This window comes from Limanda limanda, chromosome 23, assembly GCF_963576545.1.
Source record: "Limanda limanda chromosome 23, fLimLim1.1, whole genome shotgun sequence".
NCBI lineage: Eukaryota > Metazoa > Chordata > Actinopteri > Pleuronectiformes > Pleuronectidae > Limanda > Limanda limanda.
Genome location: NC_083658.1, coordinates 9,870,863 through 9,942,951, shown reverse-complemented (window position 1 = coordinate 9,942,951; position 72,089 = coordinate 9,870,863). Strand labels below are relative to the sequence as shown.

Below are 72,089 nucleotides of genomic sequence, written 5' to 3'. Positions count from 1 at the left end.
AGTATTAACTTAAATCTGAAAATAATGAATCGTGTTGTTTTACAGAAGTTATAATTTAATATAATACAATATTACATTACATTACATTTCATTTAGCTGACGCTTTTATCCAAAGCGACTTACAATAAGTGCATTCAACCCCGGGGTACATACCCAGGACAACAATAATCAAGAAAGTACAATTTCTTCAAAATAAAACAAAACTGCAAAGTGCTATAAGTAATTGCCATTTGAGTGATACTAAATTGTTAGTTTCAAAAATTGTTAGGAATTTATTTTTTTAAATAAAAATTTTCAAACATTTCATTAAAATGAGATAAGTGTCTTTTAAATAATATTCTTGAGATGTAACACAACATATTAATTTATTTTGAGTGGTGGTTAAGTGGAGTTAAAAAAAAATGTATTATAAACTTTAAATTATGGCATTTTATTTGTATGCCTGACGTCTTAAACCGGAAGTTCCGTTTTCCTACGAGCCAATCCGCATTACGCGCCGCTCCTTACGTCAGCACGCTACGCGCCAAATTTGTTTAAGTGCGGAAGGCGCAATAACAAACCACAGCGGCTCCTGTCTTCCTCCAGATCAGCCTCTCAGTTTTGAAGTACCTTGCTAAACAGTTCCTCGGCAGTATGTCTCAGCAGGCAGGATATTCCCCCAACTTCAAGCGACCCGCGGACATTATGCGGAAGAGGTGGAGGAGATCCCGGAGTGACGCCGGTGTCCTGTCCGGCCCCAGCGGGCAGGAGTCCACCGGCAGCCCGGGACAAAGCGGCTCGTCCCCGGCGTGTGTCCGGCCCTTCTCCCCCGGACCGCTGCTCAGCAACCAGAGATCCGGAGCTGGAACCAAACGCAGGAACCCGTTCTCCAGTATCGAGAACACGTACAGCCCCAAAAAGAAAATACACATCTTTAACGACGACGTGAAAAGCGACGCTGCAGACGATCAGCAGGACGAGGACATGTCAACAAAGAGAGAGTGTCGAGGAGTTTCGTCCTTCAGTGCAATCCTGACCGAGGCAGAGAGACACGAGCACCGGGATGTCCCCTCTAAGGTTTGTGGTTATACTACACTTATAATGCATGTTGATAACACACACACGTACATACACACGCACACGCACGCACACACACACACACCTGTCTATACATGTCACATCTATACATATACATACATCCACTTTACTCAAGTGCATCTCTCTACACAGTTGCACATCATATACATATTGTCTTTAATTTTATTCAATTTAAATTGTCTTTATTATTTATTAACCCTGGCTTGGGATCAATAGAGTAGTAGTTACTATCCACCCAAACTCTATGTTCAAATCAGTGGCTGATCTAGAATTTATCCCAAAAATGTACATAGATAATTTTAATAAAAAAAGTCATTTTAGTGTAAGTATTGTTTACAGTTTACTAGTTTATTTGAAACAAACAAAGGAAGAGCCACTGACAGGACATTGACACTGCAGTGGCCAATCCGATTGTTGCACCCCTGGCTCCGCCTCTGATTCAAATATCATATAAAGCTGACTCATTGGTTTGACTGTTTACTGATCTGCACAGACACACAGCATAAGTCTAAGCTAAAACAATATTGGGGAAACAGTTGTCAAAGTTCATATTTTAATTTTGAATGTCCTTAATGTCCTCAACGAGACAGATGTGTCACTCTGATTATACAAACAGGTCATTTGTTTTCTTTATTTTCTGCCATACTTTGTCACATTTCCCCTTTTCACTCGTCTGTCCCCTACTCTAGAAGGGTCTCACTGTCTCTGAGGATGACTCTCTGTTCGAAGAAGAGGAAGAAGATGTTAAAAGTCCACTACTCAAGGTTGTATATTTTATCCTGCACTTTTCACATTGTTATTTGTAATATATTTATACTAAACGTGTGTCTCTTCATCTGTTTGTTTAACTATCCAACCTGTTCTCTCCACTCTTCCCAGAGTCCTCAGGCCATTGCCCCCGCCTCTATAGCTCCCCCCGTCTGCACAGAGTACCCAGCAGACTGGAGCCTGAAGACTCGGCTCCTCTTCACCTCCCCACTCACCCTGTTGTGGGCCGAGCAGCCCAAAGCCCAGGAGGAGGCTCTCGGGCTCAGCCAGCATTGTAGAGCTCAGTTCACCACCCTGCCTCACACTCTCCAGGTAGCCTTTTTGTGTCTTATTATTACATGTGACCTTGTGTCTTCCAGATGATGATTCTCACTCTCTGGTGTCGAAGTTTAGTGAGAACCCGTCGCTCAGTGAGTCCACTCTGTTCCCTTGCAGGATCCCAGGTCCTGCCCGGAGCTGCGGTGTGCCTTCCAGCAGAGTCTGGTCTACTGGCAGCATCCCTCCCTGCCCTGGCTCTCTCTGTTCCCCAGGATCAACGCTGAGAGGCGCTTCACAGGGAAGAGCACCCCCTGGGCACAAAATCCATCCCTGCAGCAGAGTCTCATGAGTGAATGGTGAGGCTGGGGATAGTAGTTTTAAGCTATATCCATATCACTACTCTAGCGCTTTTTTAGACCTTTTATACAATGGAAAGCAGCTTGGATTACATTTTTCTTTCTGAACCCGTCCAAGCCAGAGAGCAAACTAACCAAGGCCAACCAGAACATGACTATTTTTTCCATCTGCACCTGTCTCGAGCCCGATGCAGCCAATATACAGTAAGCTACACTGAGTTTGTGTTACCCCGTCCCTCACACATGGCTATTGCTTGTTTTCCTTAATAACAGACATGTGCTGTGTAAATAGAAATTCAAACTGTAGAGATAACAACAAACAATTTGTTGGATCAATCCCAAGCCTTGGTGGGCTCTGATCAGGTACAAAGTAATTATATTATGTAAGATTTGTCGCCATGTCATGATAATGCCTAAGGTGGAAACACATACAAAACATCAGGTGGCCAAACCAGTCTGTGGAGGACGTCCTAAAACCACACTGGCATATTGTACTGCCGAGAGAATGTAATTCATAAACTTAACCTTTGATTGCCGCCGAAAGTACGAAATTACAAAACTCACGAACATACCCAGACAACCTGGAGGTGTTGTTTTCATAACCTTTCTTAAACTATGTGAAAAGTGTTTCAAACAAAAGCTGTTTTTCTCTGCCAGCGGCTTCTCTATGATTGATCGTCAACAAGTTCCCAGTGCATGAATAAGAATGAGTGCAAAATGTGAACTTGCATATTCTAAATTATACACGCATGCACAATTGTCAATCTTTATTTTTGGGTCACATCAGTGTTTTCTCTCTGTTCCTCTCTCCTCCACAGGTCAGTCAGTCTGTCATCCCTCTACAGTCTACTGAAGGCCAGACAGTGTCCTTACTTCTACCTCTGCTCCTATCAGGTAGCTCCTTCAGTTTTCGTATAAATCAAATGGTGTTATTACAAAAGGTTACAGCAGAACATGTGATTTATCGGGTGTGGTTTTCTATGGTGTCAGTTTACAGTGTTGTTCAGGGCAGCGGGTCTCGGTGGTTCGAGTCCCATCACAGCCTTGATCTCTCCCACAACTCGAGGTCTCAGAGAGGCAATGAAGGCTGAAGGTGAGTCGCTTCTCAACCCACATTAATGCTTTGATACATTAACCATGAAAAGTAAAACGTACAAGCACAATGTACTGTTTTGCATAGTCATATTTTGTTCTTATTTGTTCACTTTTTACTTCAATTTGTCCCTTTTTTAATCTGTTTAGGTATAGAGTTCAGTCTCCCTCTAGTGGAGGACAGGAGGAAGAGCAAGGACCTACAGAACCTGGATGGGCAGGATGGGAAATCAGAGGGGTGAGTCTCAGAGCTCTACTCTGTTTTCAGTAGGGTTGGGTACCGAGAACCGGTTCCAATATGGAACCGGTTCCAATACAACCGGTACCTACCGGGACCGAAATGCAACGGAGATTTCGGTGCCTCATTTCGGTGCCTGAGCCAATTGAAGACTGAGGTCTCCGCTCGTCCCGCCTCCTCGCACTGCCGCTCTTTCCTTCACGGGAAGCGGCGGCTCCCGCGGGGGGGGCGAGACCTCTCCCCGGCGCTGGCTCCCCTCCGCCGGGCGCATCTCCTCCGTGGCGGTGCGCCGCGACCGGCTCCGGGTCGGCTTGGAAAGGCTCGGGGCGGGAGGAGCGAAGACCACGCCGAGAAATGTTTCATAAAAGCGACCGCATTTTGGGGGGACGAAGGTGGGCCGAGGCCTGCCTGCGACAGCCCCAGCCGCGGAGACACGGGGGTCTCAGAGTGATGGGAAAGCGACCCTCAGTCTTCATTTGGCTCAGGCACCGAAGTCACGAGTCAGAGTGTGTGTGTTTTGTATTTATTTTTATTTATTTAAGTATAGTTTAAACTTTTGTTAACAGTTTGTATGTTATTCATAGTTTTAATTTAAAAAGGGTTTTGTATTTATTTATATTTATAATCTACTTTAAACAGTTCATATATATTGCGCAATAAAAAAAGCCTTTCTTAGTCAAGCATCGTTTTGTGCACTTTTTTGAAAAAAGTATCGGTTCAGGCACCGTTTAGGCACCGGTATCGTTTTAAAAGTATCGGTTAGGAACCGGTATCGGATAAAAACCAAACGATACCCATCCCTAGTTTTCAGCTGTACTTACTTTTAGGAGCTCACAGAAAAGTTTTCTTCCTGAAATAACAAACTAACAATTTTAATCTTTCAGGAATTTTTACAAGGCTCCATTATTAAGGGAACAGGAAAAACACTGTTTTTGTCTGGACCAAGAATGACATGATAGTGCCATAAGTAAACCCAAAACACATCTCTATTGCCCCCTGGTGCTGACTGTAGTGAAGGTCATACACCCATTCACCTCAATGTTGGCAGATGGGATATAAAAATAGGGTGTATGCCAACACACCATGACAGCGATACTCACTATAGTTGTTAAAACATCTGTTTAATACAATTAAACAAGATATTGCAAGTGTGGTTTACACTACAGTAGGAAAATTAGAAATGCATGAGCTGAGGAAGAAGAAATATCTGAGTGATGTCAGTACAATTGTGATCATTTTGGAATGTATGATTGCAGGTGCTCTGAGCTGAAAGAAGGCGTTGAGTGTCAGGAGGATGATGAGGGAGAAGACGGATACAACGACGACGAAGACAGCAGCTTCTCCTGGCTGAAGGAGATGGGAATCCAGGACAAAATCAAGAAGCCCGACAGCATCAGCATACAACTGTATCCTCCTAGTTGCCCGACAGTGACTATCTTGCGTAACTAACAACCCTTAGCGGTGCATGTCATGTTTAATGTATAGCACTACGAGTCTAAGCTCCTTGACCACTGACTCTAGTCGTAAGGAGAGTCACACTGTGGCTCTGGACCACAAACCCGAGTCTGTGGTGTGTGTGGAGGGATCTCACACGTTCACCCTCATCAACTTCCTCATCAACTGCAAGGGTTTGGTGGCTTCAGCGGGTTCCCAGGCTGGGTTACCCCCGACCCTGCTGGCCCCCAGCGCTTTCAGAGGAGCTACAATGCACACGCTGAAGGTATGGGCACTACACACACACACACACACACACACACACACACACACACACACACACACACACACACACACACACACACACACACACACACACACACACACACACACACACACACACACTCAAACAGATGATGACATATTGACAAGTGTGTGTTTGTGTGTTGTTTTTACAGGCTCGCAGTGTGAACGTGAAGTGCCAGGTTGGTTCCACCTTCCAGAATATCAGCAGTCTGGAGATCACAGGTACACATCAGCAGTATCTGATCCATTTATCTAAAATTCATTCTGTTGCATTCAGTTATTCCTTATTTTTATACACACAAGTTACGCGATCTACTCAGCAGAGTTAATACGTCACTTCCTGTCTCGGTCTGCTGCACGCGGCTGCTCCACCTCTCACCCAATTCTTTGGATTTCACCCAAAGGTCATGTCTGAAAATGACCGTAGTCGGCAGTACAAAACGCCATACAAACGTACATGTAGTTATAATTGTTAGTTAAACAAGAGGAAGTGGTGCATTAGCCTGGGACTAATCCACATTTGCTGTTAAAGACGGAGTCATTATAAGCATATCATCCGGAGTATCATTGATGTGAATCAAATAGTTTTTTAACCCCTCTGTGGCCAAGGATTTACAATGTGTGTTAGTTGGATACAATCTAAATTCAAGTCATACTTTGTGATTTAAATGTAGTTGTGTAGTGTGAATTTGCAACGACTGCAAGACTCCAGATAACAAAGAAAATGGTCTTATTCTTATTTCAAGTGATCAAATGTTTATTCTTTCATTGATTGTATTGATTTTTTTTTGTGATTCCTGTAGGACCCATCCTCCCCTCGTCTCTCCACACCATCACAAACCTTCTCCGGCCCTCGCAGAAAGGAAACTTCTCCGCGACTCTTTACACGCACGCACCTACTGCTGTCATGAACGTACACACCAAGCAAGAGGTAAGACTCCTTTTAGAAGAATTAGAAGAAAAACTTCTTTCCCCCTTGCCGGGCTCCATGATATGCAATGCTAGGGATGCATTGTGTCCTTATGAAGCTGAGTGGCGCTATGTGTCTGCATTCCACCTCCCAGGGGTCACTCACTAAACATCCACTCACTCCAGCTGTCTGTGTGTTCGCAGTGTACCCCCTGCTCCGTGGACCTGTCCGGGTGTGGCCTCCACCCTGCTTCCCTCCAGCAGCTGCAGCGGCCCTCGAACCTGGGCAAGACCGCTCTGACACACATCAACTTGAACAACTACAGCTACACCTGGAAAAACTGAAGGCAGCTGGAATCAAGCAGTGACACCCATCACTAGTGTTGTTTAGCGCTCGTGCTCAGGGAGAAAACCTGATTTCTGATCTGCTGCACGTGCAAGTTAAACCACTTCTCCCCCTCTTAAGTGTACCTTCAATCTCTAAATGTCTTTTTAAAACAGATTTTATTTCATTACGTTCTTTTAAAGTTGTGTCCTTGTAATGAATGTAATGTATAGTTCTGAATTTATTTTAACATGCATAAATGTATTGTGGCAGCTTGTTTTAAATAAATTTTTAGTTGAGAGGAAATTGATTGTTCAGTTTGGCTTTTAGGAATGACATACTATTGGTGCACTGTGACTTGTTCTTAGGTGTTTGGGACTGGATTGCTGAGGGAATAAATTCATACTCTGGAATATATGGAATGCTCGAGAATCATTTTTTAGCTTTTTATTCTGAAAACAACCCTAAGAGATGTGTATGCTGCTTATGCCTCAGTTGTGTAAGATTCAAATGTCTGCTGTTTTCTTCTTCATGAAATGACAGCACATGTGACAGAATGTTGTAGAACTGTTTTTCATCAAGAGAAAATAAATAATATAACACATCAGCGAACTTTGTCAACAATTTCCTGAGAGCTTCTAAAGAGGAACTACAGATTGAGAAACATTTGCGCCATTCAATTGCATTTGGAGGAATAAATAGATTGTGACATAATTTCATATGGAAGGGGTGAAGGATGGAATGGAAATGACAAAGTCTGGCAAGGTTTAATGTCAGTGTATATGTATACTCTAGTTATACGATTCTAAGGTCAGACAGGGATTGCATTTGTGTATACAACATTCTGTGCCTATACCCTTTTATGTATTCTAAGTTGTGCCTGGTTTTTGTTGTCTTAGTCTTGCTGCAGAGCAGGTTGCCCTTCGAGACAAATTAAGTTGAGTAATCCTGAGGTTTAGGGTTGAATGTGGATGAAGCATACACAAGGGCTGCGGGCGGATAGTCAAAATAATCTCCTTTCCTAAAGGATAGCCTGTTTTTTCCTGTTCTAAAGGAGATAAGTAGGAAGAAAACTGAGCTGCTGCAGATGAAACATAAACCCCCTAGTGGTCATGTGGGGTCAAAGCATATCAGAAGAATAATGACAGTTTTTACCTTTTCATTATGAATGTTATTTCCACCTTTTGCATTTAACTGCAGCAGTACAATAGGTGAATCTTGTATCTTGAATCCATCCTCTCTAGCCACCTTCCCAAAACCTGTTTGGCATTGCAACAGTGCAACATGACCAATGCAATCTTACTTTCTTCTTTATTTTCTTCTGACAGACAACAGTCATCGTTGTTGGAGGCAGACGGCCCACACACCCATTCTGGTTCTACTAAAGGTTTCTTCCAGTTATTGAGGGAGTTCACAAAGTGCTGCTCATTGTGAGAAATGCTTGGTTTTGACCTTAATATTTAAAGTGTATTGACATAATGTATATTATAATTTGGCGCTTTACAAATCAAATTGAATCGTTCTCACTATACCTCAAGGGACTGCTTGTCTCCACGATGTGAACATAGGTTAGGTGTGGTCAGTGCTTAAAATGAACATTATTTAGGAACTAAGCTTGCAAACAGTGTGAAAAATACTGTAAAAACTGGAAAATTTCCTGAATCTAAGGAAGTGAGACCAAATGAATTTCAAATAGAAATCATGAACACAAAGGACTCACAGAGCTCGTTGCCTTGATGTCATAAGAGGCTCCTCACCCTCAACCAGAGGGGGAGGAAGGAGCCAAATGTGTCAAGACAAAGAACAGCTTCCCATCGGTGTGCATATTACAGACCAACCATTGTCCTGTTCACCATGCTCTCACCTTGAAATAGAATTCTGACATAAATATCTGAACATAGGGTTACACATAGGTAAACAAGTGAATTCCTCTTTGGAATCACCGACAGAAAGTCTGTGATGCTGCAACCGGTCATGACAAGTAACCGCCTGTCAACTGAAGCAGGGCTGGATAAATGTGCTCAGGGAAAGCTGAGCCTCCCTCACACCTCACTTCACCCGGGGTTTCCCACCTGCAAATAGAAATGTGTTTTTGTGTATGCATTTTGTAAGTGCACCATCAGTAGAAAGACTCAAGGATTACAAATTACATGGATTGTTTGCAGTTATGGTACAAGTACAAATAAATCAGATACAGACTGTACTAGTGGTTGTAAATCTGCATCAATAGTTTCTATATTTTATGTTATGCCATCATTATGTGTTTTATAATGATGACATTTCATAATTCTCGATGACGTGATTGGTTACCCTGAATAAAATGTAGATTATGTCCCTAATGTTAGTGGTTGCAAAAGTTAAAACATATTTTTTTTCAATCTATATAAGCTTTACGTCAAATACGCATGATTTTATTGTCCTGACTTCAGTGTAACTTCTTCATAACCTCATTTGTGATATGGCAGATTTGCTTTTATATGTATAGCAACAAATCCTAACATGCACTAGCTCAAGGCACTTTACATAATTATAGATATAGAGCAACACACACAGCTCGTACAATGAGCAATCACACAGCAATACGTAAACAGGGACATTCCTTTCTTGCTTCACTGCAGGAAAGCCACCGCTGTTGCAACCAGTTCTGACCGATAACTGTCAAAAATCACTCTGTAAACACATTTATTATGTATCTGGGTCTAACACAGTGGCACAATTTCAATATGTGTACAGAGCTCAGGTGGCACCGTTGCAGGAAAAAGACATTTAATCCTAAATAACAGGTTATAAATTATGATAATAGGTTCGACAGGTATGATGTCGGCAACTCGTGTCCCAACATTTACAGATTTTCCGAGTTGTTCCCCGAAAAAAGGCAAAATCAACAGCTGGCTTTGAGAGTGATGACAATATAATACCAATGCAGATTTCTCTCTGCAGTTCTGAGTGCAGCATATTGACATTAGAGCAAAGCAAACTCATTCTAAAGTGCATTGACCTGTTTAACCAAGTTCGGCTCACAGTGCTGACTCGGGCTGCAGAGAGGAGCGTGTGCAAATACCAAAACTATTATATACATATAGAACAAGAAATATAACCTCCCTGTAGTATATTTATTACATTTTAAGTAAGTTGATTTATATAAGTGGTCACGTCTGAAGCCATATTACAACACCTCTGCCGCAACAACGTGAAAACCGCACCTTAAAGGAACTGTGGCTGCAAGTGTCGGTGCAGAAAAAAGGAACCAGCAGCAGTAAAACAGGAACAGACAGCGTCCAAACAACTTCTTCTTTCAGAGGACAGGAGATCATTGACCTAAATCAAGTTTGTTGAGATCTGAGAGCAGATTCTAATATTTTTGAGAGGAGATAAAAAAAAAAAACATTGCAGACATAAAAACAGAACATGGATGCAGTGCAATTACATGTTCAAACAAGTTAAAGCACAAGACGATGGATAAAATAACTCTCTTGACTCCAAAAGTTGGCGAATGGTGAATTGCAGTATTTAAAATGGCTGGAGACAAAGGCATTAATGAGCATTTGTATATTATTGAATGAAAGGAGTGATCTGATCTGGGACATGCTCCTGATTTGACCGATTGGTGATATTGCTATAATGTCTATCGAGCGTTAGGCCACTATCGAAGATGACATTCAAATTTCTGGCCTCATGGGATTTATGGAATATGTAGATTTGTGTATCGTCTACATTAAAATGTTAAATTTGGGAATAACAATCCAAAGGTGTTCTAGCAATGTGCAGCAGGTTCAAAGGTCACCAGTGCTCCAATTGTAAATGGGAGTTAGAGACAACTTGTTCTTGCGAAGGTCTTCTAATTCATATTTCACAACTGGGTTAAATTTAGTCAAGTTGGTGAGGATATATTTTCTGCCTGATGTGCTGATGTGGATCGGGCGTAAAGGTGGCTTTTGCAAAGCAGGAAGTCCAAGGGCTTCAGGGGGACGGGGGGAGGGAACTACAAGTCACATACAAAACACATTTAGTGGAGTGGAGTTAAAAAAAGAAAACATACAGTCAGTGGCTGCCGGGCAGAACAGAGTGACTAAGGCGGAGAGGAATGTGTCTGCACAAAATTTATTTCACAACATTATTGAACGCTATAATTCAAACATTTTGAGTTTTGAACATTTATTTTTCCTCTCATGCATCAGATGTTACGGCAGTTGGGCTGTTGATTTGACTGACAGGCAGATATGACTGTGATTAGCATTGTGTCAGCTTGTAGTTCCACAAATTGACCCTCTGTGTGAAAACTGTCCTTTTTATCACTACATACAAGACACAAATTGACACAGTAATAAATCAGGCTTGTTTACTCCTCAAATTGTCAAAGGTTCAGTCATGTGATATCAGGTACCCTCGCTGCCAGTCCTAACCAATCACAGGAGGTTCTTGTGGTTCCACTTGTGTTAAAAGAAGGAAGAGGACGTTGTAAAATCAGAACACCTGGAGAACACAGAGACAAACCACTAAAGACTGAGCATCTGAATACCGAGGTAACAACCCATCTCTGTATGAGTTCTGCTTCTGTGATGTTAATGCTTTTTTATTCCTTGCGAATGTTGTTTTTGTAGTTTTTACAATTATGTTCAGCTTCAAGTGTCTTTTAGTTTATGTAGAGATGTTTTCACAGGTTGAATGCTGGCACCAAAAGGGTTAAGCCAAGATAATATGAGATCAAATAAACTAAGATAGACTTTATTAATCCTAAAGGAAGTTCTTGTGCCAGCTTGCTCCAAGAATACACTGACATTATATATAATAGAGTACAGAGAATAGCACAATAGTATTCAGTCAAATAAATATCAGCAAAAATAAAAGATAAAGTGTATATGACCCTGATACTGCAAGTCTGTCAAAAGTGTTGATCTCAAACTCTCACCGTCACAAAGACATTTTCCATAATCTGTGTGTTCTTTGACTTCCAGATTTCAAAATGAAAGCTGCTGTGTGTGCTGTCCTCCTCTTGCTGACTCTATATCAAGGTATTTCTTATTCTTTCATATATAGAAGAGAAAATACTCATTCGTCAAGGCAGAAACATGTTACATAAAGAAATATTTGCATAAAAGACACATAAAACACAAAAAACATATAAATAGAACCTATAAAATACACAAGTATGTCGCTGTAGATTGTTGTTACATATTGTTTTAAATGAGCTTAAAAACCAAGTTCATTATTTCTTAAACAGGTGTAACTAATAGTATAGTATAGCTGATCCCAGTTACTGGGATTCAATTTTTCTTATGAGTACAGTAACGAAAATTCCAGTATCTGCAGGATTTGAGTATTTGAATGGAGCCGTTTTAACAACCTTCAATTGAAGATATGTCAAAAATACATTGGAAAAAGAAACCTACTCCAAATCCTCAAATCTACTGGTTCTTATAAATTAACTTTTTCTGATTTGCTTATTTTTGGGTTTGCAAATTCTCATAAACGTGTGTGTGTGTTGTTGTTGTTGTTGTTTCCAGCTGAGGCTCTGAAGTGTAACTACTGTTACTCCAAGGGAACTGATCTCTGCACCACTACCAGCACTCAGACCTGTACAAGTAGAATGAACGCGTGTGCTGCCGTCATATTGTCGGCCCCACTAAGTGAGTATGCCAATAGTAGGATTAATTTTTTTCAAAACTGGTTTCCCCAGGTCAGTCTCTTTTGCCCGGGGTTCCCAAAGTCCCGTAAAATGCTGCTGCTCAGAACTTTGTCTTTGGATCTCGTCCCTTGTATAAGTGTATATGAACCATAATGGTATCTCGTTTTAAATACCTGATGAAACATTAAATAACATCGATACAATATGGACCCATCATAACTTTGTGATATCATTCCAGGCAATTCATTCCGCTCGTGCATGGACATGGCAGTGTGTCAGGGTTTCATCTCAACACCGGGCGCGTTCGCCAGATGCTGCACCACCGACCTCTGCAACTGAGCCCCTTCACCTCAGCGTGGGACCGTTGTGATGATCCATTTCTTCTGTTTAAAAAAACAAAAAGCCTGCGTTTGTCCACAATGTCAGGTCAAATTTATACTGTAAAGGATCTGTACTGCTTTACAACATTAGGTGTCAGTAGAGCGCTGGGAAGATGGGTGAGCATCCACTTCGGCCACCACTGCCAGTGTGTATGTGTCAGAGTGTTTTTTATGTGAATTATTAAAAAAGACAAAGAAATAAAACAAAGTGAAATTTTTTGGTGCATTTTTATCTTATCAATGAATTTGAGTGACAAGTGATGTGGCTTATCATTTATTCAAGACAAGTCATTTTCACCTGTGGATGATCTGTGGAGCAGAAACACAAATATTTCAGTCACAAGCAGTCTCAGCGGGAACAGAGAGATGTGTTCTCCTTTGTGCGTGCTGCAGCTCCGTTTTGTCGCTTGTAAGAGCAATTTAGCATCGTACGAATATCGTGTGTTAAACCGAATCCGGGGCCAGCCACAGTTAATTAAGTGGAAATGCTCTTGTGGAAGTAGATCTTGCCACGGGGCAAGTTCTACTGCCACAAGAGCACGTTTCTTTTAAACATCTTTATTTCAGCCAAACATAAAGTTCACAACGCCTATCTCCGAGTCCTCTTGTCTCAGCAGTGTCAGAGTTCCAGAGTCCTCTCGAGGTCGAGTCCTTTTAAGCGTGAGGACCAGGATCAGCTAACAGCTCTCAACTGCCACCTCCACAGCCCTATGCTGTCTAGATGTTTTACAAAGCCAGATCCTACTGTGTATTCAAGCATATTAAAGTTGTCAGTTGTCGGGAAGTTCGGTCTGACATTGCTCCGTTGGGGAGAAACTATGCCCGAACAGAAGCTGTTCGGACCAATCAAATTGTCAGGGCGGTCTTTGTACGATTATGGACAGATTATCAAAAGTAACGTAATCAGCCACGTCACCAAAGACGATTGGGTTGAATTTGTTTTCAACAAACATGCCTGCCGCTGGAGAGCTGAGATGTGTAGATGCTGCCATTGAGTCTGTTTTAGAAGACATCGACGGCGCATTCATTTTGAAAGAGGAACACAGAAACGCGATCAAGGCATGGCGATGCAACTTGGCGTGCACGACGAGGTGGACATTATTTTTTCATCGATAAAACTATTGCATGTTCGCAGGAGGTTGCCCTGAACGAGGTTGCCCTGAACGCAGCACAGCGAGGATGTTAGCAGCTGGAGGCAGCAGCCCGGAGCTAGCCTCCGCTGCTCGGCTTCATGACCGCACACGGACCCTCAGTCCACGGGGAAGGGAACCCGGACAAACCCGGGTCTGGGTGAGGGGTTCCGGGAGTGAGGGCGTGACAACAACCGGATTGAGAAGTCGAGAGCCGTCAAATCGAGCTAGCTCTTAGCGGCTAGCTGCTGCTCTCTCAGCGGGGCTTAGGAGTACAGCAGCGCATATTTTCAAGTGTAACTATTGGACGGGTTTAACTGCCACAAGAGTTGTTCATCTTGTAATGAAGATCTCAATGAGGAAACACGCTGTGTTTTTTTTTTTTTACTGTGGTATCGAAATTGGCATCGAGAATCGTGTTATTTTACTGGTATTGGAACCGACTAATGAATTTTTGGTATCGTGACACCCCTACTTACAAATGGTAAGAGAAAGTCTTGACCGTCTGACTTAAGGCCGATTTATAGTCGGATTTTACGCAGGCACGCAGGCACGCAAGACACGCAACACGCCCCTCGCGTGCCCCCTCTTGCGGCTTGCGTGCGTCCGCCAATTTTTCTAACTATACGAAAGAGCGACGCGAGCCTCACGCACCCCGCAAGGCTGTGATTGGTCTGCCTACTACATCCTGTCCGGAGTCTAGTTTCCGGTTTCATGCCCCATAATGCCGGCAGAAATCACGGAAGATTTAGAAGAACGAATATGGACCATATAGAAGAGCACTTGGCAGAAGAGATCAGAAACTGTGACCACTTGGATAACCCGTCACTGACTGGCGGATTTGTCCGCCAGGAAAAGGCTACGAGAAGCCGCCGTGGCGATGTAAATAAACAGTGACGAAGGAGAAGACGTCTCTTCTTTGTGTGTTTTGTGTTCGACAAAACACGTTACTCCGCCTAGTGTTCTGGCGGGGAATTAACACGCGCAACCCTGGGGGAACTATAAACCAAAACGAGTCCGTCGAAGCAACTTGCGTGCGTGCGTAAAATCCGACTATAGAATGGCCTTTAGTAAATAACTCACAATGTCGCTTAACATACGTCACATACTACGTTGCTCTGATTGGTTGTAGGTCTATCCAATTGAGCAAAGAGGTATTTTTGTTCCTGGTTCGGTTGACACACGACCATAATCACAGCCCAAAGGAGCAGCATCAGACTCATATTCTGACTGGAATTATGAGTATGACAACGTCAGGCTAGCGTGCATGGAAACACAAATGTTTAACTGAACACATGCAGGTTTTTTAGACCACCAGAAACAGCCTAATTAGATCAAATATTAACCAACTGTGTATTCTTAGGAAAAATTATTGATAACAATATATCATTTTAAACGCTTTATTTGCTTTTACATTTAGATATAAAGGGGTAGATACTTAAAGGGCACATATTATGAAAATTCCACTTTTGTAGTGCTTCTACACGTTAATTTGGGTATCTAGCATGTCTACCGTCCCAAAAACTCTGGAAAAAAACAACGATTTGTTGTGTTTCCTCCATGTGAGAAACGATACCCTAGAGTGCGTCGAATGGGATTACGACCAGAATTTACATGATAGGCTTCGCTACACGGCCCGGCTTCACTGGCCCGGTTAGCTCGTCTCTCCCCGGAGCCAGGCTTCGGCCCACCTGTCTCTGGTTCAAAACGATTATGGTTGCAAGATTGTATCTTCGTCTCCAGTAGCCATATTTCTACAGAGGTAATGGATAGCTAAAAATCTGGGCGCTTGTATCTCGTGAAGAAGGGAGGAGGGGTGAGGGGGCACTCAAAACAGGTCAATCTGAGGAGGGCTGTTTGAGACAGGGTAAAAGGGGTGCTGTTTTAAATGATCCTTGTGGTATTTTGACCAAAATATGTTACAGACATTTCATTAAGACCCCAAGGAACCATATCAACTGTGGTAAAATGGGCATACGATGGGATCTTTAATATTACTTTGTCCTGCCGTGACACGACCGTCCTCTCGACTTCTTGTGAGAACCCCAGATGTCTACAACTACAAGTCATACAAAGACCCATTTGAAGGGGGAGTTAAAAATGAAAAAAAAACATTCAGTGGCTGCCGGGTTAAACAGAGTGACTAAGGCAGAGAGGAATGTGTGTGCACAAAGTTTATTTCACAACACTCTATCGAACAAAGGTCATATATGAACATTATAATTTACACATTTGAGTTTTCCTCTCATGCATCAGACGTTACAGCAGTTGGACCATTGATTTGACTGACAGGCAGATATGACTGTGTTTAGCGGTGTGTCAGCTTTTAGTTCCACAAATTGACCCTCTGTGTGAAAACTGTCCTTTTTATCACTACATACAAGACACAACTTGACACAGAAATAAATCGGGCTTGTTTACTCCTCAGATTGGCAAAGGCTCAGTCATGTGATATCAGGTACCCTCGCTGCCAGTCCCGACCAATCACAGGAGGTTCTTGTGGTTCCACTTGAGTTAAAAGAAGGAAGAAGACGGTGTAAAACCAGAAGACCTCTGGAGAACACAGAGACAAACCACTAAAGGCTGAGCATCTGAGGAACAAGGTAACAACCCATCTCTGTATAAGTACTTCTACTGTGATGTTAATGCAGTTTTATTCCTTGCGAATGTTGTTTTTGTAGTTTTTACTGTTATGTTCGGCTTCACGCGTCTTTTAGTTTATGTAGAGATGTTTTCACAGGTTGAATGCTGGCAAAAAAAGGGTTAAGATAAGATAAGATGAGATCAAATAAACTGAGATAGACTTTATTAATCCTAAAGGAAGTTATTGTGCCAGCTTGCTCCAAGAATACAGTTACAAAATATATAATAGTACAGAGAATAGCACAACAGTATTCAGTCAAAAATATATAAGCAAAAATAAAAGATGAAGTGTTTATGGAGTAAACTCAGAACCAGTGCCTTTAAAAACTTCAATAGAAACAGGTAAAGTAACTGACCCTGATACTGCAAGTCAGATCTCAAACTCTCACCATCACAAAGACAGTTTCCTTCATTGAACATCTCTGCATTGTTTGACTTCCAGATTTCAAAATGAAAGCTGCCGTGTGTGCTGTCCTCCTCTTGCTGACTCTATATCAAGGTATTTCTTATTCTTTCATATATAGAAGAGAACATTTTTCTTATGAGTACAGTAACGAAAATTCCAGTATCTGCAGGATTTGAGTGTTTGAATGGAGACGTTTTAACAACCTTGAATTGAAGATATGTTAAAAATACATTGGAAAAAGAAACCTACTCCAAATCCTCAAATCTGCTGGTTCTGATAAATTAACTTTTTCTGATTTGCTTATTTTTGGGTTTGCAAATGCTCATTAACGTGTGTGTGTGTGTGTGTGTGTGTCAATGTGTGTGTGTAAAAACATAGCATGATTCCGTGCAACTTTCAGAAGTTTAGAGAAAGACTACAATGGCTAATTTGTCTATAATGATAAGCCTGGGATTGTGGTGGGGATTTGCACTTTAAATGTAATACTTAATTTCAACTAGAATTGTTTGAAGATCCTAATGATGTGGTTCGGCATTGCGTTCCTACAGATATAAGACTGAAAGTGTATATGAACCATAATGTTATCTCGTCTTAAATACCTGATGAAAAATTCAAATAACATCGATACAATATGGACCCAACATAACTTTGTGATATCATTCCAGGCAAATCATTCCGCTCGTGCATGGACATGGCAGTGTGTCAGAGTTTCATCTCAACACCCGACACGATCGCCACATGCTGCACCACCGACAGCTGCAACTGAGCCCCTTCATCTCTGGTGGAACCATTGGGATGTTGGATGATCCATTTCTACTGTTTATGAAACCAAAAAGCATGTGTTTGTCCACAACGTCAGGTCAAATTAAAACTGTTGAGGATCTGTACTGCCTTACGACACTAGGTGGCAGTAGAGCGATGTGAAGATGGGTGAGCCTCCACTTGGGCAACCACTGCCAGTGTGTATGTGTAAGAGTGTTTTTTTTAAGTGAATTATTAAAAAAGACAAAGCAATGAAACTAAGTGAAATTTGTTGGTGCATTTGTATCTTCTCAATGAATTTGAGTGACAAGTGTTGTGGCAGGTTCTTAACCAACTGTGTATCCTTAGGAAAAATTATTGATAATAATATATCATTTTAAACACTTAATATGTTTATACAATTATATATAAACATATACATGATTTTAAAATGGAGCTTTACTGCTAACAGCTATAAACGACAACACACAATTATATAGATATGTCAACATAGATATGTAAACGAATATAATGCCTCTAAAAAAAATTTCAACTCAATAATTAAGAATGATAGTAATAAACATCATTTCTTTCCACATCTTTTCTCCGCTCGCCCCAACCGGTCGAGGTAGATGGCCGCCCACATTGAATCTGGTTCTGCAAGTTGTCAGTGAGGCAACTGGGGGGAGGCCGGATGGATTCATGGATATATAGATTTGTGTGTTGCCTGCGTAAAAATGTTAAATTTGGGAATAACAATCCAATGGAAGGTTAAGCTATGTGCAGCAGGTTCAAAGGTCACCAGTGCTCCGCTTTTAAATGGGAGTCTGAGACACTTTGTTCTCGCGAATGTCATCGAATTCATATTTCAAAAATGAGTTAAATTTAGTCAAGTTGATGAGGATATATTCGGGAGTAAAGGTGGTTTGGCAAGGCAGGAAGTCCAAGGGCTTCAGGGGGACAGGGGGGGGGACTACAAGTCATACAAAGACCCATTTAAGGGCAAGTTACCAAATTAAACAAACATTCAGTGGCTGCCAGGTAGAACAGAGTGATCAAGGCTGAGATGAATGTGTCTGCACAAAGTTTATTTCACAACACTCTATTAAACAAAGGTAAAATACGAACGATATAATTCAAAACATTTTGAGTTTTGAGCATTTCTTTTTCCTCTCATGCATCAGATCTTACGACAGTTGGGCCGTTGATTTGACTGACAGGCAGATATGACTGTGATAAGCGATGTGTCAGCTTGTAGTTCCACAAATTGACACCACAACTGCTGCTCACTGGATGTTTTGGTTTCTGCCTCCATTCTAATTAGAAAGTAAATAGGATCATCCCTTTCAGAAATACTCAAACCAGCAACCATGTCACACTAAAAGTCACTGGGATCTTATTTTTCTTAAGAGCACATTAACGAAAATTCCTGTATCTGCAGGATTTTAGTGTTTGACATGTGAAGAGTGAAGGCGATTGATCCAGGAGTTGTTTTTCAAACTTGAATTGAATATATGTTAAAATACATTGAACAAAGAAACATACTTTAACTCATCAAATCTACTGGTTCTTATGAATTAACTTTTCATGATTTGCTCATCTTTTTTTTTTTTCATTTGTCAAATTTGCAAATGCTCATAAATATATTAGTGTGTGTGTGTTGTTGTTTCCAGCTGAGGCCCTGAAGTGTAATTACTGTTTCTCCATTGAAAGTAATCTCTGCACAACTACCAGCATTATGACCTGTAATTGGATAACAGAGAAGTGTGCTGCCGTCACAAACACTTTCCTTAGTGAGTATGCCACTGGATAGATTTTACTTATTCATTTTGATCAATATCTGAATTTAATGTCTAGTTTAACCCACCCCAAAAAACCAAGCAGGCGTTGGTCGACAATGTCAGGTCAAATTTAAACTGTTGAGGATCTGTACTGCCTTACGACACTAGGTGGCAGTAGAGCGATGCGAAGATGGGTGAGCATCCACCTGGGCAACCACTGCCAGTGTGTATGTGTGAGTGTTTTTTTAAGTGAATTATTAAAAAAGACAACGCAATGAAACTAAGTGAAATTTGTTGGTGCATTTTTATCTTCTCAATGAATTTGAGTGACAAGTGTTGTGGCAGGTTCTAGACCACCAAGAAGCAGTTTAATTAGATCAAATATGAACCAACTGTGTATCCTTAGGAAAAATGATTGATAATAATATATCATTTTAAACACTTTATATGCTTATACATTTATATATAAGCATATACATGACTTTAAAATGGAGCTTTACTTCTACCAGCTATAAATAACAACACACTATATATAGATATGTCAACATTGATATTTAAACGAATATAATGCCTCTAAAAAATATTCAACTCAATAATTAATAATTATAGTAAGAAACATTATTTCTTTCAACTTCTTTTCTCCGCTCGCCCATACCGGTCGAGGCAGATGGCCGCCCACATTGAAACTGGTTCTGCAAGTTGTCAGTGAGGCAACTGGGGGAGGCCGGATGGATTCATGGATATATAGATTTGTGTGTTGCCTGCGTAAAAATGTTAAATTTGGGAATAAAAATCCAATGGATGGTTTAGCAATGTGCAGCAGGTTCAAAGGTCACCAGTGCTCCGCTTGTAAATTGGAGTCTGAGACACTTTATTTTTCGCGAAGGTCATCAAATTCATATTTCACAAATGGGTTAAATTTAGTCAAGTTGATGAGGATATATTCGGCCTTATGTGCTGATGTGGATCGGGCGTCAAGGTGGTTTGGCAAAGCAGGAAGTCCAAGGGCTTCAGGGGGACGGGGGGATGGGGGGGGGGGACTACAAGTCATACAAAAACACATTTAAGGGCAAGTTACCAAATTAAACAAACATTCAGTGGCTGCCAGGTAGAACAGAGTGATCAAGGCTGAGATGAATGTGTCTTCACAAAGTTTATTTTTCACAACACTCTGTTGAACAAAGGTCAAATACGAACGATAGAATTCAAAACATTTTGAGTTTTGAACATTTCTTTTTTCCTCTCATGCATCAGATGTTATGACAGTTGGGCCGTTGATTTGACTGACAGGCAGATATGACTGTGATAAGCGGTGTGTCAGCTTTTAGTTCCACAAATTGACACCACAACTGCTGCTCACTGGATGTTTTGGTTTTTGCCTCCATTCTAATTAGAAAGTAAATAGGATCATCCCTATCATCCCTGTGTGTGTTGTTTCCAGCTGAGGCCCTGATGTGCTGATGTGGATCGGGTGTAAAGGAAGCTTTGGCTAAGCAGGAAGTGGGGGGGGGGGGAGACGGGGGGAACTACAAGTCATACAAAAACACATTTAAGGGCGAGTTACAAAATTAAACAAACATTCAGTGGCTGCCAGGTAGAACAGAGTGACGATCAGGCTTGTTTACTCAGATTGGCAAAGGCTCAGTCATGTGATATGAGGTACCCTCACTGCCAGTCCTGACCAATCACAGGAGGTTCTTGTGGTTCCACTTGAGTTAAAAGAAGTAAGAGGACGGTGTAAAACCAGGAGACCTCTGGAGAACACAGAAACAAACCACTAAAGACTGGGCATCGAAATACTGAGGTAAGAACCCATCTCTGTATGAGTTCTGCTTCTGTGATGTTAATGCTGTTTTATTCCTTGCGAATGTTGTTTTTGTAGTTTTACAGAAATGTTCAGCTTCACGGGTCTTTTAGTTTATGTAGAGATGTTTTCACAGGTTGAATGCTGGCACCAAAAGGGTTAAGATAAGATAGGATGAGATAAAATAAAATAAGATAGACTTTATTAATCCCAAAGGAAGTTCTTGTGCCAGCTTGCTCCAAGTATACACTGACACAATGTATAATAGTACAGAGAATAGCACAATATTATTCAGTCAAAAATATACCGTCAAAAATAAAAGGATCACGTTTATATGGAGTAAACACCGAACCAGTGGCTTCAAAAACCACAATAGAAACAAAGATAAAATAATTAGCTGTCCCTGATACTGAGAGTCTGTCAAACGTGTTGATCTCAAACTGTCACCATCACAAAGACAGTTTCCTTCATTGTACATCTCTGCATTGTTTGACTTCCAGATTTCAAAATGAAAGCTGCCGTGTGTGCCGTCCTCCTCTTGCTGACTCTATATCAAGGTATTTCTTATTCTTCGATATATAGAAGAGAAAATACTTCTTTGTCAAGGCAGAAACTTGTTACATAAAGAAACATTTGAATAAAAGACACATAAAACACAACAACCATATCAATAAAACATATAAAATATCAAAGTATTTTGCTGTATATTTTTTTTACAAGCCAGATATTGAGGGAAAAAGGGAAGTAATGTTCATGAAACCGGTGGGAGACTTGCACTTTGTGACATGGAGAATTATCTTGCTGGGAGTAGCCGTTAGACAATGGTGAGCTGTGGCTATAAATGGATGAGCATGATCGGCAGCAATACTCACATAGACTCAACATAGAGTCAACCCCACCGACACGATAACAACATGACCAGCAGACTGGACTGTTGACATAAGGGCAGTTTGGGTTGATGGATTCATGCTGCTGTGACAGAATCGTACTCTGCCACCTGCAGCCTCAGCAGAAATTCAGAGTCCAGGCTAAGTTCTTTAGTCTTCCGCTGTCAAGTGTCTTTCCATTCTAAGTAGAAAGTAAATAGGATCATCCCTTTCAGAAATACTCAAACCAGCAATCATGTCACAGTAAAAGTCACTGGGATCTTATTTTTCTTACGAGCACATTAACGAAAATTCCTGTATCTGCAGGGTTTCAGTGTTTGACTTGTGAAGAGTGAAGACGATTGATCCAGGAGTTGTTTTTCAAACTTGAAACGAATATATGTTAAAATACATTGAACAAAGAAACATACTTTAAATCATTAAATCTACAGGTTCTTTTAAATTAACTTTTGATAATTTGCTTATCTTTTTTTATAATTTTTCACATTTGCAAATGCTCACAATTATATGTATGCATGTGTGTGTTGTTGTTATTGTTTCCAGCTGAGGCCCTGTTGTGTTTACAATGTATTTCCGAAGATAATACTCTCTGCACCACTGTATCTAAAAAAAACCTTCAGTTCTGTCATATGGACCAACCATTGTGTATTTCCGTCACATTCCACGACGAACGTGAGTATGCCACTGGATAAATTTTTACTGATTAATGTAGATCAATATCTGAATTTAAGGGATAGTTAACCCCCCCCCCTCAAAAAGAAAACCTAACATGACTCTGTGCCACTCACTTTCTGCCAGAAGCATTTTAGAAGTTAGGAGAAACACCAGAATGGCTAATTTGTCTATAATGATAAGCCTGGGATTGTGGTGGGGATTTGCACTTTAAATTGAATACTTTATTTAAACTAGAATGGTTTGAAGATCCTAATGATGTGGTTCATGGGGGGGGGGGGGGGGGGTCACTACAAGGCACTCTTTTGCCCTGGTCCTCAATGTCCCATAAAATGTGGCTGCTCAGGACTTTGTCTTTGGATTTCGTCCCTTCAAGATATTATACTGAAAGTGTATATGAAACATAATGGTATCTCGTTTTAAATACCTGATGAAAAATTTAAATAACATTGATACAATATGGACCCAACATAACTTTGTTTTATCATTCCAGGCAAATCATTCCGCTCATGTGCGACCTCTGGAGTGTTGGTGCAATACATGAGAGACCGGCGTGCATCAATCACCTACTGCGATACGGATGTCTGCATGTCTGCAACTCGGAGTAGACCTCTGTGAAGATTGGTTAGCATCCACTTGGGCCACCACTGCCAGTGTGTATGTGTGGGAGTGTTTTTTTTAAGTGAATTATTAAAAAAGACAAAGCAATGATATAAAATAAGTGACATTTGTTGGTGCATTTTTATCTCAACAATGAATTTGAGTGACAGGTGTTGTGGTTTATCATTTAGTCAAGACAAGTCATTTTCACCTGTGGATATCTGTGGAGCAGAAACAAATATTTCAGTCTCAAGCAAAGATCAGCGGGAACAGAGATTCAAACTTCATTTTGTCGCTTGTAAGAGCAATTTAGCATCGTAAGAATATCGTGTGTTAAACCAGATCCGGTGCCAGCCACAGTTAATTAAGGGGAAATGCTCTATGCTGTCTAAATGTTTTACAAAGACCGATCCTACTGTGTATTCAAGCATATTAAAGTTGTCAACACATGGGCGTGCATGGAAACACAAATGTTTAACTGAACACATGCAGGTTCTAGACCACCAAGAAACAGTCTAATTAGATCAAATATTAACCAACTGTGTATTGTCAGGAAAAATTATTTATAACAATACATCATTTTAGAAAACTTTATTTGCTTTTACAATTATATATAAAGGGGTAGATAGTTGATAATAATTTGTCTTGCCACAGATACATGACTTTAAAATGGAGCTTTACTGCTACCAGCTGTAAACGACAACACCCTATATATAGATATGTCAACATAGATATGTAAATGAATATAATGCCTGTAAAAAATATTCAACTCAATAATGAATAATGATAGTAATAACAATTATATATTTTCCACATCTTTTCTCCGCTCGACCCAACCGGTCCAGGCAGATGGCCGCCCACATTGAGTCTGGTTCTGCTAATTAAAACCTTAACATGTAGAATACCTTGAGATTATGAATATTATTACTTGGCGCTATACAAATAAATATATTAATAAATTGAACTCAACGGTAATGAAGATTATAAAAGTTGTTTTGGAAGGATAGGGTTGCTCAGGCTTTTAAATCCAGCTGAGTTTCCTTGGGACCCTGTTCATCCACATGGGACGTTGTTGCTGACTGACACAATATGAACATCACAACTACAAGTAGCCACAATGAATCCTCTTTGGCGGGCGAGGGGCCTCATCTTGAGGGACACACTAAGGAGCCTATTTTGGGAATAGACCAGTTTCTCCTCTAGAATAATAGGAGCCTGTTGCGCTCATTCAAGCATGTGATCAGGACTCTCTGTGCAGGTACACTGAGCACGTCCGGAGGGGGGGGAGAGACCCTGGGGCAGAGCTGGAGGGAGTACATAAATCCCATCTGGCCTGTGAATGTCTCACGATCCACCGGGAGCAGACGGAGAGAGTAGCTGGAGGAGATGCTCATCTGGAATGTGCTGCTTTGTTTGCTGCCCCTGCGACCCGGTAACAGAAGTGAAAGTAATAGTGGAAAACACTGGAAGCATTTTTCACAGAAATTGAGCATTTTACCTCTGAAGGAACACATGTAAAGTGCAGTTTTTACTGTTTTGCTTTTAAAGGTGTGAATGAAACAGCTGTTTGTTGTTGACCAAAACAATTCTGTTCAATCTTAAACTTTCCTATCATGTAATATTATACGACAGGGGCACTCAGAGACCAAAATCCATAGACTTCCATCCACTTTATCACCATATCGCATGTTGAGATCAGATCCATGTACAAAGCAATGCTCTGCAAACTACAATATATCAACATTAAATAATAAAATATCAATTCTGATATTCTCCTAATAGCTGTAATTGGATTTGCTGTTATCGTACAGTACCTGAAAGATCATCCATTAAAAATCGATTTCGATAATCCGTATCATTATCAGGACCACACCAAATTGTTTGTAGATATTATCTCTCTACAAATGCCTGACATTTGTCATAAAGATCTCTGCGTTATTTGTTGAGAAATCATACAAATAATTCAATATAACATGTAAAAGAAAGTGAAAAAAATGTTCTTTCCACCAGTTTTGTGTGATTGTGCCAACTAAATACAAACAAACAAACGCTGATGGAAATATAACCTCCTTGGTGAAGGTAATACTTGTCCTAAGGTATTTCATCATGAGCATCCCTAGTAACAGAAAACCACATCATTGCACTGTTTACAAACTTCCATGGAGTGTAGCTAGAGAGAAACCCCAGAAGGTGGACTCCCCCCTCCCCAGCACATACTCAGTAAAACCACAGGAAAATCACCAACCTCCTCCTTTACGAGGTGCACCCCATTAAGTAGGGCTTCCCTTCAGTAACAAGTGCCTGAGAGCGGTGTGGAAATACCATACAGCTGTCTGCTTGAAGCCTGGAGGACCCCACACTGAAAACTGGGATTCCACCAGCACGCATGCAGAGAGGAAGACACGCACACAAACAAACATGGGCAGAAACAATGGAAAAGAAAACTTCATGGGAAATCTGGAACGGAGTTGGATTCCTGTGGAGTAAAGTTCCTTGTCATACATCATATCAGATGGCTTGTTAATTTAGATTTTTGACACATGTATTGTGTTGTTTGCTGACAATCCGAAGAGCTTAGTACTGGATTATGTTGCTGCATAGAAGAACTCATTAGCCAGGACTTTCCCCAAGGCTATATTTATGTATATATATATATATCTGATGGCGGTGCCATAAAGCTTGTGTACATTTTCCCCTAATAAATGTCTAATGACTTTGAGTAAAGGGAGTTTGAGTGATCCGTTATTTCACAGGTCATGTCTGGCAAAACAATATTAATAAAAGCAAAAATATACAGACTCATCACAAATAAAAGGAGTAACTGATATGAAGCCAGTTTATTTCTTTGGGGGTTAACAACAGTCCCAAATTTTATACCTGAAGTGTAGATCTTTGATTTCCCTGGTTGACTAGCAAAGCACGTGTCGCACTTTAATTATATTCCTCACAGTAACTGGGGGGGGGATGTATTATTTAATTTATTTTTCCATACAAAGGGATATAGTATAAACCATGGGATTTGCTCATATTGGAGTGTAGATGGCGGTTGTCATGGTGAGCAGACGGTTCGCAAAGGGTGTGGGTCAGCGTTGGGCAGATAGATGGATAGATAGATAGATAGATAGATAGATAGATGGATAGATAGATAGATAGATAGATAGATAGATAGATAGATAGATAGATAGATAGATAGATAGATAGATAGATAGATAGATAGATAGATAGATAGATAGATAGATAGATAGATAGATAGATAGATAGATAGATAGATAGATAGATAGATAGATAGATAGATAGATAGATAGATAGATAGATAGATAGATAGATAGTTTGATATATGATAGATGGATATATCGATAGATAGATAGATGGATAGAAGGATAGATAGATAGATGGATGGATAGATGGATAGATGGATAGATGATAGATGATGGATAGATGGATAGATGGATAGATAGATAATAGATAGATAGATAGATAGATAGATAGATAGATAGATAGATAGATAGATAGATAGATAGATAGATAGATAGATAGATAGATAGATAGATAGATAGATAGATAGATAGATAGATAGATAGATAGATAGATAGATAGATAGATAGATAGATAGATAGATAGATAGATAGATAGATAGATAGATAGATAGATAGATAGATAGATAGATAGATAGATAGATAGATAGATAGATAGATAGATGGATGGATGGATAGATGATAGATGGATAGATGATAGATGATGGATAGATGGATAGATAGATAGATAGATAGATAGATAGATAGATAGATAGATAGATAGATAGATAGATAGATAGATAGATAGATAGATAGATAGATAGATAGATAGATAGATAGATAGATAGATAGATAGATAGATAGATAGATAGATAGATAGATAGATAGATAGATAGATAGATAGATAGATAGATAGATAGATAGATAGATAGATAGATAGATAGATAGATAGATAGATAGATAGATATATGGACCTATAAAGTAGATGGTTAGCGTAATTCACACATAACACAAGAACTAAGATAATTCACTAAGAGATATATAGAAATATAGAAATATATATACATTTTAATTCTCCTTGGTGGGTGGACAGTTACTGTTACTGTTAATAACTATTAAACTTCCACGTATACACTGTAAACAAGGCAGTATTGTGTTAGTGCAAGTAGTCGAGTGGCGACCAGGCCAAGGTCAGTGTCCGCAGCAGCAGTATTCTGTCCACTGACCATACACAGTTGTTATTGTCCTCATTCAGGAACCCCACAGACCTATATGGAGCAGGAGTGACGTAACACCATTCTCTTGGTGTTTTCATGGATGGCGGCGGAGAGGTAGAGTCAACACGTCGGTCCAAACATCTCCTGCAGGGGACCAGTCCATCTGAGGTCTGTTCATAGGGCTCAGTTTCTATCGATCTGTCCAAACAACATGGTCAGGGTCAAAGTCATTATCTTATAAAGCCTCTGCATTCATGGAACTCCTGTTGTCTTTCGTGATTAAACTGTATTTGACATTACGGCGGAAAAAAAGGATGAGTATTAGCCCCAGCAAATTGACACACGCGGCTGAGCACACAATGAGTCAATTACATCGTCATAGTGTGTTGTTTTTATTTGTGAACCAGTAAGTCAAGCTCTCGGCGGGGAGCTCGGAGGGATTTTCTCCTTCCTGTTGTGGGTGGACCACCAGAGCATCGGCTCCCCACAGATCTGAAGAGACTCGCTGCATTAATGCCCTATTTTAGGAATACCCCTCGCAGATGCAAAACAAAACAGAAAACACTTTAGAGATTTGGGTCATTGGCTCCATTCCATTTTTTTTTCTTTCTCTCCAGTGGGTGAACTGAAGGGGATTCAGTCAACTGGGTCAAACATTCAGTCGTGGTCGGAGAACCCTCATTGCCTTTCAGTCTGTGAGATTGTACACATAGCTGGGTAATGAACCTGCCTCTCTATGAATCAGAGGTAAAAACTCTCAGCTGCAAAGGCCCATTAGGCTCATAAAGACACAGTGCTATAAAACCAGTGAGAGAGAGAGAGAGCACCACAGTAGGAGTGTGTTTGTAAATGCAAAGCGGCTGGGAACTATAGGCATCTTGTTAACACTGCGGGATTCTCCAGCGGCGCAAGCTGGGCCCCTTGTGCCAGGCATGAGGGAACCGACAACCCCGAGGTGGATCTCCTCAGAGTTTCCAACACGTCATGTTTGCTTCCTTCCCCGGGCAAGGAAACCAGCGGTGCCCTGCCTGCTTAGGAGAGATATGTTTGTGGTTACTTTAATAGAGGAGTCCATAAAATTTGCTGTTGTTTTGTAGCTACCAGTGAACCTTACGGCTGGGATTCCCTGGAAAAACATATCGCCCGTGTCCCCCCCCTCCCTTGGTTGCACTGAGGAGAAAGCACTCTCCCTCTGCGGGAAAGGGTTCCACCTGTGTGTAAAAATCACGGATTCTCTAACGTAAATGTTTCCTCTGCGTTAAAATAACAGCAAGAGGTGTGAGAGAGCTCCAACATCTGGCCCTACATAAAGCCCTAAATATGCCATAAAGCTTACGAAGCATTGTAACATAATAAGTGTAGCTAAAATCGTGGCACACTGTTTTAAATACATTCACATGAATCTTTTGGTTTCATTGTCACGTTTTTTATGGATTTCCTAATGGAAACTTTAACTTGAGTTTGGATAAACAACAAAAATGGGAGAAAAGGCTTGTGATGCTTGCACGCTGGCTTGAAATAAATGACCAAACAACAAATAGAATGTGGAGCCAATCTCAGGACAGGTTGCCAGCGGTTCAATTCCCAGTCTTCCTCATTCTACGTACCAAAGTGTCCTTTGGCAAAACACTGAACCATAAATTGCCCCTGACAGCTGTGTGATGTGTGATAGAGAAAGTGCTGCACATAGATGCACTGTATGTATTTGTGTGAATGGGTGAATTGCAAAATTGGACTCTAAAGCGCTTCAAGTTGTCATCAGACTCTATTTAAAACAGACCATTTCCCATTTAGCCCAGAAACTGAACCACACTAATGTTAAACGCTGCACCACCATCCTGCCCTGAGTGTGATGACCTGGTTTTCTGCATCATTAGGTCACAAAATGTGATCTGATCTTCATCGTGTCACGAATGTAGACCAAGTGGGATTTGCTTAACACACAAACGATGGTGAGATGTTGTGTCTTTTTTTGGGCTATTAAGCATTTGCAGTGCTGATGGGGAAATTCCTTTCTTGGATATTCTTAATAATAGAATTTAGATATTCTTAAAGATATTCTAAAAGGTCAATCCTCAGTCTGTTGGACTATTCTTCCTTCAGACCTTGTTTGTGGTCATTCTGTAGTGGATTGAAACGATGTTCAGCGCATTATACTTTGGCTGCTGCATTTCATTGTACTTGTACTATGATATTATGGCATAATAAAGCATAATCTATTGCTACAATTTCTTGATAAATGTTATTTCCTTCATGATGATGTTCAGGTTTTCAGGCCAACAAACAGCAAAGCCCAAAATCACAGTGTACAGTCCATCTTGTTTTTCCCAAACCAATCGTCAAGCTGCTCTCTGGCAAACTTCTGGTGCAAAGCGACATTTGTTTGGGGAGATAATTTGCGATGGGTAGACTCGTAAAAACAGACCTTAGCTAGCATGATTCCTTTAAGCCTTTAGTTGTTGAACTGGGTTTGTTTTCTATCTCGTTGAACATTCTTTGTTGTGCCTTCGGACTCAGACTGGTGTTCTACTGATGTATTTCGAAACTCTTCAACAGTTCCACATCGTAAGTCTTCTGGGATCTCTGTTCTGTGAGGCATGGCTCACATCCGTCGATGCTTCATGTTGTGGGTTTTATAAATCACAGTAGCTCTAACACACAGGTCTAGTCAGGTTTCATTGATCGGACTCCAGGTTTGCTGACTCCTAACAACAGTGATGGTGTTCTTTTCACAAACAAGATAATGGGATGGAGGATATACGACTTAAAATAAGAAAAAACAATTAAATAAAGACATTTTTAACACAAAACTATAGTCACATAAATAATTGTTTCATACTTCACAAATGGTAAATGGACTGTATTGATCTAGGACATTTCTAGATTTGTAGATCACTCTACCCACAAACATACTATGCTAATTCCAACAGTTTCTCTTTTTTGTTTTTCTACAACCAACATTCACTGAACAAGCAGCCGAACTAGAGCAAAAAATACAGAGAGCGACATTTGTTTTATTCCAAAACTCTGGTAAAGCCGCTAATCTCGATTTACTGGCAGTCCCTAAACCTCTCTAACTTTGCTCCGCTTCCCTTCATTAGAATAAAAGGTGGCAAAGATAATGTTCAGATGTAGTGCAATGGATTGCTTGAGGTTTTAGACTACAACTGCATGATTGCATGGTGTATATTAACTCTATAAGTGTAAAATATTTTTGTTGTTGGTGCCGTAAAAATGTATAATGAACAACTCTCACGTTAACTGATTTGTTTGGTTCACTGCTCACCACAAATATGAGCATGTTCATGTTCCTGTTGGTTTTACTGTGATGACATGATAAACAAAATATACAAACTTGTTCACAATATCATGAGATCGCTTTGAAAATCAAGATGAAAACGACCAATTAAAGGATTCGGCTTCACTTTTGAACTGAATAATAAAATTCTGCCTGTAGTGTCCAAAGGATTTAGCCCTGCACATAAACTGTACCTACAGGTCATGAAGCTGAGCAAACTATTCCATCATATTTGTCTTTGCAGTTCAATTCTGTGTGTTTCGCATCAGGTGACATATATGGCACAGGCTGTGGCTCCAGTGAACTGAGAGCTTCATGCTGGGATGCAAACCGAAGCCTCTCAGCATCCTGACCCTAACAGTGTACGCCTAGATCGTATAGCTCCTCCCTTGGCTATATAATGTCTAGTTTAGCTGGACTTCCATCAGATTACTCCCCGCTGCATTCCCTTGTTCCACAGCCCCCCCCCTTACTGCAGCCTGGACACGAAGAAGAGGGATGCCGGCCACAAGCAGCGCGTCCCTGTGGATTATTTTGCTCCTGGGCTCCTGCGTGTGTGCCAGGAAGCACGAGGCGGAGGATGAGGAGTTGTGGCCGGAGAGCATGTCCAGGGCGAGGTGTGCGTCGCGGTGCCTCAGCCTCCACAGCGTGGCCGCGCTCTCCACATCGCTCCAGGTAAGGACGCGCATGGCACCGGAGCGCGCAGAAATTACGCGCAGCAGGGTGACAGGAATTTAGTCAAATATGTATCGTCTTGATACTCATTCAATAGAAAAAATAAGGGCCACACAATAAATATCTGACTATAGTCTTTTGTAGACAAATGTCATTAGAGCTGTTTTGGAGGGCCACATTGTTTCCTATAATAAAGACAGTTTCAGTGATATTTTGTGTTTTGGATGTTGATATACCTGTTCCTTTTGTTAGCTGGAAATATCTGTTTCTGTTCATATGTGTCAAAAGTATGACCTTTGAGACAGGAAGTGACCAGCATATCGGTATTTGTTAAATTGTATTACACTTAAATGGTAATTCTGTCTACTTTCATTGTCATCAATCATCACATTTTATGTGTATAGCCCATATTCACAGATCACAATTTGCCTCATAGGCCTAGCAAGGTGCAAGATGATCTGGGAACATTTAGTCACTAGATTAGCAAACAGGAGGACACCAAGCAAGTGACTTCATGTTTACGTAACTCAAGTAAAAGTGCAGATTTTCTAGTATAACAACACAATACCTTCAAATGTCAGGAAAGGTTCATTCAGAAGTGAGTGAAATCAATAATAAGTAAAAGTCCTATATATGTTTGATACAGAAGAACAATCAGCTTCAACGTGACACAGATTTCCTTAAAAATGTGTTTTATGAAGTATGTAAACCTATTTTTAGGTATTCGAGCAACTACTACTTGACTAGAGACTCAAACAAGACATAATGATGAAGATGGAAAATAACGGGCTATGGTAAGGTATTACTGTGTAGAGCAACACATATATATCTACTATCTTTATATCCTCTTGTTATCTATCTACCCCAAACCCTGCTAATTTTTTAAGGCAATTGAAGATCTTTCCTTTTAAGATCTGTCTTTATTAGCTCACTATAGTGGAATATGGAAACCATGCAGCGCCTTGAAGGAAGAAATGCACAGCACAGTGATACAAGTGTTAATCAAAAGGAAAGCCTGTTAAAAATAAGATACAATTCTCAGTCATTACACTCTTTGGATTGTTAGAAAACTAAGGCGAAAAGTCCTATAATTAAAATAAACAGAGTCTAATGACTTGAATCAAAACTTCTCATTTCTGAGATCTGCATCCTTGGTCCTGGAAAACTTTACAAGATGCTAACAGTATTTATGTAGTGAGTCACAGCTTTAAAGAGCCAGTGAATCAAATTAGATTTTAATTCATCAGGCTTCATCTAAAAATACCTTATTGCATTATCGGAATATGTAATATTTAGGTCTATTCATAATAGGTTAATTGCACTGCTGCTGTAAAAGTCCGTATTCAAATTGATAGAGTTGACAGAAAGCCTTACATGTTTATAAATAAGACTTGTCATCTTGATTATCTTATTCATACAGATCATTTAGTAACAGTCTCTTCACACACGCACACACAGTTGCACGCACACACACACACACACACAGTTGCGCACACACACACACACACACACAGACAGGGCAGCACGGCTTCAGAGTGATGGTGACAGCATCCCTGCACACACTTAGACCAATGATAACAACACAGAATGATGGTCCAGTCCTGAAAAAAAGGAGAAATCAGGCTAAATCATGAACACCGCTGGGATTTTCTGTTGCATTATAGCTGCATGCTTTTAACCTTTTAGAGGTGTACCACTGGTTCAAACCCCAAGTTGTCAAATCTGCACCTCAGACCCAAGAGCATCTGAGATAACGCTCTTCATTCTTTGAATTCTTTGCCTAACAGTGCCCGGCATTCAGGAGAAGTGAGTCAGTGAGAGTTTTGTTCGGGCCAGATGCCAAATCGATGGCTGCTGGAGTGTGAAACACTCTCACATTGACCTCATGGATGTGGATGTGTTGGGTTGGAGGATGTCTGGGTCAGACCATAACTGGAATCATCCCTCCAACCCTCTGAGTGTTGGGACAGGCAGGGTCAGTGTAGATGTCCAATTGTCCCTCTCTGTCCACTGAAACAACAGGACAGGTTTGTTGTGGGCCTTTGCGTCTGCATTTTATTGCTTTGGTCCACTCAGACAAAATTTGGAACTGTCTTTGTGAATGTTTTCCAGATTCCGGGGGAACCCAGTGCTGGAAAAGGCCCTGAAACATACCACGGTTTATGATTATTTATTGTGTAACAGAGCTGTTGAGCTGTGTGGAGAAACCCCACATTTCCAAAGGCGCCAGAGTCCCTATCTATGCTGCACTTTCAGTTTAAAAGCACATGCTGTTTTTTTAGGTCCACACAATATCACATTTTTAATGTGGTATTCATCCCAATCCAAAACTCTCAGATGATTGTTGTGATGCCAATCAGCAATTGGTTCCTTTTCTTCAACATTTCCTGTAAACTCCGCTATTAAAGACCTTGTTAAAGTCACTTCTTATTGGCCGTCCAATATACACTCTGTGGCCACTTTAATACATGGTGTAGTAATTAGATGTGGTTGTTGGAATTAGGAATCCATTTGGATCCACTGGAGCTCTACCCACTCCGGATTTGTGTACATCTCTGTGACTATCCTTCATCCAAAGTGTACAGGTTGTTAAATGACATTGTAAAGTGTCTCCCTGCTCACCTATCCAGTATCAAAGCTGTAGTTTATGTTGCTCCATAACCAACCACTGGTAATTTTCACCTATTTCCCACAATAATAAGTTGAATTGACAGTCGACTTATCTTTTTTTTTTTTTAGCATGATTGCTGTGATTCTACTCCCAAGAATTTCAGGAGATAACATAAAAAAACGTGCGCCAATATCCACATTTGTATACGACTGTCTCCACACACTGTACACTGGTCTCCAGACGTGGATATACAAACTCATTTGTTTTCGTCAAATCTTAGTGTGACATCAGTGGAATTATTATGATTTATTTCCCTACAATTTGCATCATCATTAGCAAATTAGTCTGCAGTCAGATTGCCACACACTAACTGCCACACAGGGCACTGGGGGTATAATGAAGTCTTCTGGGCCACAGAGGGACTTGCCCATTTAATTGGTTGTCAACCAGTCTTGGCTCTTTAGATTACACAGTGAGAAGCCTTTCAGGGCAACATCCACTGGTATTCTTCACCTAATTAGGTCCATGTGGTGTGTTTGGGGATTTTTTACAATAAGGAATATAAGCCCACACACCAATTGGCACCCAAGCAGTCACAGTGTCCCGATATAATTATTATCACCGCTGAGAGCTGCCTGGTCAACTTTGTGTGAGCGGCTCCACTGGAGCATCGCCCGGTGATTTGCCGGAGTGCGGCTCGGTTCGACTTGAGTAAGTTGAGAGAGAGGAAGAGACCTTCACTCCACTAATCCCCGGGCCCCAGAGGAGACAATTTAACTCAGCTCTCCATCAATCACGCTCTATTTATTTATTGACGGAGCAAATGTCAGTGTCTGAAAGGCCACATGCTCTCGTGTCCAATCAGCAGCACCCGCAGCAGTCTGTAATGCCAGCCTCAGTGTGAGTACATGATGGAGGATGGTTCTGTGTTCCCCGTGCACATTTGAGGATCGTTTCTTTAATCTTGATGATTTGTTGTTATTGTCATCAAACCCAGAAAAGAAAACCGACAATATTTCAACCTTAAATGCAACTTATTTAGCCCAGAGCCTGAGGAATTACCTCAATATAAGACAAATTGGTTCAGTGCCAATGCCGAAATCAATGAAACTTTAGTGTTAAAATATTGTAGTAATTGAAGGTTTTTATAATGTTTTTTTTTGCATATATTCATATTTGTATATTTAAGTTAGGTATTCTGTTTATAGTTAATGTTTTATATTTCAACTTTCAATTTCGGCATTAATTTCTGCTGGGTTCTGGCTCCGTTTAGGCACCGGAACCGTTTTAATACAGGCCTTGTGTAGGTGTTATAGAGAGAGTTGTTTTCACAGAATATGATGTAGGGTGTTTTTTGGTTATTTTTTTCTTTGAGCTTTCATTAAAACAAAGCAGTGAGTTGTAGCACCGGATGATATACTCTTTCATTACCACGGATACACAAACACACACACACACACACACACACACACACACACACACACAAACATTCTGTTGCTTATTTTGACTGAATCAATTCGACATCCACGATCCTGCTGCCCCCGAACACAGTGTAACATTTCTTCCAGCAAGTATTAAGAACTGGACAAATTGTTGCTTCTGGTTGTGTGTGGGATTTGATGACATTGAATAATATAGAATAATGCCAGTGATATTCTATAATGTTCGAAAACAAATAGATTATATAGAGGATTTAAGATAGGAGGTGAGAGATGGATTTTGTATATATATATATATCATTATTCATTAATATTTTAAGGAATACACTGGTGAGTGTCCATTTCACACACAAAAAAATCCCAATGATTAGAACACAGCAGTGCTGATGAGACACTAGTTTAGTCATGCTGTAAATAATGAAATAAAATAAATGAAATCTATTGGGCCACCGTCTCATGTGACTTGATTAATGATCCTGGTTCTGCACTCACTATTTTTTCCAAGGAATGCCCTCAGGCTCGCAGCAGGAGAGCCATGAAGGACACAGAGTCTCACAAACTGTGCAGGAAAAACACTCATTTGTCTTTATACAGAAGAAGAGCACTTCTGTGAACCCTGTAGCTCTGTGCTGTTCCCTGAGTGAACTGTAATTATGTTGCCTGTCTCTGGGCCCTGACATTGGTAACCTATCATTAAGGAATAATGTATTCCTCTGCACTTAATTAACCTACAACAATGTATTTATTTGTGATTCTGTCTTTTGACTCCCTCTTTTTCATTTATCTCTTTAGAATAATGGATCCTTGGGCTGGTGTCAAAATCATAAACAGTGTGCAAAGGTAGGTAACTTGAACTGCAGCATCACTTCTGTCCAGCAGCCGTAGCACTACATGACTCGTGTTGATTGAAAGCAAAAGAGGAAGTCATGTGAGGGGGTGAAATAAGCGGAAAGTCCACCGAGGGACAAGGTCGGGGAGGATAGAGGGGTCAACAAAACATCAGACTTAAAAGCAGGGCGCCGCTCTTTGTTTCCTGTTTCCTATCAGCAGTCGATGGACAAGGTCGTTTCCTGTAGCCGGCTTTAAAGATGGTAAACATGATGGATTTGGTTTACTCAGATAAAAAGCATCACTGCCGCTTTGTTTATGCCTGACGTACAAACTACTCCAGAGTTCACAGATACCTAAGATAGAGAAGTGATGGAAACGATGGAAGGCACTCAGTAGAAGCCATGCCTCCGCCAAGGTTCAACAGTCCCCTTAAGTTCAATGAAGCTGCACCAGATTGTTAACACACATAAATGTCAGTCTCGTCAATACGCCTGATTACGGGTTCTTTCTTGAATCATATCTCTCCAAACCTGCTGACCAACAAACAAGGGGGTGCAACACAACTTCCTCGGTGGAGGTCGTAAATGCCGAAAACAAAATGTCGAACACCCCAGGCTACCCCTAGCTCTCATTTTGTAGCGCTATACACGACATTGTGTGTTCACTTTTACATACCTGTCGCATCATCTGTGCATTTATATGTGTTTCATTTGTCTGATCAGTGTAGAGACTGAAAGTTGTGTTGGACCGGTGTTTTCCAGTGTAATAAATCACTCTACCTCTATATGCAGGCACATTATGTGTGTGTAGGTGTGGGTGTTTGTGTGTGTGTGTGTGCCTTTTGCCGCAATAAATCACTGCACATGCAAACCAGTGACAGTGTGCCTTGTGTGTGTGTGTGTGTGTGCACGTACAGACCTGTATGTACTGATGCATGCTGGTGCACTGTAGTAGTTATTACCCATTTCTCGACTCCATCATTCATCGCCAGACTTGGCCCTTTTTCTCTCGGACGTGCCATACATCATCGCACTTTTCCCAGCCAATACACCAACACTCACGAAAGAGGCAGTCAATAATGGATGGGATACATTGCCTGGAAAGCACGATATAATGTTTATATCATAAAGCTTTCCCCCCGCGTTAACGTTCATGAAATTACCCTCGGATAATCATATTCCACTCTGGCTGTGCGACTACTTACCCCTGGAGTTTTTTTGATATTTAACAGCCCCCACGAGGAATATGGTCTTCTTGTTGAGCAACGCCGATATTAACACGCCTTAGCAGCCTCTCACTTTTGTAACCATGCGATCCCAGTGATGGGTAATTGTGGTGACATATCAGTGCATTAGACGTCTCCCCAGCTGCATTATTAAGAGCGTGTAAAGAGGAGATACGCCGGGCCGCTAATGAGCGATCACAGGGAGGAGAACCTTTTCATGGCAGCGTGAATTAGTTCATGGTACCAGGAGTGGCTTCATCCTATCACAGGCTGAGGACAGCAGTGTCTTTATCAGTTCATGGACTTGCTGTTTCATATGAGGCAGAGGGATATTAACATCATACTAGTGGTTCATGTGCTTACATAGTTAAAATAGAACAAGATCAGAGTAGCTACGTGTATCTACTCATACCACAAAAGGCTGTGTCTGTCTGTCTCATTGTGGAATGTATATCTTGAAACACGTTCATCTTATCAACGTCTTACTTAGTACAGCAGTTATAGTCCTCAGTAGCAAGTTGTCTTCAAAGTAAAAGCACAACGTACATTTTGTTGTTGTGATGCTTCACATCGAGCTGAACTACCCAGGAAAGGTTGTAAATTACACCAGAGAAGTAAATCATTCAAAAGTTTCTATAAACCACACACGTGAATAGTAAAACAGCCAATTCAGTTTCATTTGATGAAAAACCTTTACAAAAAAAATAATCTTCATTCTAGATAAACCAGGTAGGATGAGCACACAGTTTTCATACTTCACTCTTCACCATAGACTCTTTATACAACAGCTATGCAATGTAAATGGGGATGATAATTCTCAAGTAGCATTACCACAGGTCAAGCAAACAGCCAAATTTAAAACAGGCAGGTTTAGAATGGGCTCTGAACAAGTTAAGTAAAAGGAACAGATCATATGTGTATTTGATGGAACTGATAAAATAGACGAATGGATAGATAGATAGATAGATAGACAGACGGACGGACGGACGGACGGACGGACGGACGGACGGACGGACGGACAGACAGACAGACAGACAGACAGACAGACAGACAGACAGACAGACAGACAGACAGACAGACAGACAGACAGACAGACAGACAGACAGACAGACAGACAGACAGACAGACAGACAGACAGACAGACAGACAGACAGACAGACAGACAGACAGACAGACAGATAGATAGAAGCATCCTTAAACTTACTTCCTGATTTCTAACTGCACTTTTTAGGAGCTTTGGGTTTGACGCTCCCCCTTCAAATTACACTCCTGTTTAACCATGGCTAAAATGAAATGAAAGGCTCTTATGTTGTGATGTGAAGTCAATTCACTTCTCTTAAATGTATTTACTGCAGAGTAAAAATGTGCCGGGGCTGACAGGTGCTCTCTGAAGTATTGCGACTCAGTTGCAGTGTTTTCATCGTGTCTGTGGCGACTTGATCAAAGGTCGTTTTTTTGGGGGGTTTTGTGGAAGTTGCAGCTCGACTACGTCAGCCGTGCGAGTTGCTTTGTTCGGAGGCATTGTTTGTTTTGAGACGTGACAGCTGATCATTGGGGTTTTGATTCTCATGATCGTCTGGATGCTGCGGAAGTAAAAACGACTTTGCTTGTATTAACGGTCCTTTCACCTCAATCACTGTTATTTGCATGCTTAAATTGGCAAACCTTAAATTTGAAGGGGTTTGTGGATGGTGTTGTGGGTCAGTGTTAGCAACACAAGTGCAGCAAAGTAACAACTAGCTAATGTTTCAGGCAGCATATTGGGGAAATGTGTGCTTTAATGTATGCTTATGAATTTACATTTATTTTCTTCTATTAAAAGAAGTGGTTCGGACATAAACACAGGTTGTTTATGTTGTATGTGTTATTCATGACAAACCTATAGCATCAACTAAGTTTTGGATAAATCAGCAGGAATTAGGAGGCTTAATGGAGGCGTATGTTTTAGTTTTTTATGTTCATGCTCAAGAATCTCGTCCTTCCAAGTTGACATCTTTGTCAGCATCTTCTATGTGTTTTTTTTTTCCAGTTTTGCATCTTTCGCGTGTTAGAAATGTCATCAATGATTTGCTCACGGGGGAATCCTGTGTTTTCCCATGGGCTCACTCGGACATTATAGAGATCTTTTACTTGAGGGTTGGCAGGAGAGACTTTCTCATTCACAGCCCCTCCAGATCATTTCAGGAGATTAACCAAAGTTCACTGCATGTCTTGAGGCATCTTTATTGTAGACGTCTTTTGTTGCTTCCAAATTACTAATATACAAAAAGAAATTCAGGGAGACTTTGCCTGAGGTTAAAATTTTGGATTTTGGTCGCAGTTGTACAGACATTAATGTACGATATAAAGTCCAGTTATTACTGAATAGATCGATAGATCTAAATTTAGTTTTGGAAATATTCCTGGGGCCTTTATTTGGATTAGAAAATCACTAATGTGGCAGCCCCAGTGTTGATATGTCCCTCTCCAGCTCCACAGCTCCGAGAGGCCTGATGAGAAGTGTGTTGAGGCTTGTTGCTGTGAGACAGCCCATCACTTTGGCTCATGACCGTTTGGCCCCATGTCTTCCTCATGGACCCTGGTGGTAATGAGTGCTTGTTAATCCTTCTGTCACTATCTCCTCCAGGCAGACAGCCATTTGCAAGTGCCAGTGTTGATTAGCAACCCACTCCCACACAGTGCACTTCAATTGAGCCCTTGAAAAGGACTTAAGATGGAACTACTGTAGCATCAGGGCTGTGAATAGACATTTTGTGTTTGCACTGACATGGGCCTTTTAGCTCGCAACCTAGACAGTTGGCATTGACCGTGGTGCAAAGACCTTCTTTCAGTAGCACTCAGCGGTCATTAGTGGACTTCAATAGTCCCTACGGCCTTGTTGTGATGTTTGACTCAGAGCCAGACATCCTTTTCTTCCTCTCCTCCTCGCCTCAAAGTCACACTTTCAATCCGAAAAAAAAAATACTTGCAAAATAATTTGCCCGTGGTTCCTTCCTTGGCCTTGTCTGTGGATGTTTAAAGGTCTGGAGCACTTTCAAAGACAATGCAAGTTGTTGAAACAGGAAGCAAGAGACAAACATGGGGCCTATTTCCTCTCTGAGGGGTTTGTCTGGGCAGTGAATCAAACAGAGCACCACAAGAACAGCATTTTGCACGGTCAGCAGAGAAGTTGTTCGCCCCATTATCTCTGGTTGGTCATGGAGGAGTGGTGCACGACTGCTGCCAAAACGCACACACAAACAAATCAGGCGGGCACATACACACACACACGTACAAAGGGAGAGCTCTGCGCGGCAGCCAAATAAACACAAGTCATGTTCTGTGACCTAAAAGATCAGCTTGGATCCCGAAACCAATTTCAATTTGAAGACAAAATAAAAATCTCTTGTCTTCCTATAAATGGAAACTGAGGTGTTTCTTCTCAGATCTCTCAAACACATCACAAAGTTCGCCGCAGTCAGCTGTATTTGTGGTAGAGTGGAAGGCAATGCTTGATTTAAGCTTGAAATGGGGCGTAAAGCGGACGCAGTGGTCCAATGGGAATGGCACGAGAGAGGGAGCGTCAGTTCGGATTAGTTGACAAGTCCTCCGTTGGAGACAGGGCAGAGGAGATGGGAGATGGCAGGCCTGGCACAGGGATATCAGACATGCTTCAGCACATTCTTCATTGCACAGCAGCAATAGCTGTACTGCACTGTGTCAATTTGGCAGCAACTTTTGTTTTTCCCCTCTTCGCTCTTACCTTGTAGTGGTCCTGTACACACCATTGGTCTGAGGCTCTGTAGTAACCAGAAAAGGCAAGTGCAGTAAAACACTAAAACCCAGGACAATAATAATTACTAATTATAATAGAAATTGCACATACTGTATGTATTCAAATATTGTTGGTCAACGTGAGGTGATGTCAAACTTAAAAAGTTGGATTCATGCAGAAACTACACCTTTCCCAGGTTTCTGCTGCTACACACATTTTTCCTCTGGTACCCCCAGTAGCTTGTGATTTCTATAGAGCTGCTGTTCAAACGATGGTATTTGGATTCTATAACACCATCCAGACCTGGGAAAAAGTTTTATAATCACTATAATCTTTTTTAATTTTAGACTCATAATGCATTGCCTTGGCTCTTTCTTAAAACCACCAGAAACCATATCTGTTTTAAGCGGCAAGTAGGCCATACATGGTGATGTCAGAATAAAGTGAAATAAAGCACTGTTATAATAATGTTATGCTATGTAATGATGCAGTTAAGCAGAGAAAAAGTTACAATGAAATGAATCAAAGCAGAAGCATTAGTCTCTTTGTTTTGAAGCACTTACTCAGATCATGTTAATGAAGTTACTTTGAACAATGTTTCCCTTAATCATCAAATTTCACCTGGTAGATACCTTTTTAGCGTTCATTTATTTGTACACTTTATCCCATTAACTAACTTAGCTATATATCACCATTTGCCTTAAAGCTCATCGAAAGGTACAGCTCATAGATGCACTGTATGAATGTGTGTGTGAATTGGTGAGTGGCAAAAAACTGTAGTGTAAAGCTCTGAGTGGACATCAGGACTAGAAAGACTCTAAATAAATACAAACCATCTTCTACTTATTTTGAAGGGGATTCAACATTCTGACCTGGAAATGACCTGGAGTTACATAATCCTTATAAGAAACATTTCTCTGCTTTTACTGTTGGCAGATTTCCATTGCTCCTGTGCAGTGATGAGTCATAAGTGCACATTGACTTATGTTACATGTAACATTACCATTATAGTATAGTGATATAACCATTATATCGCATTAGATGTATTTATCTGGCAGAAGCTATCATCCATAGAACAACTGAGAAGCAACACTGGATCTGTTTCTATATCTAATACTGTCACAGCAGGGATGATGCACATTGACATGATTACAGCTCCAATGTTCCCATGTTAGTAAATGTCCATGCTATAGTTGACTAAATAGGAAACTACAGATGCGGGAAAAAATGTAATATAAAAATATTGGTTATGCTTCAGTGCAATGCCTGTTATATTCCTCATGTCAGAGTCGGTTGAGGGTAACTGAATCGTGATTTTAATTAAACGATAATCACAGTGAGCTATTAAATAAAATATTCTTTCTATCAGCCCTATTCATTTTTATTATATCAATTAATGCAAAATAATGGCGCGGGCTTACAGAGTTAATGGAGTCTTGTCACATCGTTTTATGACGATTGAACATACATGTGGGATTTTCCATATGAATACTTTAATGCTCCACTGATTGGGCTCATGAAGGACTTTGGGGGGGGGGGGGTTGTGGTTTATGAAGCAGGGAGATGCAGAGCTCTCAAACTGGCAACGTTAGCGGCCTGAGGCTAACTCATTAGGATCTTCGGTAGCTTGTGTGGAACAGCAGCCATATTTACAGGACGGCCTTTTTCCTACCAGTTTATTCATAGTTTCCGACAACTATTATATCTACCACACACACATAAAACACTGCACAGTAGCATAAATGTAGCCACAGAATATAATCTCTCCAGTGTTGGAAAACCTCCAGAGAGATGGTGCCCAGAAAATGCCCTGACTGGATCCTTTCAATTTGAAAGGAGCAGAGGCTCTACTCCTTGCTCTCTCCTTACAATATAAAATTGAGCCCATCCACTTTAGGGGGCAAATCCATTTTGGCCTGCTGGTATTCGTGCTCTCGTTCTTTCAATTTCAATTCAATGCTCAAAGCTGACGGCCACAGGTGAGTGTTGTAATGCAGTTCAACTGGTAAATTCGAAAGCTTTGTTTTCTGCCTCGTTTCCCTCTTCACCACAACAGTCCAGTGCGATGTCCACATGAGCTGACACTGCAGCAAACTGCCTGTCAGTCTGACACTCACTCAAAACATAAAAGACCCCAAGATATTTAAACTCCTGCACACGAGGCAGAAACTTGCCCTCAACCCGAAAGGAGCTATCCAACGGACTCCATGCTAATTCGGTCTGCTTGCTACACAGCCCCACTCCATGGGACTACTTTTCTAGAATGAGGCTTTTTTATGATAAGAGTAAAAATAATTTGACCCATCATATTTCCAAGTTAACACAATATGCATACACTGAGGATTCCTAGGAGATCATAATAGTTGACCATAGTCGAGACCTATTGTCTTTCTCTAAAGGGCGGTATCTTCCCTGCAGACCTCAGTAAACAAAAGTTTGTTCAGAGTTTGGGGTGCATCTCCAACTTTCAGACATCTTGGCATGTCCTTGTGATGCTGCTGTACATCCCTCTCCCCACCCCCCTACTGTTTCTCACCACAGCATGAAATTACAATCAGTGTACACTCGTTCTCCTCTGCTGCCTCTGCTTACGGTATAGAGGGCAATGCTGTCAACTGTTGGCTGGCTTGAGAACAGCCTGAGAATGCAGGACAACATTTTTCAGCCGTTGCTTACGTTTAAGTGTCTATGCTTAAACTGTGACTCCAGCTCGATTACATTTATTAGCGTATTGACGAGATAGAAGAGCGAAATTATTCAATACAAAATATTACTTGTTGAATCCTACCATTGCTTAAACAGCCTATGTGTTTTTATAACCTGGAATACTATCATCGATTTTCTTTAAGGATAAGCCTAATTCTTAGACCTGAGTTCATGTTAGGCTTTAGATGACTTTGAGGACAAGGTCACACCCTTGGCAATATTTCTAAGATTTTGATGATTTACTTAAAAGAACATACATTCAAGCCACATACACAACAGCTGGAAATAGTACACTTTAATATATTGAATGAAGGAGGAAGGAAGGAAGGATGGATGGAAGAAAGAAAGAAAGGAAATAAGGAAGGATGGAAATAAGGAAACACGGAAGGTCATATGAGGAAAGAAAGAAAGGAATGAAGAGAAAAAGAACAGATGTATAAGAAAGGAAGCAAACAGGGAAAATAAGGAAACAGGGAAGGAAATAAGAAAGGAAGTAAATAAAGAAGTAAATAAGGAAGGAAGTAAGGAGGGAACGAAAAAAGAATGGAAGGAAGGACATAAAGAAACAAGCAAGTCACGAAATAGGGAAGCAAATTAGGGAAGGAAGGAAGTATATAGGGAAGGAAAGGAAGGAAAAAGGGAGTCAAGTAAGGAACTATGAGGACAGAAGGAAAGGTGGAAGGAAGAAGACCATATGCTCAGAAATGATCAAACTAGCTCTATTCTACCACTGTCTATATTTGTTGTTGTTGATTTAAAAATATATCTCAAAAGCAAGCTGTCATCTGAAGATGGAAGGAACAGGTTAAGCTTTTCCTCGGTCCGACCTGCTCTGGTCAGTGCTTCAAGCTTTAGAAACAAAACTCTCAGTCTGAGTGATTTCCTTTAGCATGTCGGAGGAGTTATTGTTACCTGAAATAAAGATGTTAGATGGATTAAATTCTCTTTTAACGCAGTTCATTCAAATATAAGTGAAAGCTGGCTGCCAGGGAAATGTTTTGCCTTTGATCAACTAGAAAGTTAGATTCACCTCCAAATCTCCTTATTCAAATGTGATTGTAGCTCATATTAACACTTGTCACTTGTCACTTCCTCAGTGCCTGGAGCCCTGCAAAGATACCTGGGAGATGAAGAGGAAGAGCAATTGCAGAGAGCTGTGCGAGGTACAATGCAACACACACAGTCACACACTATGCTGTTGTGTTCATGGACTGAAAAACAGCCTCGGGTCATTATGTGGAACTATTGATTTCATATAAAATCTATTAAGCATGAGCTTGTTTTGGGAAAAGTAGAGCTGGGACAGCAGGCTACAGACGATAGGGGTCTTATGCAAACACCTCAATGATTGCATCCAGATTGAACTCAGAATGTTTGTGTTTGTGTCTTGTCAAATGATATTGTCATTAAATAATCTTTTAAACTTAATCAGAAATCTTTTTAAATATTATTTCAATCAGATTTACATATTTTTCATATTATTTCAACTCATGCATGGATGTTGTATTATAGACTCACTCTGACCAGGACTTTTTAAACATTCAAACCGTCAGAAATGTTCTCTTTTCTCATGTCAATAAGAAAAAAGTATATTCATGTGTCTTCTCCTCAATCCTTCTCATTGAATACATATGAATGCATAATCCAGGATGCAAAAAGTTGGCCACATTAACATTAGAAACTGTCTCCCTCCAATCTAACTAGCGGGTGTTTCCCAAGAAGCACTGGGAGTGCGTGACCAGCTGTGAGTTCCTGCAGTCAGTGCTGGGGACAAAGCAGGGCAGCTGTCCACCTCCGGAGAGAGCCAGTGGCTTTGCGGCGGCCTGCGTGGAGAGCTGTGATCACGACCGGGAGTGCTCGGCTCAGAAGAAATGCTGCTCCAACGATTGCGGCCACACCTGCCAGTCCCCCAAAGACCTCTACAAGGGTTAGTAGAGACAGAGGATCTAACAGAGACATATTTATTTAGAATGCCATCGATCTGGTGAGCCGAATCTCGTATTTGCACGGTAGCAGGTCAGTGATAAAAGCCAGTGACGGTTTTTATTTTTAAAAAATATGTTCATTTTTCAACGTTTTTGTTTTTGATGAAGCTGCATTAGAATTACCGTGAAATTTGAACTGTCGGAAACTTCTTGTCAACCCTAATAAGATGTCATCCCAAGTTCTCCTCGGGGCCCGTACCCAGATCAATGATGTAATTCCCAATTCGCCTGCTAACAAACAGTGCGAGTCAGGTGGAGCTCGCCCTACTTAGGTCCCATTGTCGGAAGAGGGATCAAAGAGAGCCGGGGCTAAACAGACAATGCGAGTTTGCAGCAGCTTCGCGCCTCGGTGATGGTGACACATGGCAGGCGGAGAAAGATGTGGGTATAGTGGGGTTTGCCTTTTCACACTGTGGCACTGTGGAAAGCTGTAAATCCGCACACAACCCAGGGGATATCGACTAAGCTGACTGGGAGCAAGATATCCTATGTGTTGGGACATACCTAAGATGTGCAGAATTACAGTGGATAGGGTTACATGGGGAAAAAGACTGCAGGAAAAAGACTTGTCTATATCAAATATATTGCTTTGCTGACTCAGCAGGTTGATTTGGGCCATTTATCAAACATTAACCTGATCCTGGGGTGTGTTGACCATGTTGACCTACGACCCCCCAATCCCACACATCATCCCAAGCCCCCATTGTGTATGGTTTATTCCGCAGGTGCTCCTCTGAAGCCAAGGAAAGAGCTGGGCTTCGAGGAACTCTCCGACGGTCAGCTGGTGGTGCGCTGGTCGTCCCGTTTCAACATCTCAGCCGAGCCGGTGGTCTACATCCTGCAGAGGAGGTGGAACTTTGGCATCCAGCCCAGCGAGGACACTGCCACCCCCTGGCAGGGAGCGGCCCAGGTTAGTTCACTCAACCCAATAAATGTCATTTTATCAGATGTGAAAATATAAAGGGTGTAAGTCCTGTTGTATGACCATCGGGTTTGGTCCTATATGTATTTACCTTGGATGTTGTCTGCTGGCGGCACTCTACCTTGTAATTGTGCTTCTAGGTTTGATGGCAGTGAGCCTCTAAAGCTTTTGCTGTAAAGGAATGTTTTGATTGAGGGTAAAAGGTAATGATGCTGCACTGATGAAGCGTGGTGATCTCACTCGCCTGTGAACGGAATCACACACAACATCAAACCCTTAATGTCCTCTCTAGACCTCACTGTCCCACCAGTCTCATGCCCAGCACTGGAATACCTTTTGAACGTGAAGATTTTGATCTTAAAGTGCTTGACTCACCAAGCACTTTATCAGGAGCACCATACAAACACTGTTTTGGAAAGCTCACAGATGCTTATCTTGTTGGTTTAACTGTTGTGAATCTTCTTCTCATCCCTGCCAATTTTTTGTTGATTGTATTTGTTTTGAACTGATGTTTTTTAGCTTTTAGTTTTTTTATAAATGCTATGTCTTGTGCTGCTGCATCTTTTCTTTTAACCGCCTCCTTCTGATCCCCCCCCCCCCTCCCATAGACCACAGAGCAGGGGGTGAGGCTATCCGACACCCGGCCTGGACGCTGGTACCAGTTCAGAGTGGCAGCCGTCAACACCCACGGGACCAGAGGTTTCACCACACCCAGCAGGCACATCCACTCTAGCAGAGGTCAGACATGTGTGTGTGTGTGTGTGTGTGTGTGTGTGTGTGTGTGTGTGTGTGTGATGTGATTAAAGAGGACATTATAAACAAAAGAAGACATCCATAAGTGGAAATAAGTAAATTATTGAAAGCTTTTAATGTCTGCATAAGGTAATTCAGAGACTAAATCAAAGAGACAGGTCTTCAAATGGATTTTAAAAGATATGAATCAGGAGTGTTTAGTGGTTTTAGACTGGTGGTGTTAAGAGATATTTAATTTTTTTACATTTACACTCCACTCTACCGCCTTCCACCCAAACCCCAAGAGTTATCCATTTAAACATTTTAAACTACTGCTGAGCCCTGATTTTTGCTTTTCTAAATACATAAAGGGCAAATCAAGTCAGTAATATTGGCGATAGTGTATTTGATTCTGTAACCGGGCAGCTCCTCTGTGCCCAGAGCAGCAGGGGGTAACTTTAATGAGATAAGAGGAGAGGGCATCTGAGAACTGCCTGGCAGGGAGAGGGCTGATGGAGCTGGAAGAGTTCCTTACCAGACTGGGTGTATAGGAGTAAACCATTATGGACCAGTGATCAGAAAAACTATAACTGTTTATCTGGACTTTGAGGACCTGAGGAGGATCATGGATGTTTATGACTAACTGGGTATGGGGGCGGGGCTTAACAGCAACTCTGGGCCCATAGTTGAACATGTCTTCATCTACGTTCTCTTTATTTTTACTTCCTGCTTAGCAATTAAAAGTAAAAACACAACACAACAACTTTAGATTTTTAACATTGGTCTGAAGATTGGCAGACCTCTGTGATAGCCGACATGCAATTTATGAAAAAATAGCACCAGTTAAGTAAATCTTTTAAATATATACAGTATAATATATTGAAATGATACAAAAGCCACTCAGTTTTGTTTTGTGAAAACCTTTTCAGTGCAATAAACCAGGTAGGATGATTGCAATGAGTGTGTATGAAAAGCTCTGCACACAGTGAGGACCAATCAGCTACCTGCGCTGATCGATCCTCTGTGGTGCAGGTGAGGCTGCTCTCCCAGCCCCCCCACCTCCACCAGAACTGAACTCATAATACACATTATTGCCATGTAAAGAACAAGCACAATACAATACATTTGAAATGAAGGACTGCTCTAGAGGGAGAACCAAATGAAACCGAGTTTTAGAAAGATTAATTAATTAAATTGAATTTGATGAATAGATAAAGTTTAGTAGCAGAGTAATGGTGTCTTGGGTTGTGCATGTTTGTCATACAACCATAACTCTGACCCCTCAGACCCCCCCAGTCCTCCTGCTCCTTCTGAGCTGAGAGTGGCCAACATGAGCTTCGGCCCTGGCAGGGCGGTGTCGGCCAGGCTCCAGTGGAGCACGCCTGCCGACCTGGACGTCCCCGTCCACCACTACAAGGTCAGCTGGAGCTGGACTGCAGTGGGACAGTCCTCCGCTTCGTCCCTGACCAAGAGGAGGAAGACAGTCAGAGGGGTGAGGACAGAAATGTACAGAGGATGCTTGTTACTGCTTTGTCTTTTAACAGCTTGTGAAGGACAGGCCCTATAGATTAAGCTACACATGAACTTCTGCTAAAAATATACTATATAACTTCTCAAAAAGGGTGTGGCAATATTTAATTCAATTGTATTTGTACAGTGCCACAGGATAATATATATATTATCGCAAAGCACTTGGAATGTTGAATATGAGCAAATATTATATCAAGATTAAAAATCATAATTGTGATTTTTTTTTAGTGTAAAGACAGATTTTTGCTGACAGATAATGACAAACACTATGATCAGAAAAATATTTCACCAACATGAAGTAGATCAATTATTATCTTAACTGTGTGTAAGCATTATATACATATATATTGGACTTTGGTTGAAATGCTATTGATGAAAAGTAGGGGACTTAAAAGCAAATAAATGTTTGCTCTTCTAACCTTTTTTATTTCATATTACTTTCTGTTCATTTGAGTTTTAGTTGACTTCTGACAAAACGAATGACTTAATAAATAGAGCCAACTTAAATCAGTCTCCTGACTGATTTCATCTGTGGTGGAAAATTACAAAAACAAGTCAAAGCCACAAGACTGAACAGAGAAACTTTGCGGGATATGTCCACAACAGTGTGTGTCCCATGAAGCACTGGAAGGAGAAACAAGAAGATCCTTGTTTGATCTGAACCTTCAGACGTTTCAGTTTAGTCTGAAACCAAAATAGCTGGTGTGAAATGAGCCGTGAATCAAAATGTAGTCCGTCCACGGTTTGTTTCATGCGTGAAAACACTTTTATGCATAGTTTGGACGCATGGCAGGAAGTTGTGAAAGCATTAAACAATAAGCAGAATGGGACCAAGAAGCGCAGGAGGCTCGACGGATTGCTTAAAGACTTCACCTCTGAGGATGTAATGTTTGAAGTGATGTCAAGAGCTGTGGCTGAAAATTCTGCGTGTGGAAAACCTCCAAGAAATATAAAATGTAATTGAACTTATGTCTGTGCGTGTGTGTGAGCAGAGCCAAGTGGAGCTGGACAGCATGCGCTCTAACAGGAGCTACAGGGTGGAGGTCCAGGCTGTGTCCTACTGGGGACAGACTCAACTCAAAGGACCCCGAGCTGTCCTGAACTTCAACACACAGCGCAGTGAGGAGACTTTCACGTTTTGATCGTACAGCTTGATATCTTTGACACGACGTACAAGAAAAGAAAATGTCTTCTTATCTCATGCAAGACAGCTTGGTTAAAATAGTTTCTTAAAAAACAGCAGCCCTCCTGCTCAAAATGTTTCCTCCTAAATGCATTTCTATGATCTTTTGATTTTTTTCTCATACGTATATGGGAATAGTTTTAAGAAAAAACACCTTTGGGGGTTAAAGACTGATTTTTCTGACTTCAAAGTTTACTTCTTTGATCCTTCATATTTCAAAGCTTCGCCACATAGACATATTCTCATCATTCAGCCCTTCCAACTTATCAGAGCGATGGAGCGGAATAATCTTTCAACTTTAATTCAAAATGTCATGGTGCCTTTCAAAATGACAGGCTGACATTATGAAGAAGGAGAAGAAGAAAAAAAAGAAAAGACATGTTTTTAACAACTATGGACATGAATGTTTTCAGGCTGATGCATCATTGTAAAATGGCGGAAATGATTTGTTATTGCCCACTTCTTGCTTAGTAGAAGTGTTGATCAGCCCTGCTCAAGATAAAGAGTAAAAAAAGCAAGGTCATATATTGAAAATTAATAGGGAGCATTCGGGCCATGTTGAATAAAAAAAGTCTGAGATCTTAATTATATAGTCATTATATTACAAAGTCGAAATATTATGAAAAACAAATCAGAATTTCACAAGAATGAACATGTGATTTTACCAGAAAAAAAAATTGGCAATAAGCAGCCTGTATAATCAATCTCGTTGTGAAACTATGAAACTAAGAATAACTTCATGCAATACTCCATGTTCCTCATTTTAACATAAACCACAGGATGACATTCTCATGGCCTAAAATAGTGACTTTTATTTTGCAAAATTACAACTTTTATCTGGTCATATTTAGATTTTATTCTTAAAATCTAAAATGTTTCCGTCAACATAGCCCTAATACTCAGTTGTGGTAACCTCTACATAACATATTGCCAGTTAAAAAGCTAAGTTGGTTTGTGAGGGATGACTTGGTGTTTGATTGACATTACCAGGGTATAGTACAAAATATCTCTCTCTCCCTCTCACACACACACAGACACACACATCTGGATTTACACAGTATGCCGTAGAAATCTGGACACAACCTCACCAAGCATTTCGAGTTTCAGAAACATGTCGGCTGATTGTATTTTGTCTTTCTTGAAGCCACAACCTCCGCCCCGAGCAAGCCCACAGGAGACATTCTGGATGTGGGGACGCCGTTCTACCAGGACGGACAGCTCCGGGTTCACGTTTACTGGCAGAGCAGCCCTGGTATGTATGTGCACAGAAAAACTAAATTGTAGCTCTGATATGGTTATGATAATGTTATGTTATGTTCAGGGCAGAAGCACCACAGATTCCTAATTTGACCAACAAGTGAAGGCAAAAGAGCACAAAAGATTTTTGGGTGGTTTATTTATAAAAATGTTTTTCCATCCATCCACTATCTATTTCGCGTGTCCTTTGAGGGTGCCCTAGGTGTCAGTGGACTGGTCATCAGTGTATAGCCTGGTCAGCATACAGAGACGTACAACCATTAAAACCAATGGTCAATTTGCAATACAATGTATTTGTAGAGGCCATATTCAGGAATCACAATTTGTCTTAATTTGTCTAAATAACTAGACTATAAGAGCCACATGTCCCAGGATGTACGGAAATGCAATAGATGCAACAGTGTAACTGAACAGTATATTTACAGCATTGATTAGAAGATACAGTTTGTAGATAATCAATATCTGTGTTGAGTGCATAGATAAGTAAAGTCAAGGACATATTTAGCATAAAGAAATAATATACTTGTTTTCTAGTATTAGTTTGAGGGTGTATGGAAATTAATCAATTGTTGTTGACTTCTTTTTGACTCTGGTTAAGATGGGATTTTCCTCCTTTACATACCTGCTGCCTTAGACCTTTTGTCACAGGAAGGTTTTTTTTTTGTGACTAGATCCTTCAGTTGAGTTCTACAGAATCCAGTGGGCACCAGAGTATTGTGGACACAACCAGACCAGACCCATGGAGAAGACCAGCTCACAGGTAACATAGCAAGATTGGCCCCTATGCACATGAAGGTCTAGAAAATGATGAGCATATGATGCAAATTGTCGTATGACAGTGGTCAAACTCTGTAATTTGGGGTCTGGCATTTTGGGGACCAGCCATGATGATGTTCTGTCTTTGTCTGCTCCAGGACAACTTTGTCAGCCTGCAGGGTTTGCTCTTCGCCTGCAAGTATAAAGTCCTCCTGCAGCCGATCAGCAAGAAGAGTCGCCCTCTGGCAGAAAGCATCAGCTTCTTCACTCCTTCCTGTGCCACCGTTCAGGCCAAGAGTCCGAGTCCCATCTCCTGCCCCGGAGAAACACGTGAGACAATTGGAAACTTTGATTTTGAAGATACTGTACATGTAGTTTGGGTTTTACCTTGCTCACCATTTAACCCCCGGGGCTGTGCTTTTTTTTTCCCTCCAGCAGCGTCCCCTCAGAAGGTCCTGCTGAAGGCAACCAACCTGACAGCATCCTTTGAGGTCCGGGTAGGCAACGTGACAGCCATCTTCAGCTGGGATTTGTTAAGGGTCCTGTCCCACCAGCAGCTGACTGGTTACCAGGTGACCTGGACGGAGCTCATCCCCACTAACCTCCACAGCAACAACAAGCTGCCTCACAGCCTCATCTCCCAGTCCCAGATCCTACCCCCGGTCAGTACCGCTGTAAACTCTATATTTGGAATTTCATGTTCAGTAAAAGAAAGGAGGATTCCAACCTGTGGTATTAAGTTCCACTGTTCTGATCATCATGTGTTGCCGTCCCTGTCGTGAGTCTCGTGAGATTTATACTTATGTGGGATGCTGTGTGGTTGTTAGCCGGATTGTGCAACTGTTCAACTCTTCAACAGCTACCATTCAGGACAATGAAGTCGTGGCATTTGATTTTTTCTTGGAACCTGAGAGTTTCAGCAAACAGAAAGGTTTATAGCAACATTATATTTCTCAATTTTTTCCAAGGATGTTTTCTAGAAAGAATTCTTTAGACGTGTACAAATGACACAATCTCTATTTTGGTACGTTCCCTTATAATGAGAACCAAAAGACACAGTAGTCATCATTTTTAAGAGCCGCACGGTACAGGTTTATCAGTTTAGATTACACCTAAGGGATATTTCAATATATTTACATTTGACTTCTGTTAAAGGCCAGAATCATACTCATTGCTTTATTTTGACATTTTATTTGATTTTCGACTCAATGCTTCAAAATATTTACAGACAGTTGGATCATCAAATATAAGATGAATAAATAAACCCCAACAGACGCAATTCAAATACATTTTTCAGACTTTATTTTTGGTTATATTCAGAATCATTGCAAGGGGTGCACTGGGGGAGCTTGTTTAAAAAATGATGTGTGATTTTCACTTTCATGTAATCCACTGTTCTTGAACAGCAGGCACTATTATGCAAAATGATTTCAACTGGAAAAACATTGCAAATATGAATATAAATACAAATGACTACTGGGGCAAATTGCAACAGCCCTATTAAAAAGACAAAATTTAATTTAATGTCACATGAAAATCCATTTAATAGAAAACGGAAAATGAAAAAAACAAATTAATCAAGCAGCTACACTGAAACTGAAAATGATCCCTTTCAGGTTTTTCAATTTCACATCCATTTCAGAATTGTCATCTAATGACATCTATTTGTCATTCTGGTATCAAGTTTCATTTGTGTTTGTTTCTTTCCATTCAAGCATGAATTAATGACGAGAATGGGACTAAAAGAGACCTCTTTTCATTTCCTCTTTTTATTTGATTTCTTTGATTTCTAATGCAGGTTTAGTTTTGTATTTTCCCTGTGGACAAATCGCAGTGTCCACTGGGCTGGCAAATGCTTGAAATCCCGTTTAATCTTCAGCTTCCTTACGATTCTTCTTCCTCCTCCTCTTCCTTCTTTTCTCCTCACATTCAGGACGGTAACGTTCTGGTGGTGTCAGACCTACACCCTGCCAGTCTCTACAGGCTGGAGGTGCGCGCCATCACAGGAGAGGGTGAAGGTCCTGCAACCAACCGGACCTTTCAGACTCCTGGATACCAGAACCCGACGAAGCACAGTAAGAGACACGAAAACAACAAAACCTGCCAATGAATTGAATGGTCACTTGGATTATTTATATAGATTGATTGCTCTGGACTTCTTTTACAAGGCAAGACACAATGATAAGGATTTAAATGCCACCATCAAAGTCTATCACTTTAATTTTTGAAGCAAAACTGACAACTAACCTCATGTCTCTTGTCTGCCATCATTCAGGATCCAGGCTGAGGAAGCATCCCCACAAACTGCCAATCATAGAGAGGCACTAAGTCCAGACAGCCAATCAGCCTGCATGAACTGAGTCTCCCAACATTAGGATGATTAGAAAAATCCACAGAGCGGCGATCACTGAAGACAAGTGCAGCATCCCGACTGGCAGCAGTTTGAATCCCTCCCCTCGGTGTCTTAAAGTGGACTGGACCAGTAACAATCCTTTGCCAGTCCCCACCCATGGTCTTATTACAGAGGGATCCCAGTTAGTGTGATATCCTGATTAATAAATCCCAATGCATCACTCTGAAACAGCTGTAACATTTCCTGCCACTTGTTAGAGAAGCTGTATTTCCCATTGCCTCCCGTCTGAGAGATGAATCTCAGCACTTGTTTGTGAAATTTAAGTGATATTATTATGAACATCATTATAGCATGTGGATTCAGTAGCCATAGATTTCTATTCACTGTAGGACTGGGTATGGTTCGACCATTTTCTAATATCTGGTATCAGCTTATCCGTTTAAAGACAACTCGTCTGTTTTTGCTGTTTCTCTCTTGAGGAGAAGTAATGAGGTTTGATACCCAGCCCTAATCCCCTGCTGTCCTGTAGATGGAATTGCATGCCAACACAATGTGTATTGTCTCGTCAGTGTCACAGAGTGGTTCCTTCATTTAAAAAAAAAAAAGCAACCTGAAAACATTTCCTGCAGCTGATTCACCGTTTCAGCCCCTGTGCTCTGTAAATGCTGTATATACTGTTTGTCTGTATTTATTAGTTGTGGTGTATTTGTGTCTGGATGAGTGTCGCCTGTAAACATAATGCATCTGTACTTTATGTGTGCTCAGCCTTTTGTAAACCTCTAGAGACCCTGTACAAAGATGTTTTTTTTAACTGAAGATAAATTCCTCGTCAATATGAGCACTTGCCTTTTTTTAATATCGCATTATTTGATCCTTTATTTCGACCCATCCCTCATCAGCAATTTCTATTCGGTATCCAGGCATGACCTTTGTGAATAATGACGGTGTAACCAGGCCGTATTTCTTTGGGGAGCAAAGTCATGAGGAAACAAAGCTCTGTACTCTCATTCTTCCTCCATTATTCTTGAGTTTGTGTGCAGACAAAAGGTTTGTAACCCCCCCCTACGGATTTTACCGTATGTGGAAATCAGGACGAGGGCTCTTCTACACGCACACACACGTGAGAAACTCTAAAGGCTCAGCAATGATTGCATCATGCCACATTCCTGTGAATATCCACACATAGATGGTCTTTTTTTTTTATGTGTGCGTGTGTGTGTATCATGTTTAATTGGAGGTTTTTGAGTAATTCTGAGCAGCACAGACGAAATTCTCCTCATACACGTACAGGACACGGAGCCACAAAGTTTGTTGTTCTTCCCTCTGTGTGTGTTAATGGAGCTCAGATGAAGTGTATCTCTGTGATGGAGTATCCTCTAACACAGATGACTGACTGCACTATATGGCCGAGGCTGGAGGTTTCTGCTGGTAGTCCATTTGGATAAGGAATGGCTCAGCCTGCAGCATCATAAACATGTTTACCAAGGATTTACAACCATTTCCAGTTTTTCTCCCCGACCAGCCTGAATATGTTTACCACAAAGCAGACAGTGACTGAGAGAGGAGAACTACTGAGCAGAATACATGTTTGATACAGTAAAGTAATCTCGGCTTGGGCCTAAGATTCATAATGTATAACTGTCGTGTGCTGGAGTTGCAAGGATGGAGGGAAGATGAAGGTGAGTTGGATCACGTATACAAATAATGCTAATATTAGTTTCTTTGTTGATTGAAACTGATATCAACAAATGATAAATACATTAACTTAATTGGTCATAATTTTAAAATACAAAAAATACCACATGAGAACCTTACAATTATTTATACATATTGTTTTAAGCTAAATACAATTTGACAATAAAAAACTTACGTGAACCTTTATTTCAACAGCTACTAATTCCATAAATGTCTGTCTGTCTATTTAATGAACGCATATCCCGTGAGCCGTTCAACTTATCTTCTCTACACTTGACGTGTATTAAATAGCGGTCTGTGGGGGGGTGGGGCGGCCTGTTAACAGTTTGTGGACAGAGTTGAACATGTCTACTTTTATATTATGTCCCATAAACTACAGCAGCCGTCTGCAACTGCCAACAGCCGCAGTTATATCAATGCCACCACATCATTATGAAAATCGGATTATTTTGATTTCCCCATATCAGACTGACACAAGCATTCACGGGGGTAGCGGGTGCTGATTTCCATCATTGCAACTATGTTTATTAAAAAATATTCTATTTAGATAGTCTTCAAAATAAAAGCACAAGGTCTGTTTTGTTGCTGTATAGAGTTACATTGAGCAGAGATTTTATGTTGAACAGTTGTGAACTCGGGACTCAAGGTGCGGCAGTTTTGTATTTACAGCAGTTCAGCAAATAATTCAAAGTTGTATATAAACTCCACACGTGAAAAACAATAAAGCAAATTCAGTTCAATGTTGTGAAAAACATTGAATATGATCTTAATTGTAGATAAACCAGGTACAACGTTCTGTAGTTTTTGCTTTTGGTTATGATGCAGGATCATGTGGAAGGGGATATGATACCTTTCGTATTTAAATGTTCAGTGTGTGGGATTTAGTGGCTCCTAGTCGGAAGTTGTATTTACCAAGCAAATACCCAGAGTGACCTTCAGGTGTTAGAAACGTTGAAGTCCTTCTCCAGATCCTGGGCTGCTGCAGAAACACGTCAGTGCAAATATGGTGGAACAGGATCTACTCCTAATGTGGATTTAAAAAAAGTTCAATTGTAAGAGCTGAAAACACAAGTATTCCTATTTCAAGTGATTGTACAAAAATGAAAGCTTCATAATGAATATCCTACACAATTTCCGATGATAGATTCCTCTCAATCCTGCACACTGGACCTTCAATAAGGATGATGATCCAGTTTACTCCATGTTTTTCCTCAAACTGACATACTGGTCCTATTACGCACTAGTTGACGGTGGTTGCGTGGGGAAAACAAACCACTGATATAGAGACAGGATTGTTGACATCTGCAGAACACACATTTATGAGCCGCAGTGCACACGAACAGCGTCTTGATGAGGAAGTATTTTATTGTAGCCAGCTGATTTGTTTTTACTTGTTCATCTCACAAGGGAAGGCTAAATCTATGAGTCAGAAAGAATTTGGACGCCCACACCTCTGCTAATAATTTAATTCCGACGGCTCCTGACATGAAACATTTACAAATAATTCATGCAAATCCTTTTGATGGTGAGGTTTGTCTTGTTGAAGGCTGTACACTGAGCTAAGCAGCCTCTTTTTTAATTTTTAATCAGTAAATGATGTATGTTTGAATGTACAGGTGCAACACATACTCATAAATCCATAACTTAAATATAGATAGTGTTACTACTCCCTCTTCAAATCCATCTTAAAGAATAATTGCAGTTTGCAAATTTCAGTATGTGGCCACCAGATATGAATTGGCAAACAATACTGGTGCTCTGACACTCGTGGGTGTGTCACATTGTCTGTGGTAACTTTACGGGTCACTTATTAGCAAAATGTGCATTTGATTTTCTGCATCCTTAAATGATTGTGCACCAGCGAGGGTGAAGATCCCACTCGGTTTCAAACGTTGCACAACTCCTGCATGGCGTGAGCTTAGCGTGTTCAAAAGTGGCCCCCCTCCCCCCCGCTCAGAGAAGTTGGCCTCGGACGAGAGGACTCGTTCAGGAAGAAAAAAGAAAAAAATGGCACCCTTGATGTGTTAAACATCAAAGCCAGCGTGTGATTTTCTCCTTGAAATGGCCCGTGTGAAACGTGCATTTAAAGGAATTGGAATGAGTTGGCCCCCCCGCTGTGTGTGTGGGGGGGGGGGGGGGGGGGGGGCGATTGAGAAATGTTTTATGTCTATATGTTTGCTAGAAATGCATTCTTTTGATTATGGCTGAACTTTAATCTGATCACAAACATCTGTTAGAGACACTCAAACCGCACGTGTCCTTCCTTTTAGTAGTCTGTGATCATGTGGACAAGCATAATTAATGACAACAATGTCCAAAATGGTGCCTCAGCCCTTGTAATGTTCTAAACTAATTTTTTAGTTTGTCAGGATTTTATTGATTATAAGACACGCAGGCGCTGCCTCGGTGCTAATGACTAATGTGCTTATTTTGTAGTGGTGAGAACAGTTTACAAGGACAAAACCAGGACAGAGAGGTTTGCATGGAAATTCTTGGCACCTAATGAACAAGAAGACCTTTAAATGGAAATGGAACTTCCAATTTAACAATGCGCCCTGCCCCATGACATCCTCTACCATCCTGTTAAGTCTGTTTCTTAGTCCATCTGGACACAACTCTCACAATGTAAGACTTACTAGCCTTTTTTCCAAAATGTACATACTTTCAGTTTACTACCTTTTTAGTTTCTGGTATATTTTCGATTGATACAATAACAGGCATCGAGGAGAGACATAGCAAACCAAGACAACCTTTTTTATTCTGCAAATGACAACAAAACCCCTTGGATTTTGATAACAGTCGTGCCACAGCCATGATCAGTTACAAGGTTTATGTCTTTCACCCGCTGTGCTGAGGGGGGGTGGGGGGTGGCACGCTATTTGACTCTCACCAGTGGAAACATGAGCCAGCTCCACACTTTAGCCCAAGTCTCTGCTTACTGATATCTTCAAAAGCTGCCAAGCTGTATCGTCTACTTCACTTGTGCTGGTGTGGAACGATCCATCATGACTTGTTATTTTCAGCACAGTCAACTGACAACAGATCATTATTTAGACATGAAATGCAGTCTGAAAATATCAAAACATCATCTGCGATAGGTTTTTTTTATAACCTCCAAAGACTTCAGGTCGGCCCCTGGCCAGAACTGTGCGGCCAGGGTATCCTGATGCCGTCTCTCTCTTAAAATAAGTTAATGTGACAAGTTAGCATGCAGATATTAGCATTTAGTTCAAAGCCTCACACACGCACACAGAGCCATTAGTGTTGCCGAAACAAGGGGTGGGAAACCTTTTTCCCTGTCAAGGACCATTTCAGTTTTTATGACATCCTTCACAGGCCATACTAAATTATTGAACATACAGTCTGACACTTTCCCATGGGAAAGTCTCAGACTTTTGGAGCCCACTGTATATCAAACCAAGGCCTCTAATGCAATGGCAGAACTGCTTCTCTTTGGCAAGGCATCCAATTTCAGATGGTTGTGAATGTGATGATGATGCCGATCAAATGTTGACCTCTGGTGCCATGCAGGGCTCGTTTCCTTTCTTTATGACAAATCTGATCCCATGACAATAGCCAACCAAGACCCCCCTGTGAATGTTTACCTGCTCAGATATTCAGATATAAGACATATTTAGTGTCCAGCTGGTGAACACAGTGCAGCTTTTAGCAGCTGAAAAGGTCAATAGTGTGACACAAAAAAGAGGGAGTGAATATTGGATATGCATCAGTCACCATACTGCTCTGTCACCGCTGGATGTCCTCGCAAGTTTATCAGAACTAAAGGATAATTCTCTGTGGATGAAACTAAATCATAGAAACGTCATTAAATATATATATGTATATGTGTATGTGTGTGATTTTCAGGGCCGACGTGGTGCATTTCTTACTTTCTGGGTGTTCCAATACAAATCAACAAATGACAGTCTATCAGGCGTAAACAGTCAAATGACAACTTCCAGCCGTCCCAACCTATTATTGTGAAACACATTTTCTGAGATGATTGACTCAGCTGTCGGTGGTGAAAATGGGCCGAGATCAGAAGTCAGCTATTGAAAATGACTCATCCCCCTTTCAACGCACAAACGAGCTTGATAATGAGGCGTTCGCTGATGTTTAATAGAAACCAGCGCCATTGGCAGCGGCAGTGGTTGGACCTCGAGGTAACGCAAGGGAATGAGCCGCGACCTCTGTCAGTCTGCTTTCACCTCCCATCAATACATCCCTGCTGCGGTGGACCCACGGAGAGCAAAGTGGCTGGGGGGGACCGACCCTTTCCTAATTGTTTGCGTGTCCTCCAGGTGACACGGAGCTGGAACTGCTTTTTTGTCCAGAGCTGGAACAGTCCTACACTCTGGGAGTCCTTGGCCAGCAGAGTGAGCCACAGTGCTGATAACAACTTTGGATCTATTGATTTGAGCCTTCAGCCTCAAATAATGCAGGACAGTGTTTTTACAGCCTATACTCATTGTTGAATCCATCGCATTATTGGGTGTTTTTCCTTGAATACATTTTTGTCAGCAGTTTTTACTTAATTATACAATTTGGGTGATTTTATCTGAAGAATTGCATGACAAATTAACGTTTAACGCCTCCGCTAGCTCTCCCTCTGCCCTTGTAGAAATGTAAAGCTCTGGGGGGACCCAGGCTTAAATACAATAAATGGCGACCCTCATTTTTTCATTACCCATCCTCCTCGTTGGCTGTTTTCTCCACACATGGCGTTAAGTGAGGAGTGTTGAGCAGATGGGCTGTGAAAAATAACTAGGAGTGTGTGGAGCACATACAAAGAGGACTGGATTCACATGTGTGTTCGCGCACAGTAAAAAAAAATCCACCACAATTGCACGCAATAATCCCCAAAGATCCAAGCGATGGGATCTTTGAAGTAGTTTTTTTTCCCGTAATGCTGATTTGTGTTCCGTGGCTGATCCAACACGGTCTCGGGTCCTCTGGGATCCTCGGAAAATCACTATACAGCTCTGAGAAGGAGGGAGGAGGCCTCAGAGAGGAGAGTCCCACTGAAATCGATCCTTCTTTCAGCTGCAGTCACTTCACTTTGAAACTGTTGCAAAGTGCAGCTACATTGTTCTATTTCATGAAACACACTGACCAGGCTAATCAAGAAAAAAATGATTATTTTTGCCATGTCTGTGCCCAACACTTGTCTTCAGGGGCCTCTCCACATTTTAGAGAAGACACTCTTCCATTGGAGGACTATAAATATAATTCCCCTTATAGCTTCTCAAGTGTTTAACAATCAAACTACAAATCAAATATAAAGTTTGAAATGTAAAGACAAAGACTTTCCCTTTTGGCTGCAGACTGGCATGTTTACCCTGGTGCATGCTGCCGTTGGCCCATTGCATGCTGGGATAGGCTCGTGCAGTAGGGTGGTGCAGGAAATGGACAGATGGATGAATTACTGATTAAATTAAAGTGACAGCAGAGTCAACACATTCTTTCTTGTCACACTGGCAGCTTACGCTCTAACAGGAGATCACGTCACATAATCCCATCTAATCCACTGCATGTAGTTTTTCCTGTGTTGTGTTTTTCTCGTTTGGCTTAAGTCATGGAATTCTTTGAATTCAACTAAGTGCCTTAACAAAGTGATGAGCCAAACTGGTGAAAACACATTTAACAATTGCAGAGCCCGTTCTAAACATGTGTGTTTAAAATGGCCTGTTGTCTCGGCCTGAGGTAAGGCCGGTTGCAGCTTTATTTCTGAAACTGAACTGTGAATAGCATGTTTAAGAATGACTGCTCCTTCAATAGTCGTCCATGAACCGGTTAACAATACACTGTCACTTTTCTATTGTGTGTATGCTTTGCAGAGCTTTTTAAAAACAGTCTGTTGTGCAGGGTTTAGTTAAAAAAACCTTGCATTCCTCCTTTGTTATTGTTCATGTAATATTTGAAGATCTTATTTGTACATACATTGCATGTCAGCTATTTCAGAATTCAATTGAGCAATCCACACAATCTACAATCTGGAACAAAAGTTGCCAACTCTTCAAAATAAAAGCTCTTTAATTCAACTCGATATCAACCATTGCAGCAACAAAACAAACATTGTGGTTAGACTTTGTAGACTAATTGCAAAAGAGGAAGTGACTCAACTCGGTCCATCGAGTCCGACATTGACATCCAACTCAAAACACTTTTTACACCATGTTTTTAGCCTAAATATCGGCATTTCGTAAATGACGCTGTTTCGAGTCAAATTGAAATGTTAGGGCTTACGGACACTTGGATGATACCACAGGAACAGAATGGAGGCATTTTATTTATTTATCTGTTGGTCGCCACTTACTTCAATTGTATTTGGATTTAGCTACAATGATTTTTACCCCTGAAGCTCCAAAAGTGTTTTGTGGACTCAAACACGTCACCCTCCTCTCCATACGCACAGTGGTGAGTAGATAATGAGTGAATTGTCATCCCTTAAGGCACCTTTTCCCTATACTGATTGCATTAATGTTGAACATATTGCATTGCGACAAATTCCAAACTGCACTACCTCAGGCTATAAGCAATGCACATGCCAGGTGGGAAGCCAATAATAGAAACGGTTTGCAAGTTATGCGTTCCACGTATGAACAGACATTTGTGGAATTAGTAGGTAGATATAATACACAACCTTCATTCTTTGATATATTAACTGCTATAGTGGCCTGCTATACTGTCTCACTGCTGACTTCTGCAATTGTATGTGTTGGGAAACAGGTCTGCTCACTGATAATACGGATAAGCAATGCACATGCCAGGTGGGAAGCCAATAATAGAAACGGTTTGCAAGTTATGCGTTCCACGTATGAACAGACATTTGTGGAATTAGTAGGTAGATATAATACACAACCTTCATTCTTTGATATATTAACTGCTATAGTGGCCTGCTATACTGTCTCACTGCTGACTTCTGCAATTGTATGTGTTGGGAAACAGGTCTGCTCACTGATAATACAAAGAGAATCCTGGGTTGGTTCAGAACTGTCAGGAGAGAGGGGGGGGGGGAGACAGCTGCCCTCATTTCCCAGGTTCTCTCTCGCAAAATGCTAATGCCGAGATCTCACGTAGGTCTGTGGATTACAAACTGTTCACTTCATTTAGCCCCTATTCAGAGGCCGTATTGGTGGGATGTCGATGCTGGCTCCCCACACAGCAGTGGAGATTTCATCAGCTCACATCCTGACTAATATAATAACCATCAAATCTGAAACGCACAACATGCCAAGCCATGTTATTGTTGTCCCTCCGTCGCTGATTAAAAGCCCTTTGGCTCCTCCGCACGCCCGAAGATGGAGGATGATTAGGAGTTATTGATATTTCTGACACGCTGCTAACACCATACATCAGCTATGCTTGCAGGAGTGGTGTTTATCGACATGTGACCATGCTTGATGATCGGCTGCAGAAATTATTGGCAAAACCCTAATTCACTTCCAGACTTGCAGTATTTAAACTGATGGTCTCAATTAAACAGAATTCCCGGATCAACCAAGACATATTCAGTGTTCAACAGTGACCCATCAAATGTATTGATCTCTTTCTGTCTAAAGCCATGCTATTGGCCCTGGGAGACCGTATTCTGAGCAGTGCTAAACGCTAATGTCTGCATGTAAATCATACAATATTGATGTTTTGCAGGTGAAGCTATGCCCATCATATTATTTCAGGGTCTTAGCATGCTAACCTCCATGCTCATTAAACAGAAATTGCAGCTGATACTCATGTGGATTGCAATAATTGTTTTATTCCTAAGTATATGGCTTTTTTTTAATATTGGACAAATATAGAAGAAAATGATGCCTGTAGGGGGCGGCATCAATCATGGTGGATCATGATCGTGATGCTGATTATGGACTATGATTACAAGACTGCCTGATATACAATCTGCCTACTAACATATTCAACAATTCCTTGTAAAAACACATGGGTTGATATGTTCAGATGTGTTTTGTTGGTACTTTTTCCTGACTCTTGTTGAGGGTTAAGAACAGAGGATATCACACCTTGTTAAGCCCTATGAGACAAATTGTGATTTGTGAATATGGGCTATATAAATAACATTTTATTATCGATTGTCTGATACAAATTCAGTCCTTTAACTCTCCTCTCCAACGTGTTACAGGCCGCTTCTAGAGGTTGAGTGTACATGGCCTTACTCATCTTTAAATATCTGAGGACGTTTTTTCCTTTCCTTCCATTCTTTTGATTTAGCACCCCCTCACTTGGGAAACAGCCATGCAGGGATGAACCTGAGTGTGTGTAAATTTATGTGCACAGTCAGGGAGGGCTGTTTACTCAACAGCCACTGTTCACACACACACACTGTACATGGTTTACAGTATGGTTGTTTGTGCAGACACCCCATATCATTACATTTTAATGCATCATGAATCCATTCACAGACTCCTGTCAGATCACCTGGAGCCACTGCTGTCTCGGCTGCTGAAAGCTTAATGGCATGCTGGCAAAATAAGAAAATAAAAAGTCCTTGTTTCGAGATACAATCAATCGTTTCAAAATAATGATGATGGGCAACATGAATTATTTACAGTTTTCATTGAGTGAATCTAAGCAGATCCACGTGGTAACTACAGCAGCCATCAATTCACACCCCCACCGCTCAAGTGAAATGAGGAATGTGTTTTCTTTCCCCACCATTAGGTGTTAATATGTTCTGATCCTCTCCTCAGGCTGTGCTTTATTCACACTTACACACAGACACACACACACAGATATACAGACGTTACATGTCTGTGCACACAGGGCAACCAGTGGGCAAGTGAACGCTGAGAACCACAGCACCCAACTCCTTTTCTCTGTCTTCTAAAGAGCTTCAGGCTAATTCTGGAAAATAGCTGATCAGTGAGGTGTGTGATATATTTTACATTCATAAAAGGCTTGAGCACTGCAGAATCTGGAAAGACATGGTTGTCTGCATAGAACATCTGACAAACTAAAGAACAGTTCACCCTGCAAAACTCTTGAGGGACAAATATGACATGTAAGAGGCTTTGAAATTCTGTATAAATTACATTCATTGAATTTTGTTTAAATGCAGATGTTATGTTTGCATTAATACTCTTGGGTTCCGTATTTAATTGTTGTGGAGAGATTGCAGGAGAGGTTTGCAAGAAAAACCCATTCTAATACATTACAAAATGGCAATTAAACTACTAATAAAGGTTTGATGTATCTTTTTTTATTTTGATCTCCAGGGACTTACAGGGCAGTGTCTTTCACTGAATAATATGATCTATATTAGTGGAGACTGAAAGTAAAAGGTCCACAAATGATGGTGGTGTAGTCTGGGAGGCCATTGAGACAGTATTCATCCATCCATTTGTTTTCTTCTTACCCAGGCTTGCCATTATGTCCAGCTCTTCCTGGGGGATCCTGAGGAAGGCAGATGGGATATGCAATCCCTCCAGCAATTCTGGGTCCACCCTGGGGTTCCCTCCCATTAGGTGTGCCCTGTAAACCTCCAAAGGAACCTGAACCCCCTCAACTGTCATCTTTCGACATGAAGGAGCACCAGTTCGACTACATGCTCCCTCCGGATGTCTGAACTGCTCAACCCACTCCTCAAGAGAAAATCCATTTTTGCCGCCTGTAAACTCGGCCTTAGTCTTTCGCTCACTACCCAGAGCTTGTGACCAAAAGTGAGGAATTGGAATGTAGATGGACTAGTAAATGGACAGCCTTCCTTTGCGGCTCAGCTCCTCCTTTACCACAACGGTCCAGTACAACACCTGCATTACTGCTGATACTGCACCGACCCTCTGTTCATCTCATGCTCCATTGTCCCTTCACACGAGAACAAGACCCCAAAGTACTTCAACTTGAGGCGAAAACTCTCCCTCAACCTGGAGAGAGCAATCTACAATTGCAGTCAGTCTTGTGGTAGATGAGCAAAATAAATCTTCTCCAGTATTGAAAGAAAAAAAAGAGCAAACACATATAGTGAAGGATCTCACATCTCAAACATTTCAAATAGCTGAACTATATTGTAAGTGAGGACTTACTTTTTATATTAGAGTTGATAAAAACAGGGAACAGGTTTGCTAGGCAGTTACACCAAAAGGAAAGTAATTGTACACCAGTTATGAGTTATTGTAATTGTACTACAACCACCTAAATTAACATCTAACCTACAATTAGATGTTAATTTAGAGGCATTTCACACCGGGGGAAATGAATCAGAAAGATAATTTAAAGAGTCCTGGAAAGATGCGAAAGAAGATGTCAAATATGATATTTCATTGATCCATCAGGTCATTTTAAGAAATACATTGAGATATTTGGCCCCTATTCTGAGAACTATTTATGAAGAATTGCTTTCACCGTGGCAGCTACCAGAAACATTTAATTCCAAACATCATACCGACCCACAATATCTTTTGTGATAATTGCCTGAGAAAAATTCTGACTATGAGGCCGTCACACCTAATACATTCAAATCAAGTGGGATTCATAAAAGGAAGGTCATCCTCGGACAAAGTCTTTTACACCTCATGTAGCTCGATTTTAATGAACCAATCCCAATGGCCGGCTGCTGTAGTGAATTAAAATGTATTGCTTGGTTGGGCAGCCACATAATACATATTAATTTTTGCTGTGAATTTTTAAATTATTTATTTTAGGTCATATGAAAAAGCAAAAAAGTATAATGTTCTCTTTCTTACCGCACCACCTATGCCTTTAGTTAAGTGTCGTGGTTCTTGCACCATTCACTGTTACAGCTCGTCAGCTTTGATTATTAATATCCTCTTAGAGAAATTGCACCTGTCAGAAAGTCATTTATTCATCCCTGCATCCACACTATAAAATCACTTGAATAGTAGGACACTCGTAGCATGTGTTCTGACATGCTCACCCGTCATGAATCAAAGTTCTCAAGTTTTAAATAGTGTCTGGAACTGTCAGCCGCGTAAGACGCAGCCATTCCGACCTGTCAGCCCAGGCAAAAAGCTAAACATCTGCTCCCATGATAAAATAAATGCTCAGCCTAAATATCCATCACTTCAAGCCTCCGTCTTTAGAGGGAAAAAGCGATTAATCGTGAAGGGGGCATATGTTCCTGTACAGTTGCTCTTTAATGATTATTCTCTTACTGCCAAGACGAAAATTGTTTCCTTATAATGCATTTCATTTGTTCCCACAAGATGTCTGTCTGTAGCAACTAACACATGGATAACGTTTGTTGTGTTTCTGTCAAGGAACTCACGGCACTTGGTAAAGGTTTGGGAGAGGTAGTGTGCCAGATGAAAACCTCGGTTCAAGTCCACAGTAACTTAAATGGGGACTTTGCTGGTTTTCAGCCTGCTTTGAATTGTTAAAGTATCAATAGTATATTTAAATGAAGAATGTTTTATTTCCCACCGGAGATATTGTTGATCTTCTGATGCTAAACGTCTGCTAGGTGCGTTTTTTACGTTTGGACAGAAGATAACTCTAGAAGTAGTCCAGGATTTTAAAAACAAAACAGGCCAGCCAAAGCTAGCAGGACACATTCAAAAGCTTAAGTGCTTGGTTACAGACAGAGCAACATTATATTGTGAAAATATACACGTTTTTTAATACTATACATTGCTTGGGTATGGGTATTAGTTGCCCGGTGGTGCTATTGGTGGTTTTGCCTAAAGTTATAACCTTACTACCTGTACTAGTAGTATATGGGTGAAAATAAGCATAAGTGAAAGTATGGTCATGCACTCCATACCGCTATACGCTGTAGTTCCTGTACGCTTCATGAATGTTGGTTTAACTTGCAGAGCATCCAAAGCATCCAATAGGAGAGAGGCCTGGGAGCCCAGTGCTTTCTGGGACTTAAAGTGGGGAAATAGGGAATACCACACTCTATTTTCTCTGTTTTCTTCAGTCATATTGAACACATTTAGATTTTGTCTTTCCTTTTCTACTGCATAGACACACAAATTTATTAGAAGGCCATCCTCAAAACTGAAGGGAAATCTGCTATCAGTGTTTTTATAGCATAAACCTCACACAGGATTCGGGACGAGCACGGATTTGTTGCTTGGCTACTGTGTCTTTTTCATTTCTTCAATAAACAGTCGGTAGTGAAAAGCTACGGTGATGTCACCTCCTTCCAAAACCAAACATACCATCTGCGGTGCCACTCATAAACTTTCACTTGGCTCACCTCACAGTTGCAAGTGGCCCCTGGCTGCACAGGAAGTGATGTGTTGCAGGATTACCACTCAGGCTGTAAAGCCCGGGGTTAGATTGTGGAAATCGATTGCAGACACTGAACTCCATCAGTGCTGGCCGGTGAGCCGAGGCCTGGAGTTTAAACGAGCGCTCCAGACCTTCCCACGGCCAAATGGAATCAACATGAGGAGCCACTCAAAATACGGAACAGCCATCTAATTACTATGATTCCGGCCGTCTCCTGTGATCGGTGCAATCATCAAACACACGCTACACAGAACTGAATCCAATGCAAATAGGCACGCCACAATCACAATCACAGAAAACAAACTATGATGATTTACTTTATATCTGAGTCAAAAGAAGGATATTTTCAATCCTATTAGATCTTTGCAGTGAAGTTTCTTTTTTGTAAGACAGAATTTAAACAGTTTCTCTCTGCATGACTGAAAACCCAGAGGCCCGGGAGTTTTGATCACGTCTGTTTTGTTGATTTTTTGTTTTGTTTGTGTGTTACCGCAGCGCTGCACTGACTCACGTGCACCCCGCTGTCACATGCGCGCTCTGCCCTAATTCTGCTGCCGGAGCAGGGTATAAACGCAAGCTCCCCCCCCCGAACTGCCGCAGGCTGAGGATGCCTTTCATGGCTCTGACCTAGAGTGAGTGTGTGCGTGCGTGTGTGTACGTGTGTGTTTATGAGAGCGCTCTCAGTTTTATTGAGTGTTTGATATAGCTGTGGGGAAAATCAAAGCCGTCAGCCATCTGCTGTGGTTCAGACACAACTGCAGAGCAAAGAACAACAAATTCATGCCTCACATTTGTAGCCTTTTGCTCTGGTTAGAGAGTGGATCTCTAACTTCTTCTGGCGTGGCACCATTCCCTTCAGAAGCCGAAAGAGGTTTGCCTCCCCCGCCCTACTTTAAAACACAAACACAAACAATGATAGGGGAAGCAACTAATTAGAAGAGGATCCAAGTTGAATTTTAATGAAATGAAAAACTCCGCAAACGCTTGTTTATTTACCTTCCTTGCATGAATCATATTCATTCAACTTCGATTTACTCCTTAATTTCCCCTGATCATCCAAGCCCCCTCTGCATTGGCTCTATGCTTCCCCCAGGGGGCCCCACCCACCCAGTTTGAGGGTGGGAGAGACGGTTTTCAATGAAGTGACAGCATGAACATGACAGCTCCCCCAAAAAGTGTCTTGATCGTCTTGATCGCCTCCTTGTGGCTGCCTGCAATGTAGTTCATAAACACTGCTTACCCCAGGCTAGCGGATCGGAAACGGGCCAAAAGTTATTCCGGCTTAAAAACAGGGTGAATCTTTATGATCTTTATGATCGACAGCTGATCCCCTGCTGTGCAGACTCTGGCAGATTTGTATCCAAAATACTTTGATTTCATTTTTGGACACTAGCAGGAAGTGACACGTCCTCCATCTTTATACATAGCTTATATAGCCACAACCTACAGTCTGTTATATTTTTTATCCTTTATACAAGTATCTATAATTGTTTTTTAAGTCTTATTCACTCAGTGTGGAGGAATGAAGAGATGACCAGAGGAGCAGGACTGACTTTTTTATTGATTCCAATAATGGTAACCTATTTTATTAAGGTTATGTACCTTCATTAGAAAATAGCTATTTATTATAATTATTATTATTATTGTTATTAGTATTATATTGGTTGGTTTTCTTATCCAGCTGTGCTTGGTCAAACACTATGCAGAGGAAACAGATGTGTTGAGACATTAATCCACAACATAACTACTCTAATGGTGTCAGCATGGCTTCATTTTCTTACCCAGCAGGTGTTTGACCATGAAGGTGAATGATCACGAAAGAACATTTTCATAATATTGTTTAAGCATGAAAGGCGTGGAATATTAGTTTGAGCTAGTATAATACAGAGATTTATTACTTAGTTAAAGAATAATTGCTTTTTCCAACATTAGTTTCGTCCTTCGATAAAAATAATAATAACATTGTGCCTGCAAAGTAATTGCTGAGCTCTGGAAAAAGCACATGCTCATGATCCATACTCCATCTGACTCTGTTGTAGGAGAAGGGCATCACACATGGTTTACAAGGGATTTGCTGGGGCGTGTTTGTGGAAGCATAGAATATAAAAAATATAGAAATTGGAAGCGATTTGATACAAAATATATATTATAACCCTCACACTGCAGCCAAACACGTTCAAGTTGTTTAAACAGTGGATTGGAGACTGCATCATTTTCTGTTAGTACCTGGTTCATGTGAGGGAAGTTTCATTCCAGTGCAGGAATGGCAAAAGTGTCCTTGGGCAAGATAATGAAGCCCGAAATGCCCCTGATGGCTGTGACAACAGTGTGTGATAGATGTGTGACAGAGAAAGTGCTTCACATATAATCTGAATATGTGTGTAAATAGGTGGAGACTAGAAAGGACTAAATAAATACAGATAATTCACTATGTGCATAAAGGAGTAATTATAAAAAACAAACACGTTAAATGGCTGTTGATGGAAATCAGCTTTTTGGTCAGACAATCGTTGGATGAACTTTAAAAGCTGATTTAAGTTGTAATTATCGATTAAGCTTGAAGGAAGATGTCAGCCACGGATTAAGGACAATGCCTGCTACTACTATATGGAAAGTGAGATGACAACACTTGGCACTGCCTTTGAACAGAAGTTCTCTCGCGATGCAGCCGTGTCTCAGCTGTAGTGCCGGCTCTGTATAAATGTTATCAGTGTTGCTACAAACCTTCTTCCATATGACAGAATGTTTGCTGACAACATTCCAAGCGCTAAGCTACCAAGCACTGTCAGTGGAAGACATAAAACACTGGCTTAGACGGCAAGACAGAATGACTGAACAGGCTCCGGCTGTCTCGGAGATTGGTTCCCAACAAGCAGCTTTCACTAGATCAGATTCTGACAGAGACAAAGTTACTGCAGTCAAGTTTTGTCTGATGGCTAAGAAGCTGAAGCCTCTCTCAGAAAGAGAGTTTGTGACGGGGCCTCTCAACCGCTGTGAAACTGCTGGAACCAGACAAAGCAAAGTTGTTCCGAAGTCTCAGTTTGTGTTGAAGAAATCTTCACAGAACGGGTCCTTGATAACAAGATGTGGAAAAAGAGAAACACTCACAGAAGGACACCACTGGACGGTTCCTTTAGTTTTTCTTTGGTCTATTGGATCTTTATGAGCAAGGCTAAAACCAGATGTGGGTAGGATCATCACCATGACTACCATCTGACATCATCTTGCCAAAGAAAAGCGATTTGCATCCAGTGCATTAGACATGT

At 41.0% G+C, this 72,089-nt stretch overlaps 2 protein-coding genes and 2 long non-coding RNA genes across 4 annotated transcripts; all 4 read left to right on the top strand.

The window, feature by feature from the left end:
- Positions 1 to 633: 633 nt before the first annotated feature.
- Positions 634 to 7,370, top strand: LOC132996781 (protein downstream neighbor of son homolog). Its single transcript, XM_061067139.1, has 12 exons — positions 634 to 1,056; positions 1,767 to 1,841; positions 1,957 to 2,157; positions 2,281 to 2,459; positions 3,278 to 3,353; positions 3,450 to 3,552; positions 3,702 to 3,789; positions 5,046 to 5,195; positions 5,311 to 5,509; positions 5,682 to 5,751; positions 6,333 to 6,460; positions 6,643 to 7,370. Exons 1-12 carry the CDS (start codon positions 634 to 636, stop codon positions 6,781 to 6,783), a joined length of 1,833 nt encoding a protein of 610 aa, XP_060923122.1. The 3' UTR covers positions 6,784 to 7,370.
- Positions 7,371 to 16,348: 8,978 nt separating this feature from the next.
- LOC132996885 (uncharacterized) lies at positions 16,349 to 17,971 on the top strand. The gene is made up of 3 exons (XR_009677145.1): positions 16,349 to 16,502; positions 16,985 to 17,041; positions 17,614 to 17,971. It is a non-coding gene; the product is annotated as an uncharacterized LOC132996885 (long non-coding RNA).
- A 3,199-nt stretch (positions 17,972 to 21,170) lies between these two features.
- LOC132996671 (uncharacterized) lies at positions 21,171 to 23,554 on the top strand. Its single transcript, XR_009677125.1, has 4 exons — positions 21,171 to 21,274; positions 21,775 to 21,831; positions 22,705 to 22,833; positions 23,327 to 23,554. It is a non-coding gene; the product is annotated as an uncharacterized LOC132996671 (long non-coding RNA).
- Positions 23,555 to 31,460: 7,906 nt separating this feature from the next.
- Positions 31,461 to 54,903, top strand: anos1a (anosmin 1a). Its single transcript, XM_061067250.1, has 14 exons — positions 31,461 to 31,637; positions 36,480 to 36,527; positions 45,301 to 45,366; positions 45,908 to 46,130; positions 46,914 to 47,098; positions 47,719 to 47,848; positions 49,129 to 49,334; positions 50,365 to 50,491; positions 51,700 to 51,807; positions 52,484 to 52,572; positions 52,727 to 52,898; positions 53,004 to 53,230; positions 54,502 to 54,643; positions 54,844 to 54,903. Exons 1-14 carry the CDS (start codon positions 31,461 to 31,463, stop codon positions 54,894 to 54,896), a joined length of 1,953 nt encoding a protein of 650 aa, XP_060923233.1. The 3' UTR covers positions 54,897 to 54,903.
- Positions 54,904 to 72,089: the final 17,186 nt, after the last annotated feature.

Coding starts and splice junctions, on each gene's coding strand:
- LOC132996781 (XM_061067139.1), top strand. CDS start 634: ATGTCTCAGCAGGCAGGATATTCCCCCAACTTCAAGCGACCCGCGGAC. Junction 1,842..1,956: donor TTAAAAGTCCACTACTCAAG/GTTGTATATTTT, acceptor CACTCTTCCCAG/AGTCCTCAGGCCATTGCCCC. Junction 3,354..3,449: donor TCTACCTCTGCTCCTATCAG/GTAGCTCCTTCA, acceptor CTATGGTGTCAG/TTTACAGTGTTGTTCAGGGC.
- anos1a (XM_061067250.1), top strand. CDS start 31,461: ATGCCGGCCACAAGCAGCGCGTCCCTGTGGATTATTTTGCTCCTGGGC. Junction 36,528..45,300: donor ATCATAAACAGTGTGCAAAG/GTAGGTAACTTG, acceptor TCACTTCCTCAG/TGCCTGGAGCCCTGCAAAGA. Junction 51,808..52,483: donor TTACTGGCAGAGCAGCCCTG/GTATGTATGTGC, acceptor TTTTGTGACTAG/ATCCTTCAGTTGAGTTCTAC.